Source organism: Rutidosis leptorrhynchoides, chromosome 4 (genome assembly GCF_046630445.1).
Source record: "Rutidosis leptorrhynchoides isolate AG116_Rl617_1_P2 chromosome 4, CSIRO_AGI_Rlap_v1, whole genome shotgun sequence".
Classification (NCBI taxonomy): Eukaryota; Viridiplantae; Streptophyta; class Magnoliopsida; order Asterales; family Asteraceae; genus Rutidosis; species Rutidosis leptorrhynchoides.
In genome coordinates this window covers 540,935,670-541,007,758 of record NC_092336.1, presented here as the reverse complement: position 1 = coordinate 541,007,758, position 72,089 = coordinate 540,935,670, and the positions used below count along the sequence as shown (strand labels likewise).

General features: G+C 33.2%; 2 protein-coding genes and 2 non-coding genes across 4 annotated transcripts; 3 read left to right on the top strand and 1 right to left on the bottom strand.

The window, feature by feature from the left end:
* The first annotated feature begins 5,161 nt into the window (after positions 1-5,161).
* On the top strand, positions 5,162-5,268 carry LOC139845660 (small nucleolar RNA R71). Its single transcript, XR_011758425.1, has one exon. It is a non-coding gene; the product is annotated as a small nucleolar RNA R71 (small nucleolar RNA).
* A 13,962-nt stretch (positions 5,269-19,230) lies between these two features.
* On the top strand, positions 19,231-19,337 carry LOC139845719 (small nucleolar RNA R71). The gene has a single exon (XR_011758481.1). It is a non-coding gene; the product is annotated as a small nucleolar RNA R71 (small nucleolar RNA).
* A 19,289-nt stretch (positions 19,338-38,626) lies between these two features.
* On the top strand, positions 38,627-41,870 carry LOC139845102 (transcription factor ABORTED MICROSPORES-like). Its single transcript, XM_071835323.1, has 8 exons — positions 38,627-38,724; positions 38,869-39,060; positions 39,498-39,576; positions 39,714-39,782; positions 39,882-40,583; positions 40,797-41,105; positions 41,339-41,515; positions 41,616-41,870. Exons 1-8 carry the CDS (start codon positions 38,627-38,629, stop codon positions 41,868-41,870), a joined length of 1,881 nt encoding a protein of 626 aa, XP_071691424.1.
* A 560-nt stretch (positions 41,871-42,430) lies between these two features.
* On the bottom strand, positions 42,431-42,853 carry LOC139842626 (uncharacterized). The gene has a single exon (XM_071832745.1). It carries the CDS (start codon positions 42,851-42,853, stop codon positions 42,431-42,433), a length of 423 nt encoding a protein of 140 aa, XP_071688846.1.
* Between the last annotated feature and the right edge of the window lie 29,236 nt (positions 42,854-72,089).

Below are 72,089 nucleotides of genomic sequence, written 5' to 3'. Positions count from 1 at the left end.
GCTCTTCTTTTTGTTGCGGATTTTGATTTTCCTTTACCAAAATGTGTTTTATGATGATCTTTCCTGAGTTCTTTCTTCACTTCGTCCATTTTGCCTCTTATGAATGATACCAGTTCACTCGAGAAGATGTTATTATTACATTTAGTAATCATAGCGTGTAGTAGTAGACAATGGTTCAGATCAAAGGAATTCTTCATCTCGTAAAACCTAAAAGAAATAAAAATTCAGAATGGAGGGAGAAGACTAGTTCTTTAGGGTCTGCTAGGGAAAGACCATGCAGATTCCATTTTCGAGAACTATACGAAAACAAAATATCTAACTCTTAATAGAAATACATATTACCCTTAAAAGATTCGAATCTTCCCACACTTAGTTAGCTGTGGTGTCGAAATTATGATTAACTTCATCTTCAACTTTCATTGGATTATCAATGTAATGTTTAACTCTGTGACCATTAACCTTAAATTCAATCCCATTTGAATTAATTAATTCTACTGTTTCGTACGGGAAAACTCTTTTGACTATGAATGGTCCAGACCATCTTGATTTCAATTTTCCAGGAAATAGCTTGAATCGTGAATTGAAAATAAGAACTCTATCTCCTTCTTTAAATTCTTTTGAACTTCTGATTCTTTTATCATGCCATTTCTTCGTTCTTTCCTTATAGATTAACAAATTTTCGTATGCTTCATGTCTCAATTCTTCTAATTCGTTTAGTTGATTTAACCATAGATGTCCAGCTTCATGTAACTCAAGATTACATGTCTTCAAAGCCCAAAATGCTTTGTGCTAAATTTCTACTGGAAGATGACATGCTTTTCCGTAAACGAGTCTAAAAGGTGTGGTGCCAATTGGAGTTTTGTAGGCTGTTCTAAAAGCCCAGAGTGCATCCTCCAATTTCATGGACCATTCCCTCGGATTTGATCCTACGGTTTTCTCTAGAATACGTTTTAATGCTCGGTTGGTATTTTCAACTTGTCCACTTGTTTGTGGATGATAAGCGGTTGAGATTTTATGAGTTACTCCATATCTTTTGAGAACTTTCTCAAGTTGATTATTACAAAAATGAGTACCCCGATCACTTATTAAAGCTTTCGGTGTTCCAAACCTAGCAAAAAGACGTTTTAAAAAGTTGACTACAACTCGTGCATCGTTAGTTCGGAGAGCTTGTGCTTCCGCCCATTTAGATACATAATCAATGGCAACGAGAATGTAGAGATTATTATGAGATTTTGGAAATGGACCCATAAAGTCAATACCCCAAACGTCAAATACTTCACATACTTAAATGACATTTTGTGGCATTTCATCTCGTTCACTTATTTTTCTGGCCCTTTGACAAGCATCACAGGATTTACAAAGAAGGTGTGCGTCTTTGAAAATTGTAGGCCAATAGAATCCAGCGTCGTCGACTTTTCTTGCTGTGAGTTGAGGCCCATAATGCCCTCCAGTTGGTCCTGTGTGACAATGGTTTAAGATTTGACTAGCTTCATCTTCGAATACACATCAGCGTATTATTCCATCGGGACAACTTTTAAACAAATGTGGATCTTCCCAAAAATAGTGTTTTATATCACTAAAGAATTTCTTTCGTTTTTGGTATGACAACCCTTTTTCAAGGAATCCACATACTAAGTAGTTTGCATAGCCTGCAAACCATGGAATTTCATTATAATCGATTTTCAAAAGATATTCATCAGAAAAGTTATCTTGTATAGCCGATTTATTTAGAACTTCTAATTCGGGATTTTCAAGACGAGAAAGATGATCAGCTGCAAGATTTTCTGCTCCCTTTTTATCTCGGATTTCAATATCGAACTCTTGTAAGAGTAAGATCCAACGGATTAATCGTGGTTTGGCATCTTGTTTTGAAAATAGGTATCTAAGAGCAGAATGGTCGGTATAGACCACCGTTTTAGCTAGAACGTGATATGAACGAAATTTGTCAAAAGCAAAGACAAAAGCAAGGAGTTCTTTTTCAGTAGTTGTGTAATTCATCTGTGCTCCTTTTAACGTCTTACTAGTATAATAGATAGGTTGAAATCGTTTTTAAATCCTTTGTCCTAAAACGACTCCCATTGCAAAATCACTTGCATCGCAGATGAGTTCAAATGGTATATTCCAATTTGGAGTTATCATGATCGGAGCATTAGTGAGTTTTTCTTTAAGAATATTAAAAGATTTGATACATTCATCTGAAAATATGAATGGAGCATCCTTTTCTAGGTGTTTATTCATAGGAGTGGCAATTTTATAAAAATCTTTTATGAAACGTCGGTAAAAACCTGCATGCCCTAGAAAACTCCTAACTCCTCTAACATTGGTGGGATGTGGAAGTTTAGCAATTACATCTACTTTAGCTCTATCCACTTCAATTCCTTCCTTTGAAATTTTATGACCAAGAATGATGCCTTCTTTAACCATGAAATGGCATTTCTCCCAATTAAGTACTAGATTTGATTGCTCGCATCTAATAAGTATTCGTTCAAGATTAACTAGACATGATTCAAATGTATCACCGAAGACTGAAAAGTCATCCATGAAAACTTTCATGCATTCTTCTATCATGTCGTGAAAAATCGCCATCATGCACCTTTGAAATGTTGCAGGGGCGTTGCATAGTCCAAATGGCATGCGTTTGTAAGCAAAAGTACCATAAGGGCATGTGAACGTTGTTTTCTCTTGATCCTCGGGTGCTATTGGAATTTGAAAGTATCCGAAAAAACCGTCAAGAAAACAATAGTAACTATTTTCGGCTAATCTTTCCAACATTTGATCAATGAAAGGTAAGGGAAAGTGATCTTTTCTGGTGTCATCATTTAATTTTCTATAATCAATACAAACACGCCATCCTGTTACAGTCCTAGTAGGAATAAGCTCATTTTTTTCATTTGTGATGACAGTCATGCCACCCTTATTAGGTACACATTGAACTGGGCTTACCCATGGACTATCAGAGATTGGATAAATTAAACCTGCATCTAGCAGTTTAATAATTTCTTTCTTAACAACATCTTGCATATTAGGATTTAGTCTTCGTTGGCGTTGCACATATGTTTTATGACCTTCTTCCATAAGGATTTTATGTGTGCAATACGAAGGACTTATGCCTTTAATGTCATGAATCTTTCATGCAATAGCTGGTTTATGAGCTTTTAGCACAGAAATGAGTTGAGATTTTTCATTTTTCTTAAGAGAAGACGATATTATTACAGGTAATTCAGATTCACCATGTAAATAAGCATATTCCAAATGGTTTGGAAGTGGCTTTAACTCTAATGTCGGTGGTTCTTCTATCGATGATTTATATCGATATCTGTCTTCCTCTTTTAGCATTTGAAGTTCTTCTGTTGTTGGTTCATATTCATTAGCCATAAGTGTAGCTAACATTTCAGTTTCATCAATTAATTCAGTCCCTTCTCCTAAAGAACATTCTCCTGTTCCTTGTAATTCTAAAAATTCTTCTAACAATTCTGCATGTGAATCTATAGTTTGAATATAATAACATGTATCATCTGCAGATTGCGGTTGTTGCATGGCTCTATCAACAGAAAAGGTAACACTTTCGTCCCCTATACTTAGGGTCAGTTTCTTACCGAACACGTCTATTATTGTTTTAGCTGTGTTTAAGAATGGTCTTCCTAATATGAGAGGAACTCGAGAATCTTCTTCCATGTCCAGAATAACAAAATCTACTGGAAATACTAAAGTACTAACTTTAACTAGCATGTTCTCCATTATCCCTCTAGGATATTTTACTGATCGATCTGCTAGTTGTATGCTTATTCTTGTTGGTTTCAATTCTCCGAGGTCTAGTTTAGCGTATAGTGAATACGGCATTAAATTTATACTAGCACTTAAGTCTGCCAATGCTTCTATTGAACTAAGACTACCCATAAAATATGAAATTGTGAAACTTCCTGGATCTGATAATTTTTCTGGTATCTTATTCAACAATACTGCAGAACAATTAGCATTCATAGTAACAGCCGAGAGTTCTTCCATTTTCTTTCTATTTCTGATTAGATCTTTCAAGAATTTGGCATACCTAGGCATTCCTGAAATCACATCAATGAAAAGAAGATTGACATTTATTTGTTTAAACATATCTAAGAATTTGGATTGCTCGTCTTCAAGTCTTTCTTTTCTCATTTTACTCGGGTAAGGAAGTGGTGGTTGGTATGGTTTAACATAAGGCTTTGCCTTAACTGTGTTATCTTCATTAACCTTTTCAACTACCGGTTCTTTTTCCTTTTCTTGATTAGATTGTGGTTCCTGTGGAGTAGGAATAAAGTCATCAGAAATTACAGGTATTTCAGGTGGTTTAAGTGTAATACCACTTCTCGTGGTAATAGCTTTAGCTGTTTCATTCCGGGGGTTAGCATTTGTATCGCTAGGTAGACTCCCTGGTTTTCTTTCACCTATCAACCTTGCTAGGTTACTCACTTCTTGTTCCAAATTTTGAATAGAAGCTTGTTGATTTCTAAATGCTTGAGCATTTTGTTCATTAGTTTGTTTCTGAGATGTGAAAAATTGCGTTTGAGATTCAACTAGCTTCGACATCATATCTTCTAAATTTGGCTTTTTATCATCGGTTTGTGGTGGTTTAATTGGAAAAATAGGTCTTTGCTGGTTGTAAGTATTATTGGATACTTGTTGATTGCTAGGACCTTGTTGGTTGTTGCATGGAACATTTCGGTTATAATTCTGATTTTGATTGTAGTTTGGTCTTGGCGGTTGATAATTATTCTGATAATTATTTCCAGGCCTTTGGTTCATGTATGAAACATTCTCTCTTTGTTTCATTGTTTGTTCAATACCGAGACAATCTTTTGTCAAATGTGGTCCTCCACACTGCTCACAACTAATTTGTATTGCATGAATATCTTTAGTCATCTTTTCCATTCGTCTCTCGAAAGCATCTAACTTTGCGGAAATGGAATCAAAGTCATGGCTAGAATCGGCTCTAGCCGCTTTAGATTATCTAACGATGTCTTTTTCTTGATGCAACTCGTGTGAGTGGGAAACAGTGTTATCAATAATTTTGTAAGCTTCAGTTGCGGTTTTCTTCATAATGGAACCACCAGCTGCTATGTCGATGTCTTTTCATGTAGTAATGTCACATCCTTGGTAGAATATTTGTACTATTTGATAAGTGTCTAAACCATGTTGAGGACATCCTCTTAACAACTTTTTAAATCTTGTCCACGCCTCATATAGAGTTTCATTTGGCTTCTGTGTGAATCTAACAATTTCTCCTTGAAGTCTCACGGCTTTAGATGCCGGAAAGAATTGTTTAAGAAATTTTTCAACTAAAACATCCCATGTATCAATTGCCCCTTCAGGTAACGATTCTAACCAATCTTTGGCTTCTCCATTTAAAGTCCAGGGAAATAACATGAGATATAACTGTTCATCCTCAACTTCTCTGATTTTGAATAGAGTACAGATCCTATTAAAGGTACGAAGATATTCATTTGGATCTTCCTTCGGCGCACCACTAAATTGGCATTGATTAGTTACCATGTGTAGGATTTGTCCGTTGATTTCATAATCTGGCACATTAATGTCTGGTTGAGTAATTGCGTGACCTTGGCCAGTGCGTTTAGCCCTCATTCGATCTTTCATACTTAGAGGTTCCAGATTTTTCATGATTGAGTTTGTTGAATCTGAATCACTAGAGGATTCTGACTTAATGGTTTCTTCCTCGACAATCTCTGGATGAGTGATTTGTGGTTCAGGAGGAATGATTAGTGGTTCAGGATCTCTGAATTGTTCCTGAATATTCTCCGGATTCTCAATTGTGAGGTCGGGTTCAAAAAATGGATTATCGGAAATTTGAATTGGAGTACTTGGTTGACTAGATGACGATTCTAAAGAAAAATCAACGGCGACAATGTTGGCTAGATGTCTTGATCGAGTTACAGGTGGTGAACGTATGAAAGGTGGTGAACGTTTTGCTCGGTGCATTCACAGAATATCCTATAAGTTACAAAAATAAAAATTATTAAAGCTATCAAATTAATAGACTTTTCTAATTTTGCCCCCGTCTCGAATAGCCAATAGATGCAGCAGGTAGCCAGGACCCTTTAAATCAGAAGCCCACAACTCGCCACTAACAAATCCAACTATTACTACGAACCAGAAAATTTTGGATGTCTATCAATTTAACCGCTTAAAATAATTTTTCGTCGAAATTTTAAAATAAATAAAGAAAATTCTATGTCCTAAAGAACTAGAGCGTCGAGAAATAAGAAAGAAAAAGAGTGCGTCGTAAAACGTCGAAAAATAAAAGGTCGAAAAATAAAAATAAGAAAGAAAAACGTCGAAACTTAAAAGTCTAAAAACTAAAAATTAAAACTTACGTCTAAAGGTATTAAAGCTTAAAAGGAATTCTATATCCAAAACGGCAATAACTTAAAAGGCACTAAAATTTCTAAAATATTAAAGCGATAAGCGATGTCGTAAATTTCTAAAGCGTCTAAATCTTAATCTAAAGAAAAAGCACTTAAGGGATTTTACGGCAAAGCCTAAAAATTTAGAAATATAAAATAACTACGGCAAAAACTAAGTTTAAACTAATTGCGAACGATAAAAATAAACTACGTACTAAATAATAAAAAGATACAAAAATGATAAAATTACTAATTTTTATAAAAATATTATTTTATATTATTATTTTATAAAAGTGTTAAGTTTATAATTTAATAAAACTAATTAAAACTTAAAAATACAAATTAAATAAAAACTAAACTAAATTATTATTAAAATAAACCCTAATTAGGTAATTAATTAATAATAATTATTATTACGTAACCCTAATTCAATGGTCAAAGGTACCAGACCTGTCATATCAACTCATGCGATCGCATGAGTTGAATGTGGTAATTCCATGCGATCGCATGGATTCGGTTTTCAGGCCAAGTAGTTGGGCTGCTACAGTTTCGGGCCCGAATACTTCTTTTATTTATTTATATTTTTTTCTGAATTTAATTTTCTGTTTTTAATTTATAAAAAAATATAATATGTAATAAAAACTTATATAAAAAATTACTTATTAGTCGTAATTTTTAACAAACGAAAAATAAAAATATAAACTTTTTAATTTAAATACTTAAAAATATAGAAATAAATATTTTTTTATGTTTTTATATTTTTAAATTTATATAATTTTTTTACAAAAATGGATTAAAAACTTAATATATTTTTTATAGCGTTTCGCTCGTTTCCTTGGCAGCGGCGCCAAAAATACTTGATGTTATGAGAGGTGTATACGAAATAGTTATATTTTTACTACGAAATATTATTAAATACGATACAATTTTTATACAAGTTATTTATTTATTTATAAAGTGGATATACCTAAACCTTGCTACAACACTATAGGCAGTGTACCTAATCGTAAACTAGTGTAGTTTTTAGTAAGTTCGGTTCGTTCCGCAGGGAGCTAGCTGAGTCTAACGCTATATTTATTTTTAAACTATATTTGTATCAATATATATAAGTAATATTATTATTATTATAAAAGGGGGGTTTTTACCGTTTAATGACCGGTTTGTCGATTTTATGTCTTAAGTCGCAATTAAAACCTAATGTAAAATATTAAATATAAATACAACTTAATTTAAAGCATAAAGTAAATGATAATAAATAAAAATGCGATAATTAAAAGTGCAATAAATAAAATGACAGTAAATAAAAGTACGATGAAATATGAAATAAAGGAATTATGCTTATTTAAACTTCCGTAATCATGATGTTTAACGTGTTGATTTTAATTTATTACCATGGGTTAATTATCCTTTGTCCTAGATTATTCGATATGTCAATCTATTTTGTCCATAACAGTCCATCAGTTATAAATATAAAGTGCGAGTGTCCTCGTCAAATTATCCTTATATCCGAAGTAAAATATTCCAACTAATTGGGGACTTAAACTGTAATAAGGTTTTAATACATTGTTAATGATTACACCAGGATATCGACTGTGTTGATGTGTTGCGAGGGTGTATACGAAATACTATTAATTTTATTAAGAAATACTATTAAATACAATACAATTTTACACAAGTTATTTATTTATTTATTGAATGGAATATACCTAAACCTTGCTACAACACTTATAGGCAGTGTACCTAATCGTAGAGTAGTGTAGGTTTTAGTAAGTCCGGTTCGTTCCTCAGGGAGACGGCTTATTGCGTACTATATTTTTAACAACTATATTTGTATAAATATATAAATATATATATTAGTAAATATTAGTATTATTATTATTATAAAATGGGGGTTTTACCGTTTAATGATTGGTTTGTCGATTTTAAATAAATCATAAAGATAAATGACGATAATATAAATGACAGAATTTAAATTGCGATAAAGTAAATTGCAGTAATTAAAATGACAGTAAATAAAGGTACGATGAAATATAAAATAAAATAATTATGCTTATTTAAACTTCCGTAACCATGATGTTTGACGTTTTGATTTTAATTAATTGTTACCCGGGTTAATTGTCCTTTGTCCTGGTTTATTTGATACCTATCTGGTTTTTGTCCATAATAGTCCATCGGTCATAATTATAAAATGCTCGTCAAATTAACCTTATTCCCGAAGTCAAATATTCCAACTAATTAGGGATTCGAACTGTAACAAGGTTTTAATACTTTGTATAATAATTACACCGGGTTATCAACTGCGTGTAATCCAAGGTTTTAATACTTTATTAACAATTACACCAATTATCCTTGTATGTAATCCACCCCTGTTTTAATGAGATATGAATATTAATTTACCCACTTGATCAGAATGAATAATCAATTACCCAACCCGAATAATTTATTAAATGATCGTAAAAGATGTCGTATAAACGTCACTAAATAGAACATACATAATCATTTTAATAATTAGTAGATTAACTAATTTGAAGATAGGTTCGACAGATTCTAATGAGTTGTCATTCGATTAGACAATACCCCCTATCTATTAATAGTCAATAGTCCAATGTCCACAAGTGTCGGTCTTTTGTCCAAACCCAAATTATGATACAAAATCCAATAACCTCGTCTTAATATTTAGTCTAACATCACGATTACTTCGGCTCAAATAAGCATAATATTAAATTAGTTACGAGACATTAATTTAAAAAGGAAGAACATAGCTTACAGTGGTGATTAATCGCGTAGCGTTACACGGACAGAGTTCCGACTTACAAAACCTTAAAACATTTCTTACAATAACCCAATTATTATTAAACTTAATTTAAACGTAATATTATAAATATATATATATATATATATATATATATATATATATATATATATGTTTTCGTTCAGAGAAGGAAAAGAAAAAGATGTATATTACTCGTCCAATTTGCTGGCCTTTTATAGATGTGATCTGAGTTTGGGAGTCATGCGATCGCATGGGTTCCCTTTGTTATTTCCATGCGATTGCATGGACAGGCTGGCCAGCATACATCCTTCAATTAAACGTAGGCTGCTTGATTTATTTAATATAAAATATAATATATATAATTTTATATAATTATATATATATATATATATTATATTATATTCTTGTGAATAGTAGACTTGTAATTTTAGCTCCGTTGACTCGCGCGTTGATGCTCGGTTCATGTCCCGGTTTCGGATTTTCGAACGTCCTTTCGTACGATTTAATATCTTGTACTTTGCATTCTGCGACTCGTACTCTTGTCATTTTTAGACGTTTCTTATCAATAAATGGAACCACTTGAATTATATCTTGTTCATTTGAGCTTTTTGGTCATTTGCATCTTCAAATCATCGTTTTCTTCTTTTGTCTTCGCACTTATTTATTTAAACGAATATTACATAAAAATAGAACATTTGCAACTAAAAGCTTTACATATTGGAAGGATATTGTGCCTAAATATATGTTCATTTAGAGCACTATCAAATATCTCCACACTTGAACGTTGCTTGTCCTCAAGCAATACATAACTTAAAATAAAATCACACCTCACTCGAATCACTTTTTTTTATTCTCACACTTTATACATCAGTGATTTTGATACGGCGGTATAAACAATGATAGTAACGATGTATTTTACAGTCCTACATGACTATGAAAATTTAGATCCTTTAAGGAAATTGGATCTTTATGAAAACATTTGATCTTTTGAAAATTCATTCTAGCTTTTACCCTAGATAAGTTTTCCGGAATAACTCTTCACCGGTGTTTGCAAAATATTTTTGTGGGTTTTGTGGGTTTCAGATTTTAAAATTTTAGCTCAAAACTTGTGGTTTTGTGTCACCCACTTGCTAACCTTGTATTAGGAAAGCAACACATCCAGTATACTTGCTCCGTATATTACCTTTCGGTAAACTACCATCCGGTTGTAAAGGAAAGCGTTGAACAAACAACCGTTAAGGCAATGTCTAATGACATGCAGATGTTCATGGTCTAAAACGTGTCGGATGCAATTACTATCTTTTGTAGGAGCAATAGCAAAGATCATCCTATAGTTTTTTGGTCTGGCACAAGGTCCTGTCTTCGACCATGCTATGCAACCACCGTTCTTACGGTTGACACCCGATTTGGTTCAGGTGACCTAATGAATTTCGGTGAATTCTTAGGATTTTACGTTCAATGGTAATGAACGCATTGAAAATGGGTTTTCAGAAAACAAATTGGTTTTAATTTGATCAAAATATTCTCTCGTTCAAGCTCGAGTTTAGATATTATCGAATTCCATGAGTTTGTAATTCTCAATCTTTAAAGTCAATCTCAAGAATTGAGTAATATCAGGCTTAAAAGCTAATTTTTAATCTTTAAGGAGATTATCCTTTCTGGGGGTCTAATTCATTAGTCTTATCAAGCTAATTTGCACGGCGCCCTTCCCATTTTACGAGACAGATCCTCTCATGGTTAGAATAAGTCTGACCACTTGGAGACCCTGTTTGATGCTGAGGTCCGTGGATTTCCTGCTGATTTTATAGATGACTTTTCTAGATTTTTCGTCAACCTACAGCTGGTCTGGACGACAACTTTCTGACCTAAATCAAGAAGCGCGTGTCTTTTTTGGAAGACTTTACTTCCTTTTAATGATGGAATTGATTCATCGTGTAGATCCATCTATTCTTTCAAAGGTATTACAATAAATCGGGTAAAACTGATTAGTTTAGTCTAAAGCAAAAGTACCTGCAATAATCTGTACCAAATATGTGATATATGTTTTGAAGAACTTGGTAAATTCTTCCCACACTTAGCTTTTATTTATATTTGTCTTTGCCTTTTTATTTTCCTTTATTCCATTTTAAATAAATTCAAGCATTTTGGGTTGTTTCTCCATTTATGTTCTCTCCGAGGTAACAATAATTTCGGCATTAACACCTAGTTTTATCGTTCATAAATATGTATAAACATGATTTTGAATTCATTTAGTTGAAAATTTTTCAAATTTTCACAAAATTTGGCAATTAAACTAAGTGTAAACCCGAGAGAATTTATAACCCTTCCCCACACTTGAGATCATGCAATGCCCTCATTTGCATGAAATCAGTAAAAATTTAAATTCATGAGGGTGATTAGCGTAGAAAAATGATGAAAAATACCGAGTTTGCAAACATATTATTTTATATCACATTTGATATTTTGCGTCTTGTCGTCAAAATTAGTAGCTTTTGCTGAACTTTAATGTCAGTCTTTGAAAGTGCGCTGTTTTACCCTGTTTTGTACATAAGATAAACTACAAACATATATATATATATATATATATATATATATATATATATATATATATATATATATATATATATATATATATATATATATATATATATATATATATATATATATATATATATAAAACCTTTATTTATTAAAACAATTTAAATGAATAATTTTTTTAAAATTTTGTTTCCTTTTACTTTAGGTAGTTTCGGTATGTTTACCTAGTCCGTCCCTCGACAAAATTTAAAATTTGTCGTTACAGCGATTGTTTTAAAAGGAAAGATTTTTGAGTTTTTTAATTTTTTTGGTATACTTTAGATCAATAAAATTAAAAATAATGATAACAAAATTTTTCGCCCCGCCCTCGGGTAAAGCAATTTCGATTCTATGATCAAAATTTGTGCATCCAAATATGCATTAGTGTTAGCAAAATAACAAATTAAAACAATTACAATAACATGTTTAATCCATATTAAACTTATACTCATTTTCATTTTTTTTATCAATTCTATACTTTTTCAAATAAGCATATATGAAAATGGTTACAAAGTTCATAAGCTTTTATCTCAAATAACATGTCAAAGTAATCATTACTAGCAATTAAACAAGTTTCAAATGGCATTTATATCAAATTAATCAAGTTCATGAATTTAGGACATAAAAAGTCCACTTTAATTCTCAAAAATCATGTTTAGGATCAATGTTTGGATCATTTAGCTACCTAAACATGTTACACTACTTAATTTAGCAATAATTCACGACAAAAATTGGCCATAACCTGTTTATATCAAAAAGCCCCAAATTGCTCAAGAACACAAACCCTAGATTTCTAAAAATTTTGAAGTTTTTGGCTTCAAATCATGTTAAATAGCATCAATCTAGGTTATACATGCATAATATACTAACAATTTAACTCTAATTACACTAGAAATTAACAAAATCAAATTATTGCAATTAATTAAAATTATCACAAAAAGTAGGAAATTTATGAGTTTAGGGGTGAAATTTTTACCTTTTTGCTTTCCCATCTGAGAAAAGACATGTTTAGAACGGATTATAGCACGAAATTTGGATGATTTTGGTGAAAAATTGAAGATTTTAGGGTGTTTGTGTGTGTTTTTTCGTATTTGTGTGTGTGGGTGTTGTGAGACAGAGAGCACAGCTCGATGCGCTTTTGATCCTGACCAGTTTTTAAGGGCCATGCGATCGCATGGCTACCTCGTGCAATTCCCATGCGATCGCATGAGGTCCAGGGTTTTTTTATATATAAAACCTTTTACTTATAAAACAATTAATTAATTTTTAAAAATTTGTTTTCTTTTAGAATGAGGGCATTTCGGATCGTTGTCCTAGTTCGTCTCTCGACAAAATTTTAAAATTTGTCATTTTTAAGCGTTGTTTTAAAAGCAAAGATTTTTAGATTTTTTAATGTTTTTGGCATATTTTAATTCAATAAGATTAAAAATAATGATAATAAAATTTCTCGTCCCTCCCTTGGGTTAAGCAATTTCGGTTCAACGACCTAGTCTTCAACTCACGACGAATTTTAAAAATCAATTTTTTTTAACTTAATGAAATAAAGTACATTTTTGTTTTTAAATTCACACCAAACTTAAATTTAAAATGCACAAAATTAAAAATTCATATAAATATCATTAATATTTTTATACATTAATTTTACAAACTTATATTGAAAATATTAATTTTTAAAATATTTAAAAACTTAAATATATTGGTTTTTAAAAATTTATAATATTAATTTTAAAAACATGGTAAAAATAAAATTAAAATATTTTTGGTCTTTTATCCCACTTTAATCAATCAAATATTATCAAAAATATACGTCCCTCTTTTGGGTAAAGTAATTTCGGCTATTTTACCTAGTTTTACTCCTGACGAATTTTTGAAATATTTTGAATTGATTGATTAAAGATATTTATACCTTATGAATAAACGGTAAATTTCGCAGTGATGTAATAAATTTTTGTGTGATATCAATAATTTCGGTTTCGCATACCTAATTTTATTGAATATCAATTTAATACTTTATAGCGAACGATTCAGCGTTTATTATCAAAAGATTAAAAGCAATAAATAAAAACCAATAAAAACTGTACATACTTACCTGTGAGAAAGAATTCTCAGAGACCTGCTTTAGCCGACTCATAGGAGAGTCGTGTGATTTGGTTTTCCATAGCTACGTAAGCGTAACCTCGATTCTTCAATAACTTTTCTTCTAAACATATGAACGGTCCTTCTCTGCATAGAGTAACAAATTCGGTATTTGAATATGTTTGATTGTTCGAACATTTACCTTCATGTGACCATTTTCCGCATTTATGACATCTTTCAAGATGTCGTGCTCTTCTTTTTGTTGTGGATTTTGATTTTCCTTTACCAAATTGTGTTTTATGATGATCTTTCCTGAGTTCTTTTCTCACTTCGTCCATTTTGCCTCTTATGAATGATACCAGTTCACTTGGGAAGATGTTATTATTACATTTAGTAATCATAGCATGTAGTAGTAGACCATGGTTCAGATAAAAGGAATTCTTCATCTCGTAAAACCTAAAAGAAATAAAAATTCAGAATGGAGGGAGAAGACTAGTTCTTTAGGGTCTGCTAGGGAAAGACCATGCAGATTCCATTTTCGAGAACTGCACGAAAACAAAATATCTAACTCTTAACAGAAATACATATTACCCTTAAAAGATTCGAATCTTCCCACACTTAGTTAGCTGTGGTGTCAAAATTGTGATTAACTTCATCTTCAACTTTCATTGGATTATCTATGTAATGTTTAACTCTGTGACCATTAACCTTAAATTCAATCCCATTCGAATTTATTAATTCTACTATTCCGTACGGGAAAACTCTTTTGAGTATGAATGGTCCAGACCATCTTGATTTCAATTTTCCAGGAAATAGCTTGAATCTGAATTGAAAAGAAGAACTCTGTCTCCTTCTTTAAATTCTTTTGAACTTCTGATTCTTTTATCATGTCATTTCTTCGTTCTTTCCTTATAGATTAACGAATTTTCGTATGCTTCATCTCTCAATTCTTCTAATTCGTTTAGTTGACTTAACCGTAGACGTCCAGCTTCATGTAAATCAAGATTACATGTCTTCAAAGCCCAAAATGCTTTGTGCTCAATTTCTACTGGAAGGTGACATGATTTTCCGTAAACGAGTCTAAAAGGTGTGGTGCCAATTGGAGTTTTGTAGGCTATTCTAAAAGCCCAGAGTGCATCCTCCAATTTCATGGACCATTTCTTCGGATTTGATCCTACGGTTTTCTCTAGAATACGTTTTAATGCTCAGTTGGTATTTTCAACTTGTCCACTTGTTTGTGGATGATAAGCGGTTGAGATTTTATGAGTTACTCCATATCTTTTGAGAACTTTCTCAAGTTGATTATTACAAAAATGAGTACCCCGATCACTTATTAAAGCTTTCGGTGTTCCAAACCTAGCAAAAAGACGTTTTAAAAAGTTGACTACAACTCGTGCATCGTTAGTTGGGAGAGCTTGTGCTTCCGCCCATTTAGATACATAATCAATGGCAACGAGAATGTAGAGATTATTATGAGATTTTGGAAATGGACCCATAAAGTCAATACCCCAAACGTCAAATACTTCACATACTTGAATGACATTTTGTGGTATTTCATCACGTTGACTTATTTTTCCAGTCCTTTGACAAGCATCACAGGATTTACAAAGAAAGTGTGCGTCTTTAAAAATTGTAGGCCAATAGAATCCAGCATCGTAGACTTTTCTTGCTGTGAGTTGAGGCCCATAATGCCCTCCTGTTGGTCCTGTGTGATAATGGTTTAAGATTTGACTAGCTTCATCTCCGAATACACTTCGGCGTATTATTCCATCGGGACAACTTTTAAACAAATGTGGATCTTCCCAAAAATAGTGTTTTATATCACAAAAGAATTTCTATCGTTTTTGGTATGACAACCCTTTTTCAAGGAATCCACATACTAAGTAGTTTGCATAGTCTGCAAACCATGGAATTTCATTATAATCGATTTTCAAAAGATATTCATCAGGAAAGTTATCTTGTATACCAGATTCATTTAGAACTTCTAATTCGGGATTTTCAAGACGAGAAAGATGATTAGCTGCGAGATTTTCTGCTCCCTTTTTATCTCGGATTTCAATATCGAACTCTTGTAAGAGTAAGATCCAACAGATTAATCGTGGTTTGACATCTTGTTTTGAAAATAGGTATCTAAGAGCAGAATGGTCGGTATAGACCACCGTTTTAGCTAGAACGAGATATGAACGAAATTTGTCAAAAGAAAAGACAATAGCAAGGAGTTCTTTTTCAGTAGTTGTGTAATTCGTTTGTGCTCCTTGTAACGTCTTACTAGCGTAATAGATAGGTTGAAATCATTTTTCAATCCTTTGTCCTAAAACGGCTCCCATTGCAAAATCACTTGCATCGCACATGAGTTCAAATGGTAGATTCCAATTTGGAGTTATCATGATCGGAACATTAGTGAGTTTTTCTTTAAGAATATTAAAAGATTTGATACATTCATCTGAAAATATGAATGGAGCATCCTTTTCTAGGAGTTTATTCATAGGAGTGGCAATTTTAGAAAAATCTTTTATGAAACGGCGGTAAAAACCGGCATGCCCTCGAAAACTCCTAACTCCTCTAACATTGGTGGGATGTGGAAGTTTAGCAATTACATCTACTTTAGCTCTATCCACTTCAATTCCTTCCTTTGAAATTTTATGACCAAGAACGATGCCTTCTTTAACCATGAAATGGCATTTCTCCCAATTAAGTACTAGATTTGATTGCTCGTATCTAATAAGCATTCGTTCAAGATTAACTAGACATGATTCAAAAGTATCACCGAAGACTGAAAAGTCATCCATGAAAACTTCAATGCATTCTTCTATCATGTCGTGACAAATCGCCATCATGCACCTTTGAAAGGTTGCAGGGACGTTGCATAGTCCAAATGGCATGCGTTTGTAAGCAAAAGTACCATAAGGGCATGTGAACGTGGTTTTCTCTTGATCCTCGGGTGCTATTGGTATTTGAAAGTATCCGGAAAAACCGTCAAGAAAACAATAGTAACTATTTCCGGCTAATCTTTCCAACATTTGATCAATGAAAGGTAAGGGAAAGTGATCTTTTCTGGTGGCGTCATTTAATTTTCTATAATCAATACAAACACGCCATCCTGTTACAGTCCTAGTAGGAATAAGCTCATTTTTTTCATTTGTGATGACAGTCATGCCACCCTTCTTAGGTACACATTGAACTGGGCTTACCCATGGACTATCAGAGATTGGATAAATTAAACCTGCATCTAACAGTTTAATAATTTCTTTCTTAACAATATCTTGCATATTAGGATTTAGTCTTCGTTGGCATTGCACATATGTTTTATGACCTTCTTCCATAAGGATTTTATGTGTGCAATACGAAGGACTTATGCCTTTAATGTCATGAATCTTCCATGCAATAGCTGGTTTATGAGCTTTTAGCACATAAATGAGTTGAGATTTTTCATTTTTCGTAAGAGAAGACGATATTATTACAGGTAATTCAGATTCACCATGTAAATAAGCATATTCCAAATGGTTTGGAAGTGGCTTTAACTCTAATATCGGTGGTTCTTCTATCGATGATTTATATCGATATCTGTCTTCCTCTTTTAACATTTGAAGTTCTTCTGCTGTTGGTTCATATTCATTAGCCATAAGTGTAGCTAACATTTCAGTTTCATCAATTGATTCAGTCCCTTCTCCTAAAGAACATTCTCCCGTTCCTTGTAATTCTGGAAATTCTTCTAACAATTCTGCATGTGAATCTATAGTTTGAATATAATAACATGTATCATCTGCAGATTGCGGTTGTTGCATGGCTCTATCAATAGAAAAGGTAACACTATCGTCCTCTATACTTAGGGTCAGTTTCTTACCGAACACGTCTATTATTGCTTTAGCCGTGTTTAAGAATGGTCTTCCTAATATGAGAGGAACTCGAGAATCTTCTTCCATGTCCAGAATAACAAAATCTACTGGAAATACTAAAGTACCAACTTTAACTAGCATGTTCTCCATTATCCCTCTAGGATATTTTACTGATCGATCTGTTAGTTGTATGCTTATTCTAGTTGGTTTCAATTCTCCGAGGTCTAGTTTAGCGTATAGTGAATACGGTATTAAATTTATACTAGCACCTAAGTCTGCCAATGCTTCTATTGAACTAAGACTACCCAGAAAACCTGGAATTGTGAAACTTCCTGGATCTGATAATTTTTCTGGTATCTTATTCAACAATACTGCAGAACAATTAGCATTCATAGTAACAGCCGAGAGTTCTTCCATTTTCTTTCTATTTGTGATTAGATCTTTCAAGAATTTGGCATACCTAGGCATTCTGAAATCACATCAATGAAAGGAAGATTGACATTTTGTTTGTTTAAACATATCCAAGAATTTAGATTGCTCGGCTTCAAGTCTTTCTTTTCTCATTTTACTCGGGTAAGGAAGTGGTAGTTGGTATGGTTTAACATAAGGCTTTGCCTTAACTGTGTTATCTTCATTAACCTTTTCAACTACCGGTTCTTTTTCCTTTTCTTGATCAGATTGTGGTTCCTGTGGAGTAGGAATAGAGTCATCAGAAATTACAGGTATTTCAGGTGGTTTAAGTATAATACCACTTCTCGTGGTAATAGCTTTAGCTGTTTCATTCTGGGGGTTAGCATTTGTATCGCTAGGTAGACTCCCTGGTTTTCTTTCACCTATCAACCTTGCTAGGTTACTCACTTCTTGTTCCAGATTTTGAATAGAAGCTTGTTGATTTCTAAATGCTTGAGCATTTTGTTCATTAGTTTGTCTCTGAGATGTGAAAAATTACGTTTGAGATTCAACTAGCTTCGACATCATATCTTCTAAATTTGGCTTTTTATCATCAGTTTGTGGTGGTTTAATTGGAAAAATAGGTCTTTGCTGGTTGTAAGTATTATTGGATACTTGTTGATTGCTAGGACCTGGTTGGTTGTTGTATGGAACATTTCAGTTATAATTCTGATTTCGATTGTAGTTTGGTCTTGGCGGTTGATAATTATTCTGATAATTATTTCCAGGCCTTTGGTTCATGTATGAAACATTCTCTCTTTGTTCCATTGTTTGTTCAATACTGAGACAATCTTTTGTCAAATGTGGTCCTCCACACTGCTCACAACTAATTCGTATTGCGTGAATATCTTTAGTCATCTTTTCCATTCGTCACTCGAAAGCATCTAACTTTGCGGAAATGGAATCAAAGTCATGGCTAGAATCGACTCTAGCCGCTTTAGATGATCTAACGATGTCTTTTTCTTGATGCCACTCGTGTGAGTGGGAAGCAGTGTTATCAATAATTTTGTAAGCTTCAGTTGCGGTTTTCTTCATAATGGAACCACCAGCTGCTATGTCGATGTCTTTTCGTGTAGTAATGTCACATCCTTGGTAGAATATTTGTACTATTTGATAAGTGTCTAAACCATGTTGAGGACATCCTCTTAACAACTTTTTAAATCTTGTCCACACCTCATATAGAGTTTCATTTGGCTTCTGTGTGAATCTAACAATTTATCCTTGAAGTCTCACGGCTTTAGATGTCGGAAAGAATTGTTTAAGAAATTTTTCAATTAAAACATCCCATGTATCAATTGCCCCTTCAGGTAACGATTCTAACCAATCTTTGGCTTCTCCAATTAAAGTCCAGGGAAATAACATGAGATATATCTGTTCATCCTCAACTTGTAGTGACCCGAACTTTTCCATGTTTATATATATTAATTGAGATTGATATTTACATGATTAAATGTTTCCAACATGTTAAGCAATCAAACTTGTTAAGACTTGATTAATTGAAATATGTTTCATATAGACAATTGACCACCCAAGTTGACCGGTGATTCACGAACGTTAAAACTTGTAAAAACTATATGATGACATATATATGGATATATATATATAGTTAACATGATACTATGATAAGTAAACATATCATTAAGTATATTAACAATGAACTACATATGTAAAAACAAGACTACTAACTTAATGATTTTTAAACGAGACATATATGTAACGATTATCGTTGTAAAGACATTTAATGTATATATATCATATTAAGAGATATTCATACATGATAATATCATGATAATATAATAATTTAAAATCTCATTTGATATTATAAACATTGGGTTAACAACATTTAACAAGATCGTTAACCTAAAGGTTTCAAAACAACACTTACATGTAACGACTAACGATGACTTAACGACTCAGTTAAAATGTATATACATGTAGTGTTTTAATATGTATTTATACACTTTTGAAAGACTTCAATACACTTATCAAAATACTTCTACTTAACAAAAATGCTTACAATTACATCCTCGTTCAGTTTCATCAACAATTCTACTCGTATGCACCCGTATTCGTACTCGTACAATACACAGCTTTTAGATGTATGTACTATTGGTATATACACTCCAATGATCAGCTCTTAGCAGCACATGTGAGTCACCTAACACATGTGGGAACCATCATTTGGCAACTAGCATGAAATATCTCATAAAATTACAAAAATATGAGTAATCATTCATGACTTATTTACATGAAAACAAAATTACATATCCTTTATATCTAATCCATACACCAACGACCAAAAACACCTACAAACACTTTCATTCTTCAATTTTCTTCATCTAATTGATCTCTCTCAAGTTCTATCTTCAAGTTCTAAGTGTTCTTCATAAATTCCAAAAGTTCTAGTTTCATAAAATCAAGAATACTTTCAAGTTTGCTAGCTCACTTCCAATCTTGTAAGGTGATCATCCAACCTCAAGAAATCTTTGTTTCTTACAGTAGGTTATCATTCTAATACAAGGTAATAATCATATTCAAACTTTGGTTCAATTTCTATAACTATAACAATCTTATTTCAAGTGATGATCTTACTTGAACTTGTTTTCGTGTCATGATTTTGCTTCAAGAACTTCGAGCCATCCAAGGATCCATTGAAGCTAGATCCATTTTTCTCTCTTCCGGTAGGTTTATCCAAGGAACTTAAGGTAGTAATGATGTTCATAACATCATTCGATTCATACATATAAAGCTATCTTATTCGAAGGTTTAAACTTGTAATCACTAGAACATAGTTTAGTTAATTCTAAACTTGTTCGCAAACAAAAGTTAATCCTTCTAACTTTACTTTTAAAATCAACTAAACACATGTTCTACATCTATATGATATGCTAACTTAATGATTTAAAACCTGAAAACACGAAAAACACCGTAAAACCGGATTTACGCCGTCGTAGTAACACCGCGGGCTGTTTTGGGTTAGTTAATTAAAAACTATGATAAACTTTGATTTAAAAGTTGTTATTCTGAGAAAATGATTTTTATTATGAACATGAAACTATATCCAAAAATTATGGTTAAACTCAAAGTGGAAGTATGTTTTCTAAAATGGTCATCTAGACGTCGTTCTTTCGACTGAAATGACTACCTTTACAAAAATGACTTGTAACTTATTTTTCCGACTATAAACCTATACTTTTTATGTTTAGATTCATAAAATAGAGTTCAATATGAAACCATAGCAATTTGATTCACTCAAAACGGATTTAAAATGAAGAAGTTATGGGTAAAACAAGATTGGATAATTTTTCTCATTTTAGCTACGTGAAAATTGGTAACAAATCTATTCCAACCATAACTTAATCAACTTGTATTATATATTATGTAATCTTGAGATACCATAGACACGTATACAATGTTTCGACCTATCATGTCGACACATCTATATATATTTCGGAACAACCATAGACACTCTATATGTGAATGTTGGAGTTAGCTATACAGGGTTGAGGTTGATTCCAAAATATATATAGTTTGAGTTGTGATCAATACTTAGATACGTATACACTGGGTCGTGGATTGATTCAAGATAATATTTATCGATTTATTTCTGTACATCTAACTGTGGACAACTAGTTGTAGGTTACTAACGAGGACAGCTGACTTAATAAACTTAAAACATCAAAATATATTAAAAGTGTTGTAAATATATTTTGAACATACTTTGATATATATGTATATATTGTTATAGGTTCGTGAACCAACCAGTGGCCAAGTCTTACTTCCCGACGAAGTAAAAATCTGTGAAAGTGAGTTATAGTCCCACTTTTAAAATCTAATATTTTTGGGATGAGAATACATGCAGGTTTTATAAATGATTTACAAAATAGACACAAGTACGTGAAACTACATTCTATGGTTGAATTATCAAAATCGAATATGCCCCTTTTTATTAAGTCTGGTAATCTAAGAATTAGGGAACATACACCCTAATTGACGCGAATCCTAAAGATAGATCTATTGGGCCTAACAAACCCCATCCAAAGTACCGGATGCTTTAGTACTTCGAAATTTATATCATATCCGAAGGGTGTCCCGGAATGATGGGGATATTCTTATATATGCATCTTGTTAATGTCGGTTACCAGGTGTTCACCATATGAATGATTTTTATCTCTATGTATGGGATGTGTATTGAAATATGAAATCTTGTGGTCTATTGTTACGATTTGATATATTATAGGTTAAACCTATAACTCACCAACATTTTTGTTGACGTTTAAAGCATGTTTATTCTCAGGTGAATATTAAGAGCTTCCGCTGTTGCATACTAAAATAAGGACAAGATTTGGAGTCCATGTTTGTATGATATTGTGTAAAAACTGCATTCAAGAAACTGATTTCGATGTAACATATTTGTATTGTAAACCATTATGTAATGGTCGTGTGTAAACAGGATATTTTAGATTATCATTATTTGATAATCTACGTAAAGCTTTTTAAACCTTTATTTATGAAATAAAGGTTATGGTTTGTTTTAAAAATGAATGCAGTCTTTGAAAAACGTCTCATATAGAGGTCAAAACCTCGCAACGAAATCAATTAATATGGAACGTTTTTAATCAATAAGAACGGGACATTTCAGTTGGTATCAGAGCATTGGTCTTAGAGAACCAGAAAATTTGCATTAGTGTGTCTTATCGAGTTTGTTAGGATGCATTAGTGAGTCTGGACTTCGACCGTGTTTTCTTTAAAAATGATTGCTTAACATTTTTGTTGGAAACTATATATTTTTAACATATGAATATTATGTGATATATTAATCTCTTATCGTTTTTGATATTATGTGATAGATGTCTACCTATAGAACAAGTCCCATTGACTCACCTAATAATAATGAAGAGTTAAATGTAAATTGGAATGATTCGTGGACTGATTCACAAGTTCCCGAAGAGGAACCGGAAGAAGAGTCGGAACCGGAAGAAGAATCGGAACCGGAAGAAGAAATAGAATCGGTGAGGGAAATAATAAAACGGTTAAGTAAAAGAGAATCCTCAACCAACCGACCAAGGTTAATCATGGTCAATGGTGTTTCCGCCAAGGAAGCAAAATATTGGGAGGATTACCAATTCTCCGATGAATCGGATTCCGACGAGAATTCCGATGATGTTATAGAAATTACCCCAACTGAATTTAAAAAGGCAAAAGAAAATAATAAGGGAAAGGGCATAAAAATAGAGAAATTTAATTCCAACCCCGATGAACTTTATATGTATCGTCAACCCCCGAAGTCCTTAAGTTGTAACAATGACCCGGGAACCTCTAAACCACCAGGTTTTTCTAAACCAATGTGGATAACGACGGCTCGTATTAGGGGAACATCATATATCCCTAGAAACTTGGCAAAACGAACCAAAACCAAACAAGAAGAAACGAGCGAGTCGGAATAAGATAGTTATATTCGTGTGGTGTAATATATGTAATATAGTGTGCTTATGCTTTATGATATATGTAAAAATTGCTTGTATTAATAAGTATTTTTTTTATGAATCTAACTCTTGTCTATTTTACAGTATAAAAACACAAAATGGATAGACAACCCAATATTTTAAGAGACCTACCCGGAGACATGATTGATGAAATCTTGTCTAGAGTCGGTCAGAATTCCTCGGCACAACTATTTAAGGCAAGATCAGTTTGTAAGAAATTCAAAGAACGTTCCAAGAATGCCTTGCTTTATAAAAGGCTTTCGTTCGGAAGATGGGGAATATCACATTGGGAAATCCATAAGTTACGATGTGTTTACTTTGACGCATATATTGCGGGGAACCCAAATGCTATTTTACGCAACGGGTTAATAAATTATTTTGACTCGGTATATCCGAATATAGGACTTCGTGATTTAGAAAAAGCGGCTAACATGCAACATAAAGAAGCATGTTATGCTTACGGGTTAGTAATGTTCGCTTCTCACCAAAGTGAGAACAAGAACATCGGGCTACAACTATTAAACAAAACGTTCCCACAAGTGACGGAGTCGGTAATTGGGGTAAGAAATGAGGTTTTTAGGTTATTACGAGACTGTTGGTCATTACGTAACCCTCGTCCCTTTGATGACGTTACAACACGATGTCTTATCAACGGCCATAACGGTTATGTTCCACAAGACCAAGGATGGGAAGTAGTCCTAGTAAAACCAGAATGCATGACTTGTTTCTGGACGTATGAATTACGTGTCTTTATTGCCTTTGCTGAACGACTTGTGTACTAGCTAGAATTATCTTCACAACTATCTTGTATCAAAGTTATTGTGTGCTATATTTCATGCTTTATGTAAAATAAGCGGTATTGTAAGTTTGTAAAATATTGTATAAAAGTTTGAACGCGAAATATTATTATAATCAGTTTTTCATATAGAATTGTAGTAGTTGAATTGTATATTAGCTATTAAGTATGAACTTAACGGGTAGGTACTACCCGAATTTAAACTTATAAAACGATAATATGAAGAAAAAGCTTTTATAAATGAGTTCATATTATGCTACGAAATACTATTAACTACTCTTAATATTCTGTATGATTAACTTGTTCCATTTGACTATTTTGAAGGAAATGGCACCGACTACTCGACACACCGTGAATATGAATGAAGAGGAATTCCGTACTTTTCTAGCTTCAAACATAGCCGCAGTACAGGCTGCGCTACATACCAACAATAACCTTGGATCTAGCAGTACAGGAAATCGTGTAGGATGCACCTACAAAGAATTCACTGCCTGCAAACCTTTGGAATTTGATGGAACCGAAGGACCAATCGGATTGAAACGGTGGACCGAGAAGGTCGAATCGGTGTTTGCCATAAGTAAGTGTACTGAAGAGGACAAAGTGAAGTACGCTACGCATACCTTCACAGGTTCTGCGTTAACATGGTGGAATACCTATCTAGAGCAAGTGGGACAAGACGATGCGTACGCACTACCGTGGTCAGCATTCAAGCACTTGATGAACGAGAAGTACCGTCCCAGAACCGAGGTCAATAAGCTCAAGACAGAACTTAGAGGGTTACGAACCCAAGGATTTGATATTACCACGTATGAAAGACGATTCACAGAATTGTGCCTATTGTGTCCGGGAGCATTCGAAGATGAGGAAGAGAAGATCGACGCGTTTGTGAAAGGATTACCGGAAAGAATACAAGAAGATATAAGTTCACACGAGCCCGCCTCCATACAACAGGCATGTAGAATGGCTCACAAACTAGTGAACCAGATTGAAGAAAGAATTAAAGAACAGACTGCTGAAGAGACCAATGTGAAGCAAGTCAAAAGAAAGTGGGAGAAAAACGGTGATAAGAATCACCAATACAACAACAACAGCAATTACAACAATAATCGCAACAATTATCCCAACAATCGCAACATCAATCACAACTACAACAAATGGCACAACAACAACAACAACAACAACAGCAACAGCAACTACAACAATCATCCCAACAACAATAATAACCGCAACAACAACAACAATCAGAAGCAGCTATGCCAAAGGTGTGAAAAGTATCACTCGGGGTTCTGCACCAAATTTTGCAACAAGTGTAAAAGAAATGGTCATAGCGCGGCGAAGTGTGAGGTCTACGGACCAGGGGTTAATAGAACGAAAGGAACAAATGGTGTCGAAACGAGTAATGGCGGAGCAAGTAGTGTCGGAGCAAGTTATGCCAATGTAGTTTGTTATAAATGTGGAAAACCGGGCCACATTATTAGAAATTGCCCGAACCAGGAGAACACGAATGGACAAGGCCGCGGAAGAGTTTTCAATATTAATGCGGCAGAGGCACAGGAAGACCCGGAGCTTGTTACGGGTACGTTTCTTATTGACAATAAATCTGCTTACGTTTTATTTGATTCGGGTGCGGATAGAAGCTATATGAGTAGGGATTTTTGTGCTAAATTAAGTTGTCCATTGACGCCTTTGGATAGTAAATTTTTACTCGAATTAGCAAATGGTAAATTAATTTCAGCAGATAATATATGTCGAAATCGAGAAATTAAACTGGTTAGCGAAACATTTAAGATTGATTTGATACCAGTAGAGTTAGGGAGTTTTGATGTGATAATCGGTATGGACTGGTTGAAAGAAGTGAAAGCAGAGATCGTTTGTTACAAAAATGCAATTCGCATTATACGAGAAAAAGGAAAACCCTTAATGGTGTACGGAGAAAAGGGCAACACGAAGCTACATCTTATTAGTAATTTGAAGGCACAAAAACTAATAAGAAAAGGTTGCTATGCTGTTCTAGCACACGTCGAGAAAGTACAAACTGAAGAAAAGAGCATCAATGATGTTCCCATTGCAAAAGAATTTCCCGATGTATTTCCGAAAGAATTACCGGGATTACCCCCACATCGATCCGTTGAATTTCAAATAGATCTTGTACCAGGAGCTGCACCAATAGCTCGTGCTCCTTACAGACTCGCACCCAGCGAGATGAAAGAACTGCAAAGCCAATTACAAGAACTTTTAGAGCGTGGTTTCATTCGACCAAGCACATCACCGTGGGGAGCTCCTGTTTTGTTTGTCAAGAAGAAAGATGGTACATTCAGGTTGTGTATCGACTACCGAGAGTTGAACAAACTTACCATCAAGAACCGCTACCCACTACCGAGAATCGATGACTTATTTGATCAACTACAAGGCTTGTCTGTTTATTCAAAGATTGACTTACGTTCCGGGTATCATCAAATGCGGGTGAAAGAAGATGATATTCCAAAGACTGCTTTCAGAACACGTTACGGTCATTATGAGTTTATGGTCATGCCGTTTGGTTTAACTAATGCACCAGCTGTGTTCATGGACCTTATGAACCGAGTGTGTGGACCATACCTTGACAAGTTTGTCATTGTTTTCATTGATGACATACTTATTTACTCAAAGAATGACCAAGAAAACGGTGAACATTTGAGAAAGGTGTTAGAAGTATTGAGGAAGGAAAAATTGTACGCTAAGTTTTCAAAGTGTGCATTTTGGTTGGAAGAAGTTCAATTCCTCGGTCACATAGTGAACAAAGAAGGTATTAAGGTGGATCCGGCAAAGATAGAAACTGTTGAAAAGTGGGAAACCCCGAAAACTCCGAAACACATACGCCAGTTTTTAGGACTAGCTGGTTACTACAGAAGGTTCATCCAAGACTTTTCCAGAATAGCAAAACCCTTGACTGCATTAACGCATAAAGGGAAGAAATTTGAATGGAATGATGAACAAGAGAAAGCGTTTCAGTTATTGAAGAAAAAGCTAACTACGGCACCTATATTGTCATTGCCTGAAGGAATTGATGATTTTGTGATTTATTGTGACGCATCAAAGCAAGGTCTCGGTTGTGTATTAATGCAACGAACGAAGGTGATTGCTTATGCGTCTAGACAATTGAAGATTCACGAACAAAATTATACGACGCATGATTTGGAATTAGGCGCGGTTGTTTTTGCATTAAAGACTTGGAGGCACTACTTATATGGGGTCAAAAGTATTATATATACCGACCACAAAAGTCTTCAACACATATTTAATCAGAAACAACTGAATATGAGGCAGCGTAGGTGGATTGAATTATTGAATGATTACGACTTTGAGATTCGTTACCACCCGGGGAAGGCAAATGTGGTAGCCGATGCCTTGAGCAGGAAGGACAGAGAACCCATTCGAGTAAAATCTATGAATATAATGATTCATAATAACCTTACTACTCAAATAAAGGAGGCGCAACAAGGAGTTTTAAAAAAGGGAAATTTAAAGGATGAAATACCCAAAGGATCGGAGAAGCATCTTAATATTCGGGAAGACGGAACCCGGTATAGGGCTGAAAGGATTTGGGTACCAAAATTTGGAGATATGAGAGAAATGGTACTTAGAGAAGCTCATAAAACCAGATACTCAATACATCCTGGAACGGGAAAGATGTACAAGGATCTCAAGAAACATTTTTGGTGGCCGGGTATGAAAGCCGATGTTGCTAAATACGTAGGAGAATGTTTGACGTGTTCTAAAGTCAAAGCTGAGCATCAGAAACCATCAGGTCTACTTCAACAACCCGAAATCCCAGAATGGAAATGGGAAAACATTACCATGGATTTCATCACTAAATTGCCAAGGACTGCAAGTGGTTTTGATACTATTTGGGTAATAGTTGATCGTCTCACCAAATCAGCACACTTCCTGATAAATAAGAGAAGATGACAAGATGGAGAAGTTAGCACGACTGTATTTGAAGGAAGTCGTCTCCAGACATGGAATACCAATCTCTATTATCTCTGATAGGGATGGTAGATTTATTTCAAGATTCTGGCAGACATTACAGCAAGCATTAGGAACTCGTCTAGACATGAGTACTGCCTATCATCCACAAACTGATGGGCAGAGCGAAAGGACGATACAAACGCTTGAAGACATGCTACGAGCATGTGTTATTGATTTCGGAAACAGTTGGGATCGACATCTACCATTAGCAGAATTTTCCTACAACAACAGCTACCATTCAAGCATTGAGATGGCGCCGTTTGAAGCACTTTATGGTAGAAAGTGCAGGTCTCCAATTTGTTGGAGTGAAGTGGGGGATAGACAGATTACGGGTCAGGAGATTATACAAGAAACTACCGAGAAGATCATCCAAATTCAACAACGGTTGAAAACCGCCCAAAGTCGACAAAAGAGCTACGCTGACATTAAAAGAAAAGATATAGAATTTGAAATTGGAGAGATGGTCATGCTTAAAGTTGCACCTTGGAAAGGCGTTGTTCGATTTGGTAAACGAGGGAAATTAAATCCAAGGTATATTGGACCATTCAAGATTATTGATCGTGTCGGACCAGTAGCTTACCGACTTGAGTTACCTCAACAACTCGCGGCTGTACATAACACTTTCCACGTCTCGAATTTGAAGAAATGTTTTGCTAAAGAAGATCTCACTATTCCGTTAGATGAAATCCAAATCAACGAAAAACTTCAATTCATCGAAGAACCCGTCGAAATAATGGATCGTGAGGTTAAAAGACTTAAGCAAAACAAGATACCAATTGTTAAGGTTCGATGGAATGCTCGTAGAGGACCCGAGTTCACCTGGGAGCGTGAAGATCAGATGAAGAAGAAATACCCGCATCTATTTCCAGAAGATTCGTCAACACCTTCAACAGCTTAAAATTTCGGGACGAAATTTATTTAACGGGTAGGTACTGTAGTGACCCGAACTTTTCCATGTTTATATATATTAATTGAGATTGATATTTACATGATTAAATGTTTCCAACATGTTAAGCAATCAAACTTGTTAAGACTTGATTAATTGAAATATGTTTCATATAGACAATTGACCACCCAAGTTGACCGGTGATTCACGAACGTTAAAACTTGTAAAAACTATATGATGACATATATATGGATATATATATAGTTAACATGATACTATGATAAGTAAACATATCATTAAGTATATTAACAATGAACTACATATGTAAAAACAAGACTACTAACTTAATGATTTTTAAACGAGACATATATGTAACGATTATCGTTGTAAAGACATTTAATGTATATATATCATATTAAGAGATATTCATACATGATAATATCATGATAATATAATAATTTAAAATCTCATTTGATATTATAAACATTGGGTTAACAACATTTAACAAGATCGTTAACCTAAAGGTTTCAAAACAACATTTACATGTAACGACTAACGATGACTTAACGACTCAGTTAAAATGTATATACATGTAGTGTTTTAATATGTATTTATACACTTTTGAAAGACTTCAATACACTTATCAAAATACTTCTACTTAACAAAAATGCTTACAATTACATCCTCGTTCAGTTTCATCAACAATTCTACTCGTATGCACCCGTATTCGTACTCGTACAATACACAGCTTTTAGATGTATGTACTATTGGTATATACACTCCAATGATCAGCTCTTAGCAGCCCATGTGAGTCACCTAACACATGTGGGAACCATCATTTGGCAACTAGCATGAAATATCTCATAAAATTACAAAAATATGAGTAATCATTCATGACTTATTTACATGAAAACAAAATTACATATCCTTTATATCTAATCCATACACCAACGACCAAAAACACCTACAAACACTTTCATTCTTCAATTTTCTTCATCTAATTGATCTCTCTCAAGTTCTATCTTCAAGTTCTAAGTGTTCTTCATAAATTCCAAAAGTTCTAGTTTCATAAAATCAAGAATACTTTCAAGTTTGCTAGCTCACTTCCAATCTTGTAAGGTGATCATCCAACCTCAAGAAATCTTTGTTTCTTACAGTAGGTTATCATTCTAATACAAGGTAATAATCATATTCAAACTTTGGTTCAATTTCTATAACTATAACAATCTTATTTCAAGTGATGATCTTACTTGAACTTGTTTTCGTGTCATGATTTTGCTTCAAGAACTTCAAGCCATCCAAGGATCCATTGAAGCTAGATCCATTTTTCTCTCTTCCAGTAGGTTTATCCAAGGAACTTAAGGTAGTAATGATGTTCATAACATCATTCGATTCATACATATAAAGCTATCTTATTCGAAGGTTTAAACTTGTAATCACTAGAACATAGTTTAGTTAATTCTAAACTTGTTCGCAAACAAAAGTTAATCCTTCTAACTTGACTTTTAAAATCAACTAAACACATGTTCTATATCTATATGATATGCTAACTTAATGATTTAAAACCTGGAAACACGAAAAACACCGTAAAACCGGATTTACGCCGTCGTAGTAACACCGCGGGCTGTTTTGGGTTAGTTAATTAAAAACTATGATAAACTTTGATTTAAAAGTTGTTATTCTGAGAAAATGATTTTTATTATGAACATGAAACTATATCCAAAAATTATGGTTAAACTCAAAGTGGAAGTATGTTTTCTAAAATGGTCATCTAGACGTCGTTCTTTCGACTGAAATGACTACCTTTACAAAAACGACTTGTAACTTATTTTTCCGACTATAAACCTATACTTTTTCTGTTTAGATTCATAAAATAGAGTTCAATATGAAACCATAGCAATTTGATTCACTCAAAACGGATTTAAAATGAAGAAGTTATGGGTAAAACAAGATTGGATAATTTTTCTCATTTTAGCTACGTGAAAATTGGTAACAAATCTATTCCAACCATAACTTAATCAACTTGTATTATATATTATGTAATCTTGAGATACCATAGACACGTATACAATGTTTCGACCTATCATGTCGACACATCTATATATATTTCGGAACAACCATAGACACTCTATATGTGAATGTTGGAGTTAGCTATACAAGGTTGAGGTTGATTCCAAAATATATATAGTTTGAGTTGTGATCAATACTGAGATACGTATACACTGGGTCGTGGATTGATTCAAGATAATATTTATCGATTTATTTCTGTACATCTAACTGTGGACAACTAGTTGTAGGTTACTAACGAGGACAGCTGACTTAATAAACTTAAAACATCAAAATATATTAAAAGTGTTGTAAATATATTTTGAACATACTTTGATATATATGTATATATTGTTATAGGTTCGTGAATCAACCAGTGGCCAAGTCTTACTTCCCGACGAAGTAAAAATCTGTGAAAGTGAGTTATAGTCCCACTTTTAAAATCTAATATTTTTGGGATGAGAATACATGCAGGTTTTATAAATGATTTACAAAATAGACACAAGTACGTGAAACTACATTCTATGGTTGAATTATCAAAATCGAATATGCCCCTTTTTATTAAGTCTGGTAATCTAAGAATTAGGGAACAGACACCCTAATTGACGCGAATCCTAAAGATAGATCTATTGGGCCTAACAAACCCCATCCAAAGTACCGGATGCTTTAGTACTTCGAAATTTATATCATATCCGAAGGGTGTCCCGGAATGATGGGGATATTCTTATATATGCATCTTGTTAATGTCGGTTACCAGGTGTTCACCATATGAATGATTTTTATCTCTATGTATGGGATGTGTATTGAAATATGAAATCTTGTGGTCTATTGTTACGATTTGATATATATAGGTTAAACCTATAACTCACCAACATTTTTGTTGACGTTTAAAGCATGTTTATTCTCAGGTGAATATTAAGAGCTTCCGCTGTTGCATACTAAAATAAGGACAAGATTTGGAGTCCATGTTTGTATGATATTGCGTAAAAACTGCATTCAAGAAACTGATTTCGATGTAACATATTTGTATTGTAAACCATTATGTAATGGTCGTGTGTAAACAGGATATTTTAGATTATCATTATTTGATAATCTACGTAAAGCTTTTTAAACCTTTATTTATGAAATAAAGATTATGGTTTGTTTTAAAAATGAATGCAGTCTTTAAAAAACGTCTCATATAGAGGTCAAAACCTCGCAACGAAATCAATTAATATGGAACGTTTTTAATCAATAAGAACGGGACATTTCACAACTTCTCTGATTTTGAATAGAGTACAGATCCTATTAAAGGTACGAAGATATTCATTTGGATCTTCCTTCGGCGCACCACTAAATTGGCATTGATTAGTTACCATGTGTAGAATTTGTCCGTTGATTTCATAATCTGGTGCATTAATGTCTGGTTGAGTAATTGCGTGACCTTGGCCAGTGCGTTTAGCCCTCATTCGGTCTTTCATACTTAGAGGTTCCAGATTTTCCATGATTGAGTTTGTTGAATCTGAATCACTAGAGGATTCTGACTTAATGGTTTCTTCCTCGACAATCTCTGGATGAGTGATTTGTGGTTCAGGAGGAATGATTAGTGGTTCAGGATCTCTGAATTGTTCCTGAATATCCTCCGGATTCTCAATTGTGAGGTCGGGTTCAAAAAATGGATTATCGAAAATTTGAATTGGAGTACTTGGTTGACTAGATGACGATTCTAAAGAAAAATCAAAGGCGACAATGTTGGCTAGATGTCTTGATCGAGTTACAGGTGGTGAACGTATGAAAAGTGGTGAACGTTTTGCTCGGTGCATTCACAGAATATCCTATAAGTTACAAAAATAAAAATTATTAAAGCTATCAAATTAATAGATTTTTCTGATTTTGCCCATGTTTCGAATAGCCAATAGATGCAGCAGGTAGCCAGGACCCTTTAAATCGGAAGCCCACAACTCGCCACTAACAAATCCAACTATTACTACGAACCAGAAAATTTTGGATGTCTATCAATTTAACCGCTTAAAATAATTTTTTGTCGAAATTTTAAAGAAAATAAAGAAAATTCTATGTCCTAAAGAACTAGAGCGTCGAGAAATAAGAAAGAAAAAGAGTGCGTCGTAAAACGTCAAAAAATAAAAGGTCGAAAAATAAAAATAAGAGAAAAACGTCGAAACTTAAAAGTCTAAAAACTAAAAATTAAAACTTACGTCTAAAGGTATTAAAGCTTAAAAGGAATTCTATATCCAAAACGGCAATAACTTAAAAGGCACTAAAATTTCTAAAATATTAAAGCGATAAGCGATGTCGTAAATTTCTAAAGCGTCTAAATCTTAATCTAAAGAAAAAGCACTTAAGGGATTTTACGGCAAAGCCTAAAAATTTAGAAATATAAAATAACTACGGCAAAAACTAAGTTTAAACTAATTACGAACGATAAAAATAAACTACGTACTAAATAATAAAAAGATACAAAAATGATAAAATTACTAATTTTTATAAAAATATTATTTTATATTATTATTTTATAAAAGTGTTAAGTTTATAATTTAATAAAACTAATTAAAACTTAAAAATAAAAATTAAATAAAAACAAAACTAAATTATTATTAAAATAAACCCTAATTAGGTAATTAATTAATAATAATTATTATTACGTAACCCTAATTCAATGGTCAAAGGTACCAGACCTGTCACATCAACTTATGCGATCGCATGAGTTGAATGTGGTAATTCCATGCGGTCACATGGATTCGGTTTCCAGGCCAAGTAGTTGGGCTGCTACAGTTTCGGGCCCGAATCCTTCTTTTATTTTTTTTTTCTGAATTTAATTTTCTGTTTTTAATTTATAAAAAAATAAAAATAATATGTAATAAAAACTTATATAAAAAAATTACTTATTAATCTTAATTTTTAACAAACGAAAAATAAAAATATAAACTTTTTAATTTAAATACTTAAAAATATAGAAATAAATATTTTTTTTATGTTTTTATATTTTTAATTTTTTTTTTACAAAAATGGATTAAAAACTTAATATATATTTTTTATAGCGTTTCACTCGTTTCCCCGGCAGCCGCGCCAAAAATACTTAATGTTATATTTTTACTACGAAATATTATTAAATACGATACAATTTTTATACAAGTTATTTATTTATTTATAGAGTGGATATACCTAAACCTTGCTACAACACTATAGGCAGTGTACCTAATCGTAAAGTAGTGTAGTTTTTAGTAAGTCCGGTTCATTTCGCAGGGAGCTAGCTGAGTCTAACGCTATATTTATTTTTAAACTATATTTGTATCAATATATATATATAAGTAATATTATTATTATTATAAAAGGGGGGTTTTTACCGTTTAATGACCGGTTTGTCGATTTTATGTCTTAAGTCGCAATTTAAACCTAATGTAAAATATTAAATATAAATACAACTTAATTTAAAGCGTAAAGTAAATGACGATAATTAAAAGTGCGATGATTAAAAGTGCAATAAATAAAATGACAGTAAATAAAAGTACGATGAAATATGAAATAAAGGAATTATGCTTATTTAAACTTCCGTAATCATGATGTTTGACGTGTTGATTTTAATTTATTACCATGGGTTAATTGTTCTTTGTCCTGGATTATTCGATATGTCCATCTGATTTTGTCCATAACAGTCCATCAGTCATAAATATAAAGTGCGAGTGTCCTCGTCAAATTATCCATATATCCGAAGTCAAATATTCCAACTAATTGGGGACTTAAACTGTAATAAGGTTTTAATACATTGTTAATGATTACACCAGGTTATCGACTGTGTGCAATCCAAGGTTTTAATACTTTATTAACAATTACACCAAGTGTCCTTGTATGTAATTCACCCATGTTTTAATGAGTCTATTGACTATTAATCCATTCTCGTGTCCGGTTAAATGAACGATTATTAGTACTTATAAATATCCCGCCCACGTCCGATCGAGTGCATGTGGTTATTTATAATTACCTCAAATTGTAAATCTCTATATTAAATTAACGAACTATCATTCAGTTAAACAAATATAAAGCCCATTAATAGCCCATAGTCCAATTTCCACAAGTGTCGGTCTTTTGTCCAAACCCCAATTATGGTCCAAAGCCCAATAACCCCGTCTTTAATATTTAGCCCAACATCACGATTACTTCGATTTAAATAAGCATAATAATAATTTAGCTACGAGACATTAATTTAAAAAGGTTGAACATAACTTACAATGAGTATTAATAGCGTAGCGTTACACGGACAGAGTTTTGACTTACAAACTTAAAACATTCGCTAACATAACCTTATTATTATTAATCTTAAATTAAAATTAAAATTATAAATATATATATATTTGAGAGATAGAGAGTAGATGAATATATTGTGTAAAAATTCGTCGACCAAACGTTGCAATTTATAGGACTTGACCAGCTACAGGCCCTCATGCGATCGCATGACTTTAACACTACCTGGTCATGCGATCGCATGGCCAGCTGTACCAGCTCACATTGTCAGCTAAAACGTGGGCTGCTCGATTATTTAATATATTTAATATAATATATATAATTTTATATAATTAATTATATATTATATTATATTCTTGTGCATCGTTGACTTGTACTTTTAGCTCCGTTGAGTTGCGCGTTGATAGTTGGTTCATGTCCCGGTTCCGGATTTCCGAACGTCCTTTCGCATGATTTAATATCTTGTACTTTGCGTTTTGCGTCTCGTACTCTTGTAACTTTTAGACGTTTCTCATCAATAATTTGAACCTCTTGGATTGTACTTTGTACTTTTTAGCGTTTTGGTCATTTGCGTCTTCAATTCGTCGAATCTGTCTTTTATCTTCACCTTTTATTATTTAAATGAATATCACTTGTAAATAGAACAATTGCAACCAAAAGCTTGTCTTTCTTGAAGGATAATGCTATGAAATATATGTTCGTTTTTAGCATTATCAAAGTTCGATTCTCCTAGTTTTTTTTTTACTCACTCCTGTGCCCATCTGACCGTCTACCATGTGCTTAATTAATTAATTATACAACGTACATATACCTGGAATTTATCAAAGAGTAGTGTTACAGAATCTAACAATAGTATACATTTAAGAAAAATCAATTTTATATTAAAAATCTTTTTTACATATAATATTGTCAGATATACATTTTTAAAAAAATTTTATTAGACAATGTAAAATGAGATTCGACAAAAACTATTATTTGCCCCTCTAAAATATGTATTCAAGATCCGCTACTGATGAGAGGAAGTGGGAAGGAAATATAGAGAGAAAGTTTATGTGGCGGTGATGTTGTAGTGAGGAGGGATGTCATAGTTGGAATAGTTGTATAGCTATTATGATTACAATTATTTCATGCAATATAAACAACTGACATACTTTTAAAATATAGAAATTGAATTCGTCATAAACTAATAACAATAAAAAGTAGTTAACTAAGATGATTTTAATACGCCATCTTAGGTCATGCAATCTGCACTACCTCCATCCTAACTGCACAAATTTCTCAAATTACACAAGAACTTAATCTCTTTCTCTCATGCATCAGCTACACTTCACCTACCCATGATAACAATATCTCCTTATAAAAATCAAACCCTACTTTCATTTCTTTATGATCATTCTCTCGCTTCGAATGTTGATCACGAGATCATATGATATATGAGAAGATGATGATGAACATGAGGTAGGTACCTTCTAGCTAGTTGTTAACCATTGCTATCAATAAAAGAAGCTATAAGCTTGCTTTTAGTAGTTTGTACTTTGTGTTTTTGTCAGTACTTTGTGTTTTTGTCACCATTTTACCTTTTCATTTATTTCTTTACATTTGTTTCAGTCAAAAAGGATCATAACATTATTCAAGTGATAATTCAAACTTTGTAAGTGTTTTTCTTATCTTTAACTATTAATTAATGTTAGATTTTAAATTTTGATTTGAAATTTGAATTTTACATGCATTGTGAATGATATGAGTTAGCTAGGATATAATTTCAATTCTTCGTGTATATATATATGGAAAAAGCTAACGTGTTTCCTTAAAGCACATGATGATGCTGAAGTTTCTATTCTATGAATATTATAAAATTGTAGTCAATACATATGAAAATTTGAAATTTGTGAGTTTAATAGATTATTTTTGTGGTATATTTGGAAAATTTAGGTGTAATAAATGAGGCTTAACTTGTGCCCTTAGGGCATACGTTAGCCAATCCCTATATATATATATATATATATATATATATATATATATATATATATATATATATATATATATATATATATATATATATATATATATATATATATATATATATATATATATAACGTATATGAATTAATGTGTAGTGTTTTGATCAATTAGACTTGTATAAATCACTAAATGTATTGCTTAATTTTATAATGTAAAGATTCTTGTGATACTAACAGTAAAATGCATGCATGCTATAATGTCTTCAGAATTTAAATTAAGTAATTCATGAGTATTAAAAGGATATTTAATTTATTAATCAACGTTTTTCATAAGAAAACTGTAATAATCAGCTGTTTTCTTGTTTTTCAAAAATATATTGACTTGATTTTGTACAATGGACACTCTTAGCTAGGTTCCTTCACACAAATTGTACCCATTTAATTTGTTGTAGTATTTATTTTATGAAGCTGTTATTTTCTTGTTTGCGGATTTAATTGGTTTATCAAAAACTAGCTACTACTGCTCACCTTTAAATTACAAACCTTTTGAAAATTGTTTCATACGTAATAATGAGTAATAATTTTTCTCATTTTGTATGCAAATTATTAGTCTAATACTCAAGGTTGGGTCATTATTTTAATGAGCTATGTTTGAACATAAAAAAGACCGTTATACACGTTAAATTTATAATACATATAAAAAGTTTTATATTACTAAAAATATTTGTCTATAGAAAAGAAGTTAATGTGCAATTAAATTGTTTGATACTCTGTAGTACATATTTTTATGATTTGATTTATGAAAAAGAATATAGATGAATCTATAATTATTATAACTTTTAAAATTTTAAGCCCCTTTAAAATTCAGGTCATGTTCACCGGCACACTTCACACATGTGGTTGAGACGCCTATGCTAAAACTATACATGCTTCTTTGAGCCACGTATATATCATTATTTATTCATTATAAGTAAAATTTATGAAAACTTAATGGATTATATTATATTTGTAAGGTTATTTTGAACCTGCATACTAACTTACTATCATGGATATACCATCTTTAAATTGTTTTGGGTTGTATATATAGGGAAATAAAGATGGAGGTGATGCAAGAAATGATGGAAAGGCTAAGATCCATTGTGGGTCCAGAGAGTTGGGATTATTGTGTGTTTTGGAAACCAAGTAAAGATCAAAGGTATATAATATTATACACATGTACACTACCATATTTGTGTGTTATGTGATGTTAGTAGTGTTTGATTATAATTGAATAGCAAAAAAAAAAAAAATGTGGCATAAACTCTGGTAAGTAAATATATATGAAATGTGATGGTGATAGGGTGATTGAATTGGTGGATTGCTGTTGTTCTGGGAGCAATGCAAGACTTGTGAATGTTGTTGGAGATGAAAATGGTGATCAACAACAACAGCAGCTGATGTGTAAATGTAAAGATGTTGCCTTTCATCACCCAACCACTGATGCCTGTCACTTGCTTTCTATCTTACCATCTTCCATGAGTTTTGATTCTGGGTATTATACTTGATTAACCATCTTTATTTTTTTAGCTCTAAATTTATCTTCTAAACATACAAATTAAGTCATGATTCTTGTAACGACAGTCCTTAAGGTTGTCGTTAACGTGCTTTAAGATATTATATATAGTGGTTATATATTAACTTACGACTTTTGAATTGTAAAATACGTTTATATGCGTTATTGACAACTCTAAAAGTTTTCATTGTAAAATTTTTCATTAGAAAATTCCATTAAATAAATATTTGAACGAAAAAAAAAACTACACTTCCCTAACTATTTTGGTGATTCCAATTATTTATTCTTAACAATGTTGGAGCCAGTAATTCCACTAATAATGTTAGTTTACCTTACTCTATTAAGAAATATTTTAAATCATTTTCAGATTGTATACTTATGTTTCATTTCTATTCCTTTATTATATACAAATTCAGAATATATGGACAAACTATGTTAAGCAATCAACCAAGATGGCTAAACTTTTCCAATAGCTCCAGTTCAGATTTTTCTGAGGTAATAGTTTGTTTTATTTAAATTTTTTTTTTTTTTTTTTTTTTTTTAATATATTCTAAATTCTTTTCTTAAAAATAATAACCTCCAACTGTTAAATGATAACCATCAATTGCTTAATTTCACTTCATTACTTGCAGGACGTTCTTGGAACTAAAGTTCTTATTCCAGTTCCAATCGGACTGGTTGAACTCTTCGTATCGAAACAAGTTAAGTTTCCCTAAAAAACGACATATAAAGCCAGCAGTACCTAGATTATAAAAACAGAACTTTTCGTTATTATAATTTTTGTGCGTGCTTGTTTGTAGATATCTGAAGATCAAAGCATTATTGATTATGTGACATCTATGTTTATGTCCATGGAACATCATATGTTGAACACAAACAATAATGCAGACTCAAGCTTTCCATTAAACTTGGATAATTTAGAAGACGAGAAATCGAAAGATTACATAGCTCAAGTACTTGATGATAAGGATCCAATTAACAACCATTTTCAACCACCAATATCTCCTGCAACTATGCTAGAAAACTTAAACCTGTCACCAAACAATCTCTCTGATAACCATTTGCACCCTATGAACTTCTTACAACAGTTTAACTTTGGCGAAAACAGAAACACCAAGAACAACATGTTCTTGGAAGGCACAAGTGATCAGCAGCCTATGATGATGAATCATGATGACACTTTTGATCCTAATTCTGAGGAAAATGTAAGATTTGATCATGAGATTGATATGGCATTGCAAGGGCAAATGATGGGTGAAAATATGAATAAGGGACATCTTATGGAGCCATTAGAAAATGTTCCAAAAACGCAAGTGAATGATATGAACCGTTCAGACTCTGTCTCTGATTGTAGTGATCAAAACGACGAAGAAGATGATCCTAAATGTCGTAGGAGAAACGGCAAGGGACAGTCCAAGAACCTGATGGCTGAACGTAAAAGACGAAAGAAGCTCAATGATCGGCTCTACACTCTTCGTTCTTTAGTACCTAAAATCACTAAGGTATGTTCATAACCTTAGGTCATTAATTCAATTTGATTTAGATGTCAAAAGTCAATCAAAGGGCTTATGGCTTAGCGGTATCAAGGTAATTCAGCAACCTTGAGTTTGTGAGTTTGAGTCCCGTTGTGGACTATTTAATGGGTGTGTGTGTTTTCCGTTCCATAGAAAGAGTCAATATTTAGTTTACTCACCCATGGTGGGTCCTATTTGTAGTTGGATAGGGCCTCGATTCTCAAGGATGCTATCGAATACGTGATGGAGTTGAAACAACAAGTAGAAGATCTACAAAACGAGTTAGAAGAGAACTCGGATGATGAGGGTACAATGAACAACCAAAGCACGATAGTTGAACAAGAAGTTATACATGGAAATGGAAGTAACCAAAAGCGTAGATATAACCATGGCCCCGGGATGTTCATGAATGGGCCGCAAGTAGAAGCTTATTCAGGTGTGGGCAACGTCGAAGACTCTAAACATAGCCAAGACGTTGAAGGTGCTAATGACAAAGGCCAACAAATGGAGGTATAACCAAGTAATTTTAGATATTGAATCACTTATTATTAAAACCGGTATACACGTATACCGGAGTAAATAATAAAATTAAAACCGGTTTTCCTTCCCCGTATATATTTGGTTGGTACTGGTTCGGTACGGTACCGATACAGTATCGGTTCGGTGTCGGTATTTATGTATCGATGCTCATCCCTAAGCTAAGGTGCTTTTATAACATACTTTTTATATCTTTGTTTGTGTAGCCACAAGTGGAAGTTGTGTCGTTAGATGGAAACGAGTTCTTCGTGAAGGTATTCTGTGAGCATAAACCAGGAGGGTTTGTGCGGTTAATGGAGGCATTCGCCTCTTTAAGACTTGAAGTGACAAATGTCAATGTTACAAGCTTCAGATGTTTGGTTTTAAATGTCTTTAAAGTTGAGGTAAAAACATACTCAATACGACCCAAAACCATTTGACCCAAATTAATAACTAGACAGGAATTCAGAGTTTACTGACCTTATTTTCTGTTTGATGTAACAGAAGAAAGATAGTGAAATGGTGCAAGCGGACCATGTTAGGGAGTCGTTGCTTGAGATAACACGAAACCCATCTAAGGGATGTCCGGAAAGTTCAACAAAGGCACCAGAGAATGGGCATGTCATGATGGATCACCACCACCATAACCACAACCACCATCATAATCACAATCACCACCACAACCATCAGTCTCACCTCCATAATCACCAACTAAAACCTCAGTACCACTACAATTCAATTTACCAGGTCCTTAACTAAGATCAAGTGTTTATCTTCTTAGTATCCAAGTTTTAGCTTCATAACACAGATGATTGGCTTGTTTAGCCTGTACTAAGAGCATGTTGTCTTGGTTGTCTTCAATAATTTGCACACTCTGCTGCTTTTACTAGCATCCCGTTGTTTGCGACAAAACAATTTTAGAATTTCATCATGATTACAAGATACTATTTGCTAAATTATATAGCAGCAGTCACTATACAAAATCAAATCCTAACTGCCATGAGCCACAAGTATCACTAACTTACCATAACCATACACCATTACATCCAACAACAAAAAATGTCAATTCAAAACACAATACAATAAGAACTAATAACATAATTCACTCTGTTATAGCTTACTTATGATGCAAATATATAATTTCGCAGGCAATAATTGTGAAGGTAGACTAAAGTTTATGAAGTATAAGTAACTATTATTATTAATCAACTCAAAAGAGTCATTCATTCAGCAAAATATCATAATCATAATGTAAATTGTACAAAAAGGGTCAACTTTTATCGCATTCTAACAACAAACAATCAACAAAGGCACTACAATCATTTACTAATTTTAATTATCTGCCTCCTTGCCAAAAACCTAGCAATTGGAGGCGTCAGTGCAACTGTAATCGGAACCCTAACCGGAAACAAAGCCTTATTACACAGCACCGCCAGCGCCAATGCACCACCGCTCGACGCCGCAAGCTCCGCCGTCCGATTCTTCTGCTTCATTTCAGAATTCGAATCGTTCACAGTTGAATCTGAAATTTCAACATCATCTTTAGGTCCGCCCATACCGACTTTCTCGAGAACCGATTCGAGTTGTTTAAATCGGATATGTTCTAAAACGGATTCAACGTCGACGTTGTTTTTGATCGCGATGTATAATCCGGTGATGCTTGCAGCGGAAACAGAAACGTGTACGCCGACAGCGACTTTTCCGTATTTTCTTATTAGCTCACCGACTCTACCTCCGGCCATTGATAACACGTTATTTGGCTGATTTAGTGTATGCGTTAGGGTTTGTGAAAGGGTTTTAGATGTCGGAGAGAGGAATATTCGTTTGCGTAATGCCGCCGATGTAATTTCTTGTATTTTTTTGGGCTGGGCTGGGCTTCCACGTTAGATCATCTGGCCCAGTGGGGTTATGAGTAGTCTAGTTCTAGGAATTAAATTATTACTCCGTATTATTATCCTAATATACTATTTCCAAAAGTTGCCTACTAGTACTCTTTGAGTTACTGTTTCGATCGTCCTTCAATGTCTTTTTACATCACACTATATGGATATTTTGGTCTTTTACCTTCTCCAGATATTCTACACCCCTTCTCCAGAGTTCTCCCTACTTATTACTCTTCCAGACCATTTCCACCCTTTCAGGCCATCCTACCACCTCCAAACCTCTGACCCAGTCGCTCTACCATCTTCACCTCCCCTGACCAGATCAAACACCATCGTTACTACTAATTACAAATTACAGTACAATTTAGTAATTTACTACGGACGATATTACTAAATACTAGTGTAGTAAACTAGTAATAACTCGAGAAGGGGTGTAGAATATCTGGAGAAGGTAAAAGACCAAAATATCCATGTAGTTTGATGTGAAAAGACATTGAAGGACGATGGAAACAGTAACTCAAAGAGTACTAGTAGGCAACTTTTGGAAATAGTATATTAGGATAATAATATGGAAAATTTGTCAAAACACTTCTATTCCGAAGAGTGTTTAACAATATGTTCTAAAAAATTGTAATTGCAAAAATCACCCCTTCCATGCACCATACACGATGCGTGTTGGCTTGTTCTTGAAACGTGTGGCCGAGATAATCATAGAGACAGTCTATTCTCATCGCAACACGCACAAAACACGAGTGCGCTGCGTAGTGCACGAGGTGAGTTGCAGTTCAAATTTGAATGGTCATATATTTTCACTCGTAGCTCCGATTTAGGCAGAATTTTTTAAATCGTGTATTTTTTCGAGATGTATCCTCGACTTTGTCCCAAGTTTTTTCGAAATTCAACCTCTAAGGCATTCAATTTTGACGTTTTCGTTGATTTTGACATTTTAACATACTTTGACCGCTCATAACTTAGCTATTGAAAATTCTAATTTGTGATGCATTAAAAATATCACCAAGCTTTTACTAAAAAAACATAAATCCCTCAATCAATTTAATTATACAACACATATCGCAAATCGAACATTTTCTAATTTATTTATAGATCACAAACTCGGGTTTAGTTTCAAAATTATTTTTGTCACTTCAGCATCTTTCCAAAAGTTAGATCTCGAGAAAAATACACAAGGTGACCAAATCGCAGTAGACAAATAGTGTTTTATTATAGCGAATACACAACATGAAAGTTATGGTGCAATTTTATTATAGCGAATACACAACATGAAAGTTATGGTGCAACAAACACCACGCACCTTGATAACATATAGTTAATTAAGGTCAATAATTAGTGTTTTATTATAGCAATTTAAGGTAATTATTAAGATATAAATCTTCTATCTATCTAAATCGGTAGAGTACATCCTACGTGCCAGCACCAGAATCCTCCTCACAAATCCTAATTTTCTCATAATTTTGAATTAAAAAATTTCCTAATTATATGGATCTGACGCGTGTCCCTAACAAAACCCGTTTAATTCACTTTCTGCTTAAACCATCCTCTTCTCTCTCTTCAAAACTTAAAACCTCCATATCTTTTTCACCATCGCTTACACGTTCATGGGGCCATATTATGTCACGCCTATAATGCCCTGTTCATATCGATTATAAACGCTACATAATAATTGATTTCATTGCGAGGTATTTGACCTCTATATGATACATTTTACAAACATTACATTTGTTTTAAAAAGACAAACTTTCATTACATCAAAAGTTGACAGGTATGCATACCATTTCATAATATATCCAAACTATAAATGCCTTAATAATAATCTTGTTGTAATCAATGACTCGAATGCTACGTCTTTTGAAATATGTCATGAATGACTCCAAGTAATATCTCTAAAATGAGAAAATGCACAGCGGAAGATTTCTTTAATACCTGAGAATAAATATGCTTTAAAGTGTCAACCAAAAGGTTGGTGAGTTCATAAGTTTATCATAAAACAATAAAATTCATAATTTTGATAGACCACAAGATTTAAATGTGCATGGTACAAATGAGCCCGAATCCTACACCCACCTGTAATGTACATGCGATTTCCTTTAAATACAGTACACATATCTCGTGTACGAAATCATTTTTCAAAATGCTTAATAACCGTCCACATATCTCGTGTACAAAATATCATACACATAACCTGTGTATAAAAATCATTCTCTAGATATTTAACATTCACTTTGCTTTCTTTGCTTGGTAACCGACCTTAACATTTAATGCGCATCATAAATATCCCCAAAATAAATAGAACTTTCAGTCTGTAATAATATATAAACCTCGAAGTACTAAACACCACGCCCACTAGCTCTTCCGTCTAGTGAACATTCTGGGTGGGGGTGTTAAACCCAGTAGCTACCTTTAGGATTAGCGTGAATTAGGGGCCATACCCGTTTCCTAATTCTTAGGTTACCAAGCTATAATAATCAGGGGGAAATATTCACATCAATTAGTTGCAATTATAACGTCCAACTAATTCAATAATAATCAACAGAACTTCTGTCTGTATAATAATTCATTCGAGGAATGTTTTGCATGTGTCTATCTCGTTAAACATTTATAAAAGCATCTCATGTATTCTTATTCCAAAAATATATATTTCAAAGGCATTTAATAAAACAGTTGTAAAAACAGCGCATGTATTCTCAGTCCCAAGAATATAAAGAGTACAAGGGAATCAAATGAACTCACAATACTGTATTTCGTAGTAAAAATACATATGACATCATTGAACAAGTGTAGGGTTGACCTCGGATTCACGAACCTATATTAAGTATATATATATTTATATAATGGTCAATATCTGTCTAACAATTAAGGTCGAGTCATAGTGTACCACAATCCTAATGCTCAAGACCGATATGCAAAAGTTAACAAAAATCAGTTTGACCCAAAATGACTTTCAAAATCTATATATGTTTATTATATACCTTAAATATAGTCATTTTATATATTTAAATATATTTATCATATTTTATTAGAGTAAATAATAAAAGTCATAAATAAAAATTTATATTAAAATTTATATATGATAAAAATATACTTTTATATATCTCGAGTAATAAAATTTATATAATTCACTCAAAATCATAAACATATAGTGGTATGTATTATTAATGTAATTATATTACATGTGGTAAAAATATCTTTGTATCACATATTTATTTGATAAAATAATATTGATAATAATAATAATAATGAGTAAAAGTTGTATTATTTTATAATAGTAATAATGATAATATTAATAAAGATAATGTTATTAAAAGTGTTTAATATAAATAACAAGGGTAATAATAATGATGATATTAATAATACTAAAAAAATTGATAATAACGATAATTTTAAATAAAACGGTAGTTTTAAATTCTATACTTTTAATAATACTATATTCTTAATAAAAATGATAATTCTTAATAATAATAATAATTTTTAATAGAATGATAGTTTTAATAAAAAAAAGTGATAAATTTTAAATGATAATTGATAGTATCGATACTTTAATATTAGTAAATAATATAATTTATCTTACTAATAATATTTACTATATATAATAATTATCATAATAAGAATAGTAATAATAATATTTTATAAAAATAATTCTATCAAAATGATACTTTTTAATAATAATCCTAATATGATAATAATGATAATATTTTATAATAAAAATGATATTTGTATTAGAAACGATAATTTTTAATTAAAAGTGATAATTTTTAATATTGATGATACTTTTAATAATAATAATAATAATAATAATGATAAAAATAATAAAATGATAGTTTTCTTTTATAAAAATGTTACTTTTTAATAATAATGATAATTTTGGTAATAATATCAATACTAATAAAAATAATATAATAATAATAATAATAATAATAATAATAATAATAATAATAATAATAATAATAATAATAATAATAACAACCTTAGTGATAATAATGATAATGATAATAATAATAATAATTTATAGATAATAATAATAACGACGATAATAATAACAACGATAGTAGTAATAATAATAATAATAATAATAATAATAATAATAATAATAATAATAATAATAATAATAATAATAATAATAATAATAATGATAATAATAATAATAATAATATTAGAGTTAACGATAATTCAGTTGACCATATATTTAAATTCGTTCATCGAAATCACACGACTTCTAAATGAAAAGTTAATAATTTTTCGACAGCTTTCCAACGACATGCATATCATATACCTTATATCAGTATTATATGTATTAAATTCATGATTCATCATATACAAGCATGCATGATCATATATACTCGAGCACTAGTCAGGGATACACTATTAATATATAAAAGAAAAGATATGAATGCTCACGTATCAATAGTGAGATTCAATATTGCAGAAAAGTACGTAGACGCAACGGAGATGATAAACACTAGGTTGGCCTCATGAGTTATATCCCAGATCCATACCCATAACCTCTACAGTTATAACCCATAATTTCCTTAGCTATATCCCTCTCGAAAAACCCATTTTGAAAACATTCGCGCATTACTTTGTCGTAGTATTTTATGTATAATACTAATACTAATACTAATACTACTAATAATAATAATAATAATAATAATAATAATAATAATATTAATAATAATATTAATAATAATATTAATAATAATAATAATAATAATAATATATAATAAAAAATATATATAATAATATATATATATATATATATATATATATATATATATATATATATATATATATATATATATATATATATATATATATATATGTGTGTGCCGAGAGATGGATGAATGAAATGCGTTCGACCTAAATGTTGGGTTTTATAGTCCCATTTCTGGAATTCGATCCTCCGCGATTGCGATGGTTTTGTGGTTTGGGGCTCCGCGATCGCGATGCACTGGGTTCCAGCTCACACTCAATGATTACCAGGCTGCCGACGGTTTTTATATTTAATATATATATATATATATATTATATTATATTATATTTATGAGCAGATTCGACTTGTAACTTTAGTTCCGATGACTTGTACGTTTACGCTCGACTTATGTCTCGGTTCCGGTTTTTCAAACGAAGTTTCGTACGCTTAGAAAACTTGCGCTTTTCATTACGTGACTCGTACCCTTGTCAAAATATAGACTAAAATCATTGATAAACTATGTTACACGAGGTGGAACTTATACATTTGAGTGTTTTGGTCATTTGCTTCTATAAATCAACTTCTCGTTGTTTATTAAAATATATTTAATAATATATATAAATATTACTTAAATCAAAATGTTTTATAACTATATTAATATTACATTGTAAAATATGTTTTTATATATATATATATATATATATATATATATATATATATATATATATATATATATATATATATATATCTTTATTTTAGAAATATAATTTATATATATAATTGAAATATTTACATAATATAATATTTAATTTTTCAAAACCAATTATATTTCAAAGTGCATTTTATATAAGTTAACTCGTTTAAATAATAACAGTTAGTATATCAAATAATATTGTTTTTAATGATATGAAAACTTAAATAATTAATTTATCAAGGGACACGAGGCAATCAATGTAAAGTATGCTTTTGAAAATTAAACAGAAATCTCCACTAACTTTTGACTAACTCTCGTTAATTGACTTTTGTTCTTTCATGTAAATCACTTTACCATTTTCCGAATATTGTTAAAAAGAACAGATTTCTTAAATCAAAGTGGACCTTTCAACAGAGACCCGTAATCATAACACAATGTATCTGATAACTCAATCATTTGGTATCATCTTTTAATTCCATCGGTAAATACGATCATGTAAAGTATTATACCTAATACTTTGTTTACGTTTTCAAGTTATATAATATATATATATATATATATATATACAATCATATCCATTTGTATAATGGTTCGTGAATCGTCGAAATTTGGTCGAGGTTAAATGAATGTATGAACATTTTAAAATTCTTGAAATTCAACTTAATAAACTTTTCTTATCGTGTTGGAATAATATAAAGATAAAGTTTAAATTTGGTCGGAAATTTTCGAGTTGTCACAGTACCTACCCGTTAAAGAAATTTCGTCCCGAAATTTGATTGGGATGGTCATGGCTGACAATAAATATGTTTTCATGACTTATACGAGCTGAAAATTAGAGTTTTATCATCAGCGAGTAATATGGATAAAACAATTTGTTTATGTGAAGCGTACGAGTGAAGTTATCACAAAAGAGTGAAATGATAAAGATAAAGTTTCGTCATATCTTTTGACGTAGATAGGGTTGATTTCCAGAGTTCAAGGGATTTGGAGAAAATCTTCGTAATAAGATTTGATTCTTCGGTAATTAAGGAAATTAGGATCTTCTTTGGTTAAATGCAATGATCTATTTCAATTGCTCTGTCGGATGTTTCACTATAAATCCACCCCCTTTATTTCCTTACTTCCACATCTCCTATCTTCTATACTTTCTTCCCCAATTCATACTTCTAAAACATTTGTCAATATGCTTGATCCAGTTCTGATCCTTGATATGTTCCTAACTGTCGCAACAATTATCCTTCTTTTCCAACTCCCTTCGAAGGAATCTGTTTACTTCTATTTTGCTCTTGGGGTGGTGATTTTCATAATCCTTCCTTGTATTTATCTTTCCATAATTATTGACATCTACGGTTAATGATATTTTCCGTTTGCTGCGATTTATACCCCTTTCTATTTCGGAGCTTCATGCTTTTGTTCTCTTTTCGCAAGTAATGGTCCAGAATTCGTAGGTATGGAGTTTCGAATTATCATAATATACAAAGTAGAAAGAAAATTTAGTAGCACGCTTTGATTTGTCAAATTATCAGAATATTCGGAAAAGACCGAATCATCAAGAAAATATTTTCTTGATATTTTATAGGTTAAATAGAATACAAGAGTCGTGTAACATGGCACATGATGATGGTATGGTCTGTGAATCATCACATTCCATTTAGAAACTCAGCATGACTTACTGTAATATAATCACGTTGATCAAGTGTCATTATATTATACTAACTCATGCTTCAGTTCCCAACACTACTTCAAAAACATTCATAATTTAAACTCGAAGGTTTCAGAATTTAGAAACTAAAATAGTTTCTTTTATGAGGTAACACAGATAGCGCGAAGAGGTAAATGATTTTGGATAACAATAGTTATGAAGATATCTTCAGAAACATCGAAGATATTTATAATGAAAGATATGATGATATCTTAGAATATCTAAGATCAGAGGATGATGACGAATATTGTCCGCAAGAATTTAGAGTAAGGAGCAAGGTATTTCCTAAAGATTTCAGCAGACACTGAATCATTTGGATTCTTTGAAGGCGGGTTTAGTCCTTGTGATTTGTCCACAGCCTCCTTCATAGTTTGCCCAGTCCGTTTTTCAGTTCCAACTTTTTTGAGTTTTGTCAACACACTAATCTTTATCATCAAACTTTAGACTGTTAAGGTCGTCTACAATTTTTACTGCTTCATCAGCATTTTTCCAAAATTCGGAGAACTAGTTCGCGGTTTAGGGTGTTTTTCAGAAACTTCACATTCGAAATATGTAAGTTTAGGAGATAGACGTTATATGTATATTTAAACTGTTGAAGCGAAAATCCTGCTAGATTCGAGATTGATGATGGATGATTTCCGATAGTTGGTATGGCAATTATTGTTACAGGATGCAGACGAGTAGATGATGGGGTTTCAATGGTTACATATAATGATTTTTCGGAGAGGCTTACGCCAAAGGGTAACGAAGTTGCTGGTACATCTGCTAATAATGTCGTGGAATATAAAAGGTTTTTTTTCCAGTAACAAAAGGGTAATCGTATATATCAGGGTTATAATAAGGCTACTCCGGATGAAAAATCGAAGTTGACTTGCTGGAGCTATGACAGAACTTGCTACTTTGAAAAAAGAATCACAAAGTTATTTTTGCTAATAAATGCCAAAGGATCTGGCACAGATATGTGTTAAACTTCCACTTAGGTTCCGGGAGTTTTCCAGGTGCATGACTGTGGATAACATGTGGTTGAATCATCATCTCGATTGTTTCTTAACTGAGGTGTTTTCAAGAATCATGAAGGGTTTGAATATAGATTGTAATGAACTTTAAATGATACAAAAATTGTTTTATGGGTTTAATGAATAGTAGTAATGTTCTAGCACAATTTTGAAGTCAAAGTATAGATTTGAAAGATGTAGGAATCTAAGAGTGATGATATCGGTTATATCTCGATTTGGATTCTGATATGTTAAAGTCAGAATATGTAGCTAAATCTGGATGAGATGGTTGTTCTGATTTCTATGAAAGAATGTATATTGTTGTGAAAGTAGTGAGTATAATTGATGATTGCTGAATCAGATTCGAAGAATGTAACATATTAATTGTGAATTTATATATCTCTCGGGTATTACCTACCCGTTAAAAAAATTTCACAATTAACATTTTTGTACAAATGAATTTTATTACAGTCTCTATGAAAATATATATGTATGTATATTTTCTTCAGATGTAATGCAGATTTACCGAGTTAAACTCATTTGATTTTCGGCTGAAATTGGAAATGAATAATCTCTAAAACATTACATAATTTTCGCGGAGTGTTTCACTAATGTAATTAGTACTTCATTATTGATACTAATTGATATTCCTCGGTGAAGGATGTTGATGTTCGTGGAATTCTTGTGCACTTCGTAAGGTACGATGATGTTTTCTAGGGAGTTTCGAGCATATCAAAAATGAAAGTGTAAAATCAAACTTATAATTGAATAATACACTTGGTTTGTTATGAAATGGAATATATTGAGTTGAAACGGAGATTGCAGTTAACGATGGTTAAGTTGTTAACGAAGAATGTACATTATAGCATATTAGTAATATGAATATGAATTAATCCGAGTAGTATCTACCATTTTTCAATTCATGCATAATAGCTTAGTACGAAAAGATATATTGTGTTTTAAAAATTATATATATATATAAAATATACATATAAATTCTTCAGAGGAAATGAGTTAATACTTCATAACTAGTTGATACGATATAATCGTTGTTGATTTGTGATGATATTTGCGGTGATTATGGATCTGGTTAAACTTGTGATGTTGTAGATACTGCTGATGCTGACGATGCTGATGGTACTGTTGATGCTGCTGGTAAAAAAAGTCTAGCTTTTAATTCACATTCCATTCTTGTCAGGGTTTCTATTCTCTGTTATTTCTATCCATTCATCTGATTTGCGGTTTGAATAAATAATCTCTAAGACTTTGGAGATTACATAATCCCCGCAGAATGTTTCTCCAATGAAGTTATGAATCAATACTTCATCGTTTGTTGTTGTTGGTATTCCTTGGTATTTATAGGGCGTATGACATTGGTGCTTGTGGGACAGATTGTGAAGTTGAGGTTTATAACGCGGTTGTGGTTGGTGGTGGTAATGGTTCTGTTGGAGTTGATGATGGTGGTACTGTTGATGCCGATGTTGCTGCTGGTGCTTGTAACCTTTGCACCATACTCTCTAAAGTCACTACCCGAGCGCGAAGCTCGTTGACTTCTTCTATTACACCGGGGTGGTTGTCGGTTCAGACGAGCGGATGAATAAGATCTAGAATCTGAGATAGTATATAATCATGACAAGATACTCTGGAAATGAGAGAGAAAATGGTGTCTCGAACAGGTTCGCCGGTAAGTGCTTCAGGTTCATCGTCAAGAGGGCAATGTGGTGGATGAAATGGATCGCCTTCTTCTTGTCTCCAATGATTAAGTAAACTTCGAACTCATCTCCAATTCATCCAGAATAGATGATGGCTAATTGGTTGATCCATTCCGGTCACACTGCTTTCGAAGCTCGAGTGAAACTCCATATTAGAATCTGAGGGACTTGAACTAGTGGCTAGTTCCATTTCATATGATTGAATAAGGGATTTTATGATATGAAATGATTTCCGGCTATCGGATGATATTCTAATTACATAGAATATCTATATATATATATAGAGTAAAAGATTTCGTAGATTACGGAGGAATTTACGGAATATGTCATGCAAAGTTTACAGTAACAGATCCGCTAAGATATGAATTTTATCTATACACTATTAATGCAACCAATGCAGTAAGACGTGTCTAGACTAAGGATGATAAGCAGGTAATTTTTGACAAGAAATGATAAGCAAAACTTTTTGACATGCAGCTAAGGTCGAAGTCCAGACTTACTAATGAAATGTCCCGTTCTTATTGATTAAAAACGTTCCATATTAATTGATTTCGTTGCGAGGTTTTGACCTCTATATGAGACGTTTTTCAAAGACTGCATTCATTTTTAAAACAAACCATAACCTTTATTTCATAAATAAAGGTTTAAAAAGCTTTACGTAGATTATCAAATAATGATAATCTAAAATATCCTGTTTACACACGACCATTACATAATGGTTTACAATACAAATATGTTACATCGAAATCAGTTTCTTGAATGCAGTTTTTACACAATATCATACAAACATGGACTCCAAATCTTGTCCTTTTTTTAGTATGCAACAGCGGAAGCTCTTAGTATTCACCTGAGAATAAACATGCTTTAAACGTCAACAAAAATGTTGGTGAGTTATAGGTTTAATCTATATATATCAAATCGTAACAATAGACCACAAGATTTCATATTTCAATACACATCCCATACATAGAGATAAAAATCATTCATATGGTGAACACCTGGTAATCGACATTAACAAGATGCATATATAAGAATATCCCCATCATTCCGGGACACCCTTCGGATATGATATAAATTTCGAAGTACTAAAGCATCCGGTACTTTGGATGGGGTTTGTTAGGCCCAATAGATCTATCTTTAGGATTCGCGTCAATTAGGGTGTCTGTTCCCTAATTCTTAGATTACCAGACTTAATAAAAAGGGGCATATTCGATTTCGATAATTCAACCATAGAATGTAGTTTCACGTACTTGTGTCTATTTTGTAAATCATTTATAAAACCTGCATGTATTCTCATCCCAAAAATATTAGATTTTAAAAGTGGGACTATAACTCACTTTCACAGATTTTTACTTCGTCGAGAAGTAAGACTTGGCCACTGGTTGATTCACGAACCTATAACAATATATACATATATATCAAAGTATGTTCAAAATATATTTACAACACTTTTAATATATTTTGATGTTTTAAGTTTATTAAGTCTGCTGTCCTCGTTAGTAACCTACAACTAGTTGTCCACAGTTAGATGTACAAAAATAAATCGATAAATATTATCTTGAATCAATCCACGACCCAGTGTATACGTATCTCAGTATTGATCACAACTCAAACTATATATATTTTGGAATCAACCTCAACCCTGTATAGCTAACTCCAACATTCACATATAGAGTGTCTATGGTTGTTCCGAAATATATAAAGATGTGTCGACATGATAGGTCGAAACATTGTATACGTGTCTATGGTATCTCAAGATTACATAATATACAATACAAGTTGATTAAGTTATGGTTGGAATAGATTTGTTACCAATTTTCACGTAGCTAAAATGAGAAAAATTATCCAATCTTGTTTTACCCATAACTTCTTCATTTTAAATCCGTTTTGAGTGAATCAAATTGCTATGGTTTCATATTGAACTCTATTTTATGAATCTAAACAGAAAAAGTATAGGTTTATAGTCGGAAAAATAAGTTACAAGTCGTTTTTGTAAAGGTAGTCATTTCAGTCGAAAGAACGACGTCTAGATGACCATTTTAGAAAACATACTTCCGCTTTGAGTTTAACCATAATTTTTGGATATAGTTTCATGTTCATATTAAAAATCATTTTCTCAGAATAACAACTTTTAAATCAAAGTTTATCATAGTTTTTAATTAACTAACCAAAAACAGCCCGCGGTGTTACTACGACGGCGTAAATCCGGTTTTACGGTGTTTTTCTTGTTTCCAGGTTTTAAATCATTAAGTTAGCATATCATATAGATATAGAACATGTGTTTAGTTGATTTTAAAAGTCAAGTTAGAAGGATTAACTTTTGTTTGCGAACAAGTTTAGAATTAACTAAACTATGTTCTAGTGATTACAAGTTTAAACCTTCGAATAAGATAGCTTTATATGTATGAATCGAATGATGTTATGAACATCATTACTACCTTAAGTTCCTTGGATAAACCTACTGGAAAATAGAAAAATGGATCTAGCTTCAACGGATCCTTGGATGGCTCGAAGTTCTTGAAGCAGAATCATGACACGAAAACAAGTTCAAGTAAGATCATCACTTGAAATAAGATTGTTATAGTTATAGAAATTGAACCAAAGTTTGAATATGATTATTACCTTTTATTAGAATGATAACCTACTGTAAGAAACAAAGATTTCTTGAGGTTGGATGATCACCTTACATGATTGGAAGTGAGCTAGCAAACTTGAAAGTATTCTTGATTTTATGTAACTAGAACTTGTAGAATTTATGAAAAACACTTAGAACTTGAAGATAGAACTTGAGAGAGATCAATTAGATGAAGAAAATTGAAGAATGAAAGTGTTTGTAGGTGTTTTTGGTCGTTGGTGTATGGATTAGATATAAAGGATATGTAATTTTGTTTTCATGTAAATAAGTCATGAATGATTACTCATATTTTTGTAATTTTATGAGATATTTCATGCTAGTTGCCAAATGATGGTTCCCACATGTGTTAGGTGACTCACATGGGCTGCTAAGAGCTGATCATTGGAGTGTATATACCAATAGTACATACATCTAAAAGCTGTGTATTGTACGAGTACGAATACGGGTGCATACGAGTAGAATTGTTGATGAAACTGAACGAGGATGTAATTGTAAGCATTTTTGTTAAGTAGAAGTATTTTGATAAGTGCATTGAAGTCTTTCAAAAGTGTATAAATACATATTAAAACACTACATGTATATACATTTTAACTGAGTCGTTAAGTCATCGTTAGTCGTTACATGTAAGTGTTGTTTTGAAACCTTTAGGTTAACGATCTTGTTAAATGTTGTTAACCCAATGTTTATAATATCAAATGAGATTTTAAATTATTATATTATCATGATATTATCATGTATGAATATCTCTTAATATGATATATATACATTAAATGTCTTTACAACGATAATCGTTACATATATGTCTCGTTTAAAAATCAATAAGTTAGTAGTCTTGTTTTTACATATGTAGTTCATTGTTAATATACTTAATGATATGTTTACTTATCATAGTATCATGTTAACTATATATATATATATATCCATATATATGTCATCATATAGTTTTTACAAGTTTAACGTTCGTGAATCACCGGTCAACTTGGGTGGTCAATTGTCTATATGAAACCTATTTCAATTAATCAAGTCTTAACAAGTTTGATTGCTTAACATGTTGGAAACATTTAATCATATAAATATCAATCTCAATTAATATATATAAACAAGGAAAAGTTCGGGTCACTACAGTACCTACCCGTTAAATAAATTTCGTCCCGAAATTTTAAGCTGTTGAAGGTGTTGACGAATCTTCTGGAAATAGATGCGGGTATTTCTTCTTTATCTGATCTTCACGCTCCCAGGTGAACTCGGGTCCTCTACGAGCATTCCATTGAACCTTAACAATTGGTATCTTGTTTTGCTTAAGTCTTTTAAACTCACGATCCATTATTTCGACGGGTTCTTCGATGAATTGAAGTTTTTCGTTGATTTGGATTTCATCTAACGGAATAGTGAGATCTTCTTTAGCAAAATATTTCTTCAAATTCGAGACGTGGAAAGTGTTATGTACAGCCGCGAGTTGTTGAGGTAACTCAAGTCGGTAAGCTACTGGTCCGACACGATCAATAATCTTGAATGGTCCAATATACCTTGGATTTAATTTCCCTCGTTTACCAAATCGAACAACGCCTTTCCAAGGTGCAACTTTAAGCATGACCATCTCTCCAATTTCAAATTCTATATCTTTTCTTTTAATGTCAGCGTAGCTCTTTTGTCGACTTTGGGCGGTTTTCAACCGTTGTTGAATTTGAATGATCTTCTCGGTAGTTTCTTGTATAATCTCCGGACCCGTAATCTGTCTATCCCCCACTTCACTCCAACAAATCGGAGACCTGCACTTTCTACCATAAAGTGCTTCAAACGGCGCTATCTCAATGCTTGAATGGTAGCTGTTGTTGTAGGAAAATTCTGCTAACGGTAGATGTCGATCCCAACTGTTTCCGAAATCAATAACACATACTCGTAGCATGTCTTCAAGCGTTTGTATTGTCCTTTCGCTCTGCCCATCAGTTTGTGGATGATAGGCAGTACTCATGTCTAGACGAGTTCCTAATGCTTGCTGTAATGTCTGCCAGAATCTTGAAATAAATCTGCCATCCCTATCAGAGATAATAGAGATTGGTATTCCATGTCTGGAGACGACTTCCTTCAAATACAGTCGTGCTAACTTCTCCATCTTGTCATCTTCTCTTATTGGCAGGAAGTGTGCTGATTTGGTGAGACGATCAACTATTACCCAAATAGTATCAAAACCACTTGCAGTCCTTGGCAATTTAGTGATGAAATCCATGGTAATGTTTTCCCATTTCCATTCCGGGATTTCGGGTTGTTGAAGTAGACCTGATGTTTTCTGATGCTCAGCTTTGACCTTAGAACACGTCAAACATTCTCCTACGTATTTAGCAACATCGGCTTTCATACCCGGCCACCAAAAATGTTTCTTAAGATCCTTGTACATCTTCCCCGTTCCAGGATGTATTGAGTATCTGGTTTTATGAGCTTCTCTAAGTACCATTTCTCTCATATCTCCAAATTTTGGTACCCAAATCCTTTCAGCCCTATACCGGGTTCCGTCTTCCCGAATATTAAGATACTTCTCCGATCCTTTGGGTATTTCATCCTTTAAATTTCCCTCTTTTAAAACTCCTTGTTGCGCCTCCTTTATTTGAGTAGTAAGGTTATTATGAATCATTATATTCATAGATTTTACTCGAATGGGTTCTCTGTCCTTCCTGCTCAAGGCATCGGCTACCACATTTTCCTTCCCCGGGAGGTAACGAATCTCAAAGTCGTAATCATTCAATAATTCAATCCACCTACGCTGCCTCATATTCAGTTGTTTCTGATTAAATATGTGTTGAAGACTTTTGTGGTCGGTATATATAATACTTTTGACCCCATATAAGTAGTGCCTCCAAGTCTTTAATGCAAAAATAACCGCGCCTAATTCCAAATCATGCGTCGTATAATTTTGTTCGTGAATCTTCAATTGTCTAGACGCATAAGCAATCACCTTCGTTCGTTGCATTAATACACAACCGAGACCTTGCTTTGATGCATCATAATAAATCACAAAATCATCATTCCCTTCAGGCAATGACAATATAGGTGCCGTAGTTAGCTTTTTCTTCAATAACTGAAACGCTTTCTCTTGTTCATCATTCCATTCAAATTTCTTCCCTTTATGCGTTAATGCAGTCAAGGGTTTTGCTATTCTGGAAAAGTCTTGGATGAACCTTCTGTAGTAACCAGCTAGTCCTAAAAACTGGCGTATGTGTTTCGGAGTTTTCGGGGTTTCCCACTTTTCAACAGTTTCTATCTTTGCAGGATCCACCTTAATACCTTCTTTTTTCACTATGTGACCGAGGAATTGAACTTCTTCCAACCAAAATGCACACTTTGAAAACTTAGCGTACAATTCTTCCTTCCTCAATACTTCTAACACCTTTCTCAAATGTTCACCGTGTTCTTGGTCATTCTTTGAGTAAATAAGTATGTCATCAATGAAAACAATGACAAACTTGTCAAGGTATGGTCCACACACTCGGTTCATAAGGTCCATGAACACAGCTGGTGCATTAGTTAAACCAAACGGCATGACCATAAACTCGTAATGACCGTAACGTGTTCTGAAAGCAGTCTTTGGAATATCATCTTCTTTCACCCGCATTTGATGATACCCGGAACGTAAGTCAATCTTTGAATAAACAGACGAGCCTTGTAGTTGATCAAATAAGTCGTCGATTCTCGGTAGTGGGTAGCGGTTCTTGATGGTAAGTTTGTTCAACTCTCGGTAGTCGATACACAACCTGAATGTACCATCTTTCTTCTTGACAAACAAAACAGGAGCTCCCCACGGTGATGTGCTTGGTCGAATAAAACCACGCTCTAAAAGTTCTTGTAATTGGCTTTGCAGTTCTTTCATCTCGCTGGGTGCGAGTCTGTAAGGAGCACGAGCTATTGGTGCAGCTCCTGGTACAAGATCTATTTGAAATTCAACGGATCGATGTGGGGGTAATCCCGGTAATTCTTTCGGAAATACATCCGGAAATTCTTTTGCAATGGGAACATCATTGATGCTCTTTTCTTCAGTTTGTACTTTCTCGACGTGTGCTAGAATAGCATAGCAACCTTTTCTTATTAGTTTTTGTGCCTTCAAATTACTAATAAGATGTAGCTTCTTGTTGCCCTTTTCTCCGTACACCATTAAGGCTTTTCCTTTTTCTCGTATAATGCGAATTGCATTTTTGTAACAAACGATCTCTGCTTTCACTTCTTTCAACCAGTCCATACCGATTATCACATCAAAACTCCCTAACTCTACTGGTATCAAATCAATCTTAAATGTTTCGCTAACCAGTTTAATTTCTCGATTCCGACATATATTATCTGCTGAAATTAATTTACCATTTGCTAATTCGAGTAAAAATTTACTATCCAAAGGCGTCAATGGACAACTTAATTTATCACAAAAATCTCTACTCATATAGCTTCTATCCGCACCCGAATCAAATAAAACGTAAGCAGATTTATTGTCAATAAGAAACGTACCCGTAACAAGCTCCGGGTCTTCCTGTGCCTCTGCCGCATTAATATTGAAAACTCTTCTGCGGCCTTGTCCATTCGTGTTCTCCTGGTTCGGGAAATTTCTAATAATGTGGCCCGGTTTTCCACATTTATAACAAACTACATTGGCATAACTTGCTCCGACACTACTTGCTCCGCCATTACTCGTTCCGACACCATTTGTTCCTTTCGTTCTGTTAACCCCTGGTCCGTAGACCTCACACTTCACCGCGCTATGACCATTTCTTTTACACTTGTTGCAAAATTTGGTGCAGAACCCCGAGTGATACTTTTCACACCTTTGGCATAGCTGCTTCTGATTGTTGTTGTTGTTGTTGTTGTTGTTGTTGTTGCGGTTGTTATTGTTGTTGGGATGATTGTTGTAGTTGCTGTTGTTGTTGTTGTCATTGTTGTTGTTATTGTTGGGCCTTTTGTTGTAGTTGCGATTGATGTTGCGATTGTTGGGATAATTGTTGCGATTATTATTGTAATTGCTGTTGTTGTTGTATTGGTGATTTTTATCACCGTTTTCCTCCCACTTTCTTTTGACTTGCTTCACATTGGCCTCTTCAGCCGTCTGTTCTTTAATTCTTTCCTCAATCTGGTTCACTAGTTTGTGAGCCATTCTACATGCCTGTTGTATGGAGGCGGGCTCGTGTGAACTTATATCTTCTTGGATTCTTTCCGGTAATCCTTTCACAAACGCGTCGATCTTCTCTTCCTCATCTTTGAATGCTCCCGGACACAATAGGCACAATTCTGTGAATCATCTTTCGTACGTGGTAATATCAAATCCTTGGGTTCGTAACCCTCTAAGTTCTGTCTTGAGCTTATTGACCTCAGTTCTGGGACGGTACTTCTCGTTCATCAAGTGCTTGAATGCTGACCACGGTAGTGCGTACGCATCATCTTGTCCCACTTGCTCTAGATAGGTATTCCACCATGTTAACACAGAACCTGTGAAGGTATGCGTAGCGTACTTCACTTTGTCCTCTTCAGTACACTTACTTATGGCAAACACCGATTCGACCTTCTCGGTCCACCGTTTCAATCCGATCAGTCCTTCGGTTCCATCAAATTCCAAAGGTTTGCAGGCAGTGAATTCTTTGTAGGTGCATCCTACACGATTTCCTGTACTGCTAGATCCAAGGTTATTGTTGGTATGTAGCGCAGCCTGTACTGCGGCTATGTTTGAAGCTAGAAAAGTACGGAATTCCTCTTCATTCATATTCACGGTGTGTCGAGTAGTCGGTGCCATTTCCTTCAAAATAGTCAAATGGAACAAGTTAATCATACAAAATATTAAGAGTAGTTAATAGTATTTCGTAGCATAATATGAACTCATTTATAAAAGCTTTTTCTTCATATTAGCGTTTTATAAGTTTAAATTCGGGTAGTACCTACCCGTTAAGTTCATACTTAGTAGCTAATATACAATTCAACTACTACAATTCTATATGAAAAACTGATTATAATAATATTTCGCGTTCAAAATTTTACACAATATTTTACAAACTTACAATACCGCTTATTTTACATATAGCATGAAATAGAGCACACAATAAATTTGATACAAGATGGTTGTGAAGATAATTCTAGCTAGTACACAAGTCGTTCAGCAAAGGCAATAAAGACACGTAATTCATACGTCCAGAAACAAGTCATGCATTCTAGTTTTACTAGGATTACTTCCCATCCTTGGTCTTGTGGAACATAACCGTTATGGCCGTTGATAAGACAGCGTGTTGTAACGTCGTCAAAGGGACGAGGGTTACGTAATGTCCAACAGTCCCGTAACAATCTAAAAACCTCATTTCTTACCCCAATTACCGACTCCGTCACTTGTGGGAATGTTTTGTTTAATAGTTGTAGCCCGATGTTCTTGTTCCCACTTTGGTGAGAAGCGAACATTACTAATCCGTAAGCATAACATGCTTCTTTATGTTGCATGTTAGCCGCTTTTTCTAAATCACGAAGTCCAATATTCGGATATATTGAGTCAAAATAATTTCTTAACCCATTGCGTAAAATAGCATTTGGGTTCCCCGCAATATATGCGTCAAAGTAAACACATCGTAACTTATGGATTTCCCAATGTGATATCCCCCATCTTTCGAACGAAATCCTTTTTTAAACCAAGGCATTCTTGGAACGTTCTTCGAATATCTTACAAACTGATCTCGCCTTAAATAGTTGTGCCGAAGAATTCTGACCGACTCTAGACAAGATTTCATCAATCATGTCTCCGGGTAGGTCTCTTAAAATATTGGGTTGTCTATCCATTTTGTGTTTTTATACTGTAAAATAGACAAGAGTTAGATTCATAAAAAAAAAAATACTTATTAATACAAGCAATTTTTACATATATCATAAAGCATAAGCACACTATATTACATATATTACACCACACGAATACAACTATCTTATTCCGACTCGCTTGTTTCTTATTCTTCGGTTTTGGTTCGTTTTGCCAAGTTTCTAGGGATATATGATGTTCCCCTAATACGAGCCGTCGTTTTCCACATTGGTTTAGAAAAACCTGGTGGTTTAGAGCTTCCCGGGTCATTGTTACAACTTAAGGACTTCGGGGGTTGACGATACATATAAAGTTCATCGGGGTTGGAATTAGATTTCTCTATTTTTATGCCCTTTTCCTTATTATTTTCTTTTGCCTTTTTAAATTCAGTTGGGGTAATTTCTATAACATCATCGGAATTCTCGTCAGAATCCGATTCATCGGAGAATTGGTAATCCTCCCAATATTTTGCTTCCTTGGCGGAAACACCATTGACCATAATTAACCTTGGTCGGTTGGTTGAGGATTTTCTTTTACTTAACCGTTTTATTATTTCCCCCACCGGTTCTATTTCTTCATCCGGTTCCGATTCTTCTTCCAGTTCCGATTCTTCTTCCGGTTCCGACTTTTCTTCCGGTTCCTCTTCGAGAACTTGTGAATCAGTCCACGAATCATTCCAATTTACATTTGACTCTTCATTATTATTAGGTGAGTCAATGGGACTTGTTCTAGAGGTAGACATCTATCACATAATATCAAACGCGTTAAGAGATTAATATATCACATAATATTCACATATTAAAAATATATAGTTTCCAACAAAATTTGTTAAGCAATCATTTTTCAAGTAAACACGGTCAAAGTCCAGACTCACTAATGCATCCTAACAAACTCGATAAGACACACTAATGCAAAATTCTGGCTCTCTAAGACCAACGCTCGGATACCAACTGAAATGTCCCGTTCTTATTGATTAAAAACGTTCCATATTAATTGATTTCGTTGCGAGGTTTTGACCTCTATATGAGACGTTTTTCAAAGACTGCATTCATTTTTAAAACAAACCATAACCTTTATTTCATAAATAAAGGTTTAAAAAGCTTTACGTAGATTATCAAATAATGATAATCTAAAATATCCTGTTTACACACGACCATTACATAATGGTTTACAATACAAATATGTCACATCGAAATCAGTTTCTTGAATGCAGTTTTTACACAATATCATACAAACATGGACTCCAAATCTTGTTTTTATTTTAGTATGCAACAGCGGAAGCTCTTAGTATTCACCTGAGAATAAACATGCTTTAAATGTCAACAAAAATATTGGTGAGTTATAGGTTTAACCTATATATATCAAATCGTAACAATAGACCACAAGATTTCATATTTCAATACACATCCCATACATAGAGATAAAAATCATTCATATGGTGAACACCTGGTAACCGACATTAACAAGATGCATATATAAGAATATCCCCATCATTCCGGGACACCCTTCGGATATGATATAAATTTCGAAGTACTAAAGCATCCAGTACTTTGGATGGGGTTTGTTAGGCCCAATAGATCTATCTTTAGGATTCGCGTCAATTAGGGTGTCTGTTCCCTAATTCTTAGATTACCAGACTTAATAAAAAGGGGCATATTCGATTTCGATAATTCAACCATAGAATGTAGTTTCACGTACTTGTGTCTATTTTGTAAATCATTTATAAAACCTGCATGTATTCTCATCCCAAAAATATTAGATTTTAAAAGTGGGACTATAACTCACTTTCACAGATTTTTAATTCGTTGGGAAGTAAGACTTGGCCACTGGTTGATTCACGAACCTATAACAATATATACATATATATCAAAGTATGTTCAAAATATATTTACAACACTTTTAATATATTTTGATGTTTTAAGTTTATTAAGTCAGCTGTCCTCGTTAGTAACCTACAACTAGTTGTCCACAGTTAGATGTACAGAAATAAATCAATAAATATTATCTTGAATCAATCCACGACCCAGTGTATACGTATCTCAGTATTGATCACAACTCAAACTATATATATTTTGGAATCAACCTCAACCCTGTATAGCTAACTCCAACATTCACATATAGAGTGTCTATGGTTGTTCCGAAATATATATAGATGTGTCGACATGATAGGTTGAAACATTGTATACGTGTCTATGGTATCTCGAGATTACATAATATACAATACAAGTTGATTAAGTTATGGTTGGAATAAATTTGTTACCAATTTTCACGTAGCTAAAATGAGAAAAATTATTCAATCTTGTTTTACCCATAACTTCTTCATTTTAAATCCGTTTTGAGTGAATCAAATTGATATAGTTTCATATTGAACTCTATTTTATGAATCTAAACAGTAAAAGTATAGGTTTATAGTCGTAAAAATAAGTTACAAGTCGTTTTTGTAAAGGTAGTCATTTCAGTCGAAAGAACGACGTCTAGATGACCATTTTAGAAAACATACTTCCACTTTGAGTTTAACCATAATTTTTGGATATAGTTTCATGTTCATAATAAAAATAATTTTCTCAGAATAACAACTTTTAAATCAAAGTTTATCATAGTTTTTAATTAACTAACCCAAAACAGCCCGCGGTGTTACTACGACGGCGTAAATCCGGTTTTACCGTGTTTTTCGTGTTTCCAGGTTTTAAATCATTAAGTTAGCATATCATATAGATATAGAACATGTATTTAGTTGATTTTAAAAGTCAAGTTAGAGGGATTAACTTTTGTTTGCGAACAAGTTTAGAATTAACTAAACTATGTTCTAGTGATTACAAGTTTAAACCTTCGAATACGATAGCTTTATATGTATGAATCGAATGATGTTATGAACATCATTACTACCTTAAGTTCCTTGGATAAACCTACTGGAAAAGAGAAAAATGGATCTAGCTTCAACGGATCCTTGGATGGCTCGAAGTTCTTGAAGCAGAATCATGACACGAAAACAAGTTCAAGTAAGATCATCCCTTGAAATAAGATTGTTATAGTTATAGAAGTTGAACCAAAGTTTGAATATGATTATTACCTTGTATTAGAATGATAACCTACTGTAAGAAACAAAGATTTCTTGAGGTTGGATGATGTAACGACCCGCACTTTTTCGATCATACTATACTTATAAGATTAATATTTACATAAATTAAACCTTGCCAACATGATAAGCAATCTAAATTGTCGAGACTTATATTTCCGAAAAGAGTTTTACACAACGTTTGACCGTCTAGTTTGACCGATGATATCACGAACTATACAATATATGATAATTATACGTTTGTGTATATAAATGTATATATACATATTTAACATGATTAATAAATGTTTTAATATCTCATTTTGTATTAATAACAACAAGTTATAAGTATATTTTGAAACTACTAACTTAAGTTTTCAAAACGATAACTATACGTAACGTTATTTGACATAAATACTTAAGACTTATAATGTTATACATATATCGTATAAGTAATGTATTTAATCACTTTTAAGAACTTAAATACATAAAACCATATAAGTGTATTCACAAAAGATAGCTATATTTGAATCCTCATTTCATTTTTCACAAAATTTCTATACGTATACCTAGAGTATTTGTACTCGTATCATACCTAGCTCCTATACGTATTTACTAATAGTAAATACACATCAAAATCACCACCTAACCAGCCATTATTCATGCCCTTAGAGCTAGGTAATTACTTTTGGATGATTACTTGACTAATTATACAAGAAAACAACTAAAACTTTTGTCCTTGTACACCATCAAAAACGCCACCATCACCACCTTAAATACTTCCATTCATTTCCCATTTTTGATTCACTTTCACTTCAATTATCTTAGCAAAAACACACACTCTTTCAAGAACTCTAAACTCCATAACACTTCAGCAACTTACCAAGAAGATCTAGCTTCAAAAACCATACTAAAACACCATAAGAAAACCATACAAAAACACTTCAAGAAAACCCTCCAAGAACACCAACTTACTTCCAAACTTTCATCCACTTCTATCACCCTTTTGATTCTAGCTTCTTACTCCTCTTTTACAGCAATCTTATCCAAGGAACTTGAGGTAGAATCTATGTTCATAACCTTATTCGATTCATATATATATAGCTATCTTATTTTGTGGTACAAAAGTTTAACAACAAGAACATAGTTTGAATGTTTTCAAACTTGTTTGCAAACTAAATAGATCCTTCTAACTTAACTTTTAAAATACTTCAAGACATGTAACATAACTTATTTATATGTTAATTTAACAAGGTAAAACTTGGTTTTTCAAAGTATAAGTATTTTTGGAAAAATGGTCATTAAATGATTTTGTTGTAACAAAATGTTTAACTTCATATGTTTCACTAAACTTTCACTTATGCCGTATGATTTTGAATACAAACCAAGGTATTTACAGTTCATATTCTTAAAGAAGAACTCGATCCAAGAAGATGGCAATTTGAATCAACGAAAACGGACTTGTAACGAAGAAACTATGACCGAAACAAAATTGGCTATCCTAGACATTTTCAACTACGGGATCAATTGGAAAAAAATGATATAAATCACATATTTCTAAGATAACATGATATTTTATATATATGTACTTATAATTCAATTTTATATGGTTCAGGATCACCCGTAAACAACACGAGAAGATTAATCATAAGATCCCATGATTGTACGCAACACGTCATTTGACAACACCGGTACTTTATGTACGCAACACGTCATTTGACAACACCGGTACCATGGGTCAAGATTAATCTCGACCAATACATATACGATGGGGTTTTATTTATTTCGTTGGGGGTTTTGTTTATTGCGGGTATATTAAACATCTAAAAATGAACCATTAAAAATTGAATTACTAACATCGGAATGCTAACTACGGACTAAGGAAATATTCAAAATATTAAAAGTATAACAAGTATATATATATAACGTTTGTTTTAAAATGAAAACATATTGATATATTATATATGGATAGGTTCGTGATATCAACCGGAAGACCGAGTCAAAATATATATATCATCAAGACAAGAGTGAGTATATAGTCCCACTTTTAAACTCTAAATATTTCGGGATGAGAATACATGTATTTTATGTTTTACATTATGGACACAAGTAACTGAAAAATATATTCTACGTTGAGTTGTACCACTGGCATACTTCCCTGTAGCTTGGTAACTAATATTTACAGCGGTATTGTAAACGCGAATCCTGTTGATAGATCTATCGGGCCTGACAACCCCAATCGGACTGGACGACCAGTATTCAACGGTTGCACAGTACTTCGTTTTGTGACTACACTTGGTACGGTGTAGTAAGATTTCATATTAAAGGGAATATGCGACGTGAAAATGTTAAGTATGGTTACCAAGTGCTCAACCACTTAGAATATTTTTATTAAAATGTTTATATACGAAATCTTGTGGTCTATATATATATTGCTGCGCACTAAACCTATATCTCACCAACTTTATGTTGACGTTTTTAAACATGTTTATTCTCAGGTGATAATTAAAGCTTCCGCTGCATTATGTTGAATCTAAGCAGGATCATGCGTACTCATATTTGTGTCAAAAATAAAACTGCATATCCGAGGACGTGTGTTGTAAAATATGCTAGAAATCGTGTTGTTATTATCATTTGTAAAGTTTGTAAGTCGAAGATTATCGTTAAACGATAATCATCTTTTTATTGTCTAAAGCTTGTAACAAAAATAATGGTTTGGTTTGTAATGTATAATATATGCAGTTTTCCTTTTTAAAAATGTCGCATATAGAGGTCAATACCTCGCAATGAAATCATACGTTATCTAACACGTTCTTATGGTTAAGGACGGGTTATGACATGTGGTATCAGAGCGTTGGTCTTAGCGAACCAGGTCTGCATTAGTGTGTCTAACCGAGAAGCCGTTAGGATACATTAGTAAGTCTGGACTTTGACCGGGTCTGATTTAAAAAAAAAAAAAACCATTGCTTATCACTGTTGGTTAAAATTTATATGTAAATATTATATAAGTACTAATGGGTTAGTTGTTGTGTGATAGATGTCGAGCTCAAAAATTGTTATCACAATCAACGACTCCGAATCAGAATCTTCAGATGGCGTTCCAGTCATTAACCTGTCCGATGACGAAAATGATATCCTTGGGGAAGACTCACAAATTCCGGATGAACCAACTATAGAGAACCCGGAAAGTGAACCCGAGGAGGAAAGTGAACCCGAGGAGGAAAGTGAACCCGAGGAGGAAAGTGAACCCGAGGAGGAAAGTGAACCCGAGGAAGAAATACAGGAAATTACAAAAGACGAGTTCGAACTAGGAAAGAAACGAAAGGCTAATGAATTAGAAAATCCAAATCCCGAGTTTAATGAGAATGATGTGGCACCAATTCCACTCAACACTACCACCCCTATCCCCGCTATTCCTATTCGTTCTGTCCCGGCATCCAGTTCTTCAGTCCCACAGCCAAAATATAGGCAGACAGTTAGGATAAGCGTTAAGCAAATCTTTGTGTCTAAACGTCCTAGAAAATAGATCAAACGATGCGCTGCTGTGTCAAACCATGGAACCGAATAATGTTTTGTATAATATTAATAGTGTGGTTTGCTTAATGTTCGATGTAAGATAAGCATATGTAAAATATTGAAGTATGAAATGCAATAATTTTCCATGGTTAAGTATTATTTAGATTGTAGTAATTGATTCTGTACTAAGCTATTAAGTATGAACATTAACGGGTAGGTACTACCCAAGATATAATTATAAAACGCTAATAAGAAGAAAAGGCTTTTATAATAATACCTAGTTCATATTATTAATAAGCTATAATGTACTATAAATACACACTACATCTATAATAATCCATGTGAATAATTATTTTCTTTCATTAGGAAATGGCGCGATTGAATCGAATGACGGAACAAGAACTCGAGGAACTCATCAACCAGCGAGTGAACGACAGAATGTTATGGGTTGAGGCTGCAAGAGCTGCTGCAGTTAATCCAAATCCTCGTGTAGGATGCTCCTACAAGACGTTCCAAGCTTGCAAGCCATCATCATTCAGTGGAACGGAAGGACCTATCGGTTTAACCCGATGGATAGAAAAGATGGAGACGGTGTTCAAAATCAGCGGTTGTGATGAAAAAGACATGACCAAGTTTGCATCGTGCACTTTACAAGATAGTGCACTCACATGGTGGAAGAATTATGTGAAGGCGGTAGGAGGAGATGTAGCTTATGATACTCCATGGGAAGAATTCAAAGCAATGATAATCACCGAGTATTGTCCAAGGAATGAGGTTATTAAGTTAGAAGATGAGTTACGAAGTTTGAAGGTGGTTGGTACTGAAATCACCAACTACAACCAGCGATTCATGGAATTAGTTTTGCTATGTCCTGAATTGGTTCCAACCGAAGAACGGAAGATTGAAATGTACAAAGCTGGTTTGCCCAAAAAGGTCAAGGCAAATGTTACAGCATCGAAACCTAAGACAATTCATGAAGCTATAACCATGGCAAACGAGCTAATGGATCAGGTCATCATGGATAAGAAAGTATCCAATACTGATGTGAAGGTATCAGGTAACAAAAGAAAGTGGAATGGAAATTATGATCGAGGTAACCAACAACAATCTTTTAAGAAACAAGAAAACACGCAAGGTGCGGGTAGTGGTTTAAGCTTTGGTTATAAAGGACAAAATCCTTTATGCAACCGTTGCCACAAACATCACTTTGGTTACTGTAGTGTGTTATGCACCAAGTGTAATCGACAAGGTCATCTTGCGGAAGATTGTAAGGCTCTCGTTACAAATGGCAACAAGACTCCTGCCACCAACGCAAATAGAACTGCTTTGGCTAACATTACTTGTTTTGGGTGTGGAAAACAAGGTCATTATAAGAGCCAGTGCCCGAATCAGAATGGCGGACCTGCACGTGGAAGAGCGTTTGTTATTAATGCTAGAGAGGCACGAGAAGACCCGGAACTTGTTACGGGTACGTTTACCATTAATAACTTATCAGCATCTATTTTATTTGATACTGGCGCCGATAGAAGTTACGTGTGTATAAATTTTTACACTAAATTGAATTGTTCATCATTACCTCTAGATGCTAAGTACTTGATTGAGTTAGCTAATGGTAAGCTAATTAAAGCCGATAAAATTTGTCGTGATTGTGAAATAAATCTAGCTGGAGAAACGTTTAAAATCGACTTAATACCCGTAGAATTAGGAGGTTTTGATGTAATAGTCGGCATGGACTGGATGTCCAAAATAGGAGCGGAAGTTGTTTGTGCCAAGAAGGCAATTCGTATTCCTGGTAAGGATAAAATGCCAGTGATGATTTATGGAGAGAAGGGTAATTCAAAGCTAAAACTCATTAGCTGTTTGAAAGCCAAGAAGTGTTTAGAAAAGGGATGTTACGCTATTTTAGCACATGTTAATAAAGTCGAAAAGAAAGAAAAGTGCATCAACGACGTGCCTGTGGCAAGAGATTTTCCTGAAGTTTTTCCGGAAGAATTGCCGGGATTACCTCCATTTAGATCGGTAGAATTTCAAATAGATTTAGTACCAGGAGCTGCACCAGTGGCTCGTGCTCCATATAGACTTGCACCGTCCGAGTTAAAAGAACTTCAAAGTCAGTTAAAAGAATTACTGGACCGTGGATTCATACGACCGAGTACTTCACCGTGGGGAGCTCCAATTTTGTTTGTTAAGAAGAAAGATGGATCTTTTAGGATGTGTATAGACTATCGTGAATTAAATAAGTTAACTATCAAGAATCGGTATCCACTACCGAGAATTGATGACTTATTTGATCAATTGCAAGGATCATGTGTTTATTCAAAAATCGACTTAAGATCGGGCTATCATCAACTACGCGTCAAAGAAGAGGACATTCCGAAAACTGCTTTTCGGACACGTTATGGTCATTACGAATTTTTGGTTATGCCGTTTGGATTGACGAATGCGCCAGCTGTATTCATGGACCTCATGAATCGAGTTTGTAGTCCGTATTTAGATAAGTTTGTTATCGTTTTCATTGATGATATTCTTATCTATTCCAAGAGTGAGCAAGAGCATGAAGAGCATTTAAGGTTGATACTGGAGTTGTTAAGAAAAGAACAACTTTATGCTAAATTTTCTAAGTGTGCTTTCTGGTTGAAAGAAGTGCAATTTCTTGGTCACGTTGTTAATAGCGAAGGAATTCAGGTTGATCCAGCAAAAACTGAAGCTATTGAAAAATGGGAGACTCCTAAGACACCAACGCAGATACGCCAATTTTTGGGTTTAGCCGGTTATTATAGAAGGTTTATTCAAGATTTTTCCCGAATAGCTAAGCCGTTGACAGCATTAACGCAAAAAGGGAAGAAATACGAATGGACCTCGGAGCAGGAGAACGCATTTCAATTACTGAAGAAGAAGTTAACTACGGCGCCTATTTTATCGTTACCTGAAGGGAACGATGATTTTGAAATATATTGTGACGCTTCGCGACAAGGTTTTGGTTGTGTTCTTATGCAACGAAAGAAAGTTATTGCATTTGCATCCCGACAATTGAAGATTCACGAGCGAAATTATACGACGCATGATCTAGAATTGGGAGCAGTCGTGTTTGCATTGAAGATGTGGAGACACTACTTGTATGGGGTTAAATTCACTGTGTTTACTGATCATAAAAGCCTTCAACATATTTTTGATCAGAAACAATTGAACATGAGGCAACGTAGGTGGGTCGAGTTAATAAACGACTATGATTGTGAAATTCGTTATCATCCCGGAAAGGCGAACGTGGTGGCCGATGCTTTA

Bases quoted from the DNA above. Each gene is read 5' to 3' on its own strand.
- LOC139845102 (XM_071835323.1), top strand. From the start codon at position 38,627: ATGGAGGTGATGCAAGAAATGATGGAAAGGCTAAGATCCATTGTGGGT. The intron at 39,577-39,713 runs GTAATAGTTTGT...CATTACTTGCAG, and splicing joins CCAGTTCAGATTTTTCTGAG to GACGTTCTTGGAACTAAAGT. The intron at 41,106-41,338 runs GTATAACCAAGT...TTGTTTGTGTAG, and splicing joins ACAAAGGCCAACAAATGGAG to CCACAAGTGGAAGTTGTGTC.
- LOC139842626 (XM_071832745.1), bottom strand. From the start codon at position 42,853: ATGGCCGGAGGTAGAGTCGGTGAGCTAATAAGAAAATACGGAAAAGTC.